Source organism: Humulus lupulus, chromosome 7, assembly GCF_963169125.1.
Source record: "Humulus lupulus chromosome 7, drHumLupu1.1, whole genome shotgun sequence".
NCBI lineage: Eukaryota > Viridiplantae > Streptophyta > Magnoliopsida > Rosales > Cannabaceae > Humulus > Humulus lupulus.
In genome coordinates this window covers 4,065,355-4,137,443 of record NC_084799.1, presented here as the reverse complement: position 1 = coordinate 4,137,443, position 72,089 = coordinate 4,065,355, and the positions used below count along the sequence as shown (strand labels likewise).

The following is a 72,089-nucleotide window of genomic DNA, read 5'->3' as shown; positions in this document are numbered from 1 at the left end:
AGGTAACTTTTCAAGTACTTTAGCTTCTGATTATTCTTTATTTCTTAATTATAAGTTAAATGTTTTGTTACTCCATGGTTTTAGGATACACATTCCAATGCGCAGACAAACTTTGTAGATGGATTCACCCCACCTCAAGGAGAGCATAATATAGATAGTGATCCTAAGGTAACTAATATGGCTGCACAACCTTCCAGAGACGCAATCACCACACCATCTCATTCACCTGCACGTGCCTATGAGACACCACCATCAATTATTTATGAAGGGGATGGTAACGAAGAACCTGGCGATGAGGTAGAACAGGTAGTTCGAGATGGCCGACCATTGAGATTAAGAAAACGTGCTCGAAACTTGTTATCACCTTTCATATCATGGCCAAAGAAACGTCGATACTCAAAGTTAGAACCTCCTACTTTCGACCCTTTTAGGCTACCTATTGAAGATGATGTGCAAGCTTTTTATAGATGGTACGATGGGGATACATGTGGTAGACCCGTCATTCGTTGTGGCCTATTATTTCGAGAAAGAAGTTTTTTTAGACATTGTTGGCAAAACAACAAAATATTGATAGTGAGGTAAGCTTTATCATTCAATTATTTCATAATAATAAGTTAATACTAGTTTTATTTTTCAGCTTAACTAATATTGAACAGTTGATACTTTTGGACAGCAAGTGGATGAAATAACCTATATATTTAGGAAACGAATTGACAAATTTCAAGACATCTTTCCACAAGATAGATGCATTTTGACTGATGAGTTTGGGGAATATGTTCGTGAGTTATATTGGAAGTCTCAAGAGACTAGCACCACAATATACAAAAAGTCTCCACAGCTAATGTCTTTTGTTGATGCAATCAGACCCATTAGAGGGAAAGTTTGGTCCAAAGTGAAATTACTTCTATGTGCCATGTAACAATAATAACAAACATTGGATGACATTGGTAGTAGACATTAGAATGTGGACAATATGGATTTATAACTTCAATCCAGACTATTGGATCTCCATAGAAGCAATGGAAAGATCAGTGCAACCACTTGCACAATATTTTCCGCTATTACTTCGTGATAGTGGTCATTTTAATGAATTTCATGCTCAGTGTATGTACTTCATGAAGATAGAAGTTGCTCCCACAGATACTGTTCCTCAAAGCAATAGAATGTAAGTTTCATTTAAATATACATGTATGAGTCAACTTTTAAAGATAATACTAATATAGTTAACCTTGTCTTTAATAGGGTAGATTGTGGTATATTCATGCTGAAGACAATAGAAATGCGCATTGCTGGTAAGTGCAACGAGACAGCTAGAACGTTGCTAAACAACGACAACATAGATACTTTTAGACATGCATATGCAGTTCAATTGTATGTAGGTAGTGCAGATCGCTAGTTAGATATGTTGTTTTTTTTGTAATGAACATCCGCTTTTGGTGTTATCTATTTCTTACTATATTGAAGGACTTATGCATTTACACTTACTTTACAAGAGACCTCCAAATTGCACTAAGAGACCCTAAAATTGCACTAAGAGACCCTAAGGGTCGCATTGAAGAATTTACACATAATTTATAAGAGATCCTAAAATTGCACTAAGAGACCCTAAGGGTCGCATTAAAGAATTTACACCTAATTTAGAAGAGACCCTAAAATTGCCCTAAGAGACCCTAAGGGTCGCATTGAAGAATTTACACATAATTTATAAGAGACCTTAAAATTGCACTAAGAGACCCTAAGGGTCGCATTGAAGAATTTACACATAATTTGTAAGAGACCCTAAAATTGCACTAAGAGACCCTAAGGGTCGCATTGAAGCATTTACACCTAATTTATAAGAGACCCTAAAATTGCACTAAGAGACTCTAAGGGTCGCATTGAAGAATTTACACATAATTTATAAGAGACCTTAAAATTGCACTAAGAGACCATATAGGTCGCATAGGGTCGCTTAGTACAATTTTCAGCAGTGACCAAATTGCACTAAGCGACCCTGTGCGACCCATATCAGTCTCATAGGGTCGCTTAGTGCAATTTGGTCACTGCTGAAAATTGCACTAAGAGACTGTCATGTAGGGTCGCATATTGCCAGGTTGTCTTCAACCTCGAGTTGGACCTATTTTTACACTAGAATTTCATTTTTCTCAGCAGAAAAATGTATATTTATGCTAAATATAGTTATATAACTTGAAATAATGAACACCCAATTATAAAAACTGAAAACTGAGACCCAAATAAAGTACTAACCTTTACAATAAATGAGGAAAGAGAATTAGACATTAATTCAATTCAAGCAAAGTACTAACTTTTTTTATTTTCAATCTAGTTCAAGAGGATTCAGCAAAAAAAATATACATTAATGTTAATTAAATGAGTTTTAATTAAGATTTTTTTGTTAATTAAAAAAAAAAGCCATTTTGCTAATAAAATTTTTTGAAAAGCTATTTGCCTAATAAAAGTTTCATTTAGGTCAATTTTACAAACACTCGAAATGGTGTTAAGAGAATCCCTAATAAAATGTGGGCTTCTGGTTAGCATTGTTTTGGTACTCCACTAATTTTTTATTTTTTTTGCTGAAGTGAACCAGTACAAGTCAGGGACACACTGAGTATATTGAAACCAATTAAAAGTCACAAGAAGACCATGGACCATTACAGCAACAACATACAGAAAAACACTAAACAACTGAAACATAACAACAAAGCTGAGAAGTCCTAAGCAGCAACTCAAAACGGTGGTGCATCGCACCACCAACACCACTTCAGAAAGGAAAAAAAAAACTACGAAAATAGACCCAAATTAGTGAAATCTCTTTAAGAGACAATTTATCAAACACTTTGCAAACAAATTTATTTGAGACTTTTAACAACAAGCTATACATTCTGAAAAGAAAATCAGAGGTAAAAAAAATTGTTCTTAACTGAAAGTGCAATAATAATTGTGAAATCAAAGAACAAAATCATAAAACATGAGTGTAATAAATCTACACAAACCCAGAAATCACACACCAGAAAAGAAATAAAGAATGGGCGAATGAATGAATGTTTAGAAGAAAAAAACATACAGAAAGAGAACTCATACCTTTGAGCGATAATGAATCAAGCCATAAACCTTGCAGGAGAATAATTGATAGAAAAAAGAGAGAGAAACTTACATCGTTCAATTGAAAGAGAGAACAAACAACAGTGAAGAGAGAGAAGGGAAACGAGAGCTTTAGGTTCAGTGATAATATTAATATATATATATATATTTATTTATTTATTTTCCTTTTTAAAAAATAAAGAATATTTATTTAAAAAGTTAATAGAGTATTAAGTTATTCAGATATAGGTATAGTTTTTATCTTAGTACATTAAATATAGTTTTGTATAATATTAATTTTAAAAATGATTTATATGTATTTTTTTAGTTTTAAAGTTTTAAATTAATTAAGGTATGATTGGTTCGCGATTAGAAAATTATATTTTTGAAAAGTAAAATTCTGAAATGAAAATCTGAATTTAGTGACTAAAAATATGTTTCTAAAAATGTGATTGATTCAATGTAGTAAACTGTTTTTTAGTTTTAAAAAACTGAATCTGTGATTGGTATTAAATTTAAAAATATAACAGAAACTGAATATGTGGGATTTTGGAAAATAATTTCACAAAACTGAGAAAACAAGCTTTTCTCGTTTTCAATTTTCCTTAACAAATTTTGGATACAGATTTGAATTTGATTTTCAAAAACAAACTACCAATCACTAATTATAATGGGTCCCACTAATTTTAAGTATTTGAAAACATAAAATTGGATCCTAATAGGATACCAATCAGACCCTTAATGTAGCACCCACATTATTTTGATATAATATAGCCAATAATCACATGGTTGCATTGCATTACATATCATACAATATGTATAATTTGTGCATATGCATATTCTTATAAGTGTTTTCATGTATAAGTATAAAAGTTATGTATGTGATGTCTATATGTATGCTCAATATTATTAACCTTGTGGCATTTGAGTTGTCTTTTATGGGTGTTTGATGTGCTCAAGATATAAGAAAGTATGAAAAATATGGACAAGGCATGGAATTAAGTGATGAAAGTGAGATATAGAAGGCAAAATAGGTTAAGTAGTGAAAAATAGTGCAATGTCGATTACTGGTATTTCGGTGTAAAATTGAGTATTTATGGATTTACCAAATGTAATCGAGGTATGATTAAGGTCTCATTGATGATGTAAAAATGGTTTTAGAACCATTAGATCAATTCTTGATGGGAGGTATACATAATCAGTGGTATTGATGCAAAGTCAAAACGAGCTTAGCATAAGTGCGCTACGCTCGATCGGGTAAGCATAACTATTGGGTATGAAGTCATATGGACCTAAGGTTTGGTGTGAGTGTTTTACACATAAGGATAATAGGGCTAGCAGATGATTAAGTCGAAATTATTGAAGTGATAAGGTTTTCATAAGTCAAAAGGTGAAATGATGAGATGAAATGTGTCAAATTTTGATACAATAAGGCTAAATCATTGAAAATAAGGAATTTTCATCAACCTTATCACTTTGCACGACAATTATTCTGAAAAACTGAGAGAAAAGAAAACCAAAAACCATTTCTTTGCTGGTTTGAAGAAATTCTAAGGAGATCCAAGTGAAAGCAAAGCCAAAGAAGTAGATTAAGCTTAGTTCTAGCCTTTTTATGGTAAGTTCTTGTACTTGGAAGTTAAACTAGGTTTTTGAATTTTTCTGAGAGCTTATATATGATGTTTTATCCTTTTTAAGATATTTCTTGGGGTTTCCAAGTGGTTTGAGGTTTAGAAAAGCTTGAAGAGATTGTTTTCGCCGAAAAGTTGCTCGGTAAGTGAAATTTTGTGTTTTATGAGGTTTTTGGGGTTCTTGGAGTACAAAATGATTTTTGGTTATTTGATTGAGTTTATAAGAGAGTATATATGTTTATAAATGTTTGAATATATGTGGAGACTCATTTAATTTGGGTGATGATCTAGGAGATAAGAATTTTATCAAAATCGGTATATGATAACTTTATGATGAATCATGTTGGTATTTGGGATATATGGTTATGACAGGTTATTTGATGTTGATTATTGGTTGATTTTGATATTTGAGGATAGCTAAAATTAAGGGGAAACTCTGTCAAAATTTCTCCAAATGTCTAAGATAAATCCAATGCTCGGTCTAGGTGGTTTAAGGCATTTTAGGCATGTTTTGGATATGAAATTTGATATGATGTTTTATGGGTATTTTTAAATGAGAGTTCAATGTATTACTGCCATCATTATGATGAGAAATCCATGCCATTGTCAGGATAAGCACATCAATACCTAAGACACCATTTGTTACACGGTGAATTATATTTTGGACAGAAGGTAAGTAAAGTACTCAACTGCAACACAAGAATTATGTGTTATGTGAAAGTATGCATTATATGAATATTTTGTGAGTAAGTGGTATTAACATACAGTGACACTTCATCATAAATTTGTATGCATGACATAATAGTGATATGGTAAATTATTATATGATATAGGACCATGCATGATATTATGATGATTAATTATATGATGCATTTGCAAGTTTTGTGCAACATAAAAGAAAGTTGTTATAAGAAGTTTAAGTTCAGTGACACTGTTTTGAAAAGGCAAATGAAAGTGTTAATAAGTGTAAACGGAGGCCTATAGTAGGCTTATAGTGGCTGCCCAATAATTTGGGCTAGGTTTTAGTGAACCAATTATATTGTTTGCCATGTTTTCGTTTTTATTTCTCCTCCATATGAGTTATTGTTATATGTATTGACACCACAGTGTGTGGCCGCCTTAACTCTTGAGCCCGACGGGGCAACGATGGAATAAGGTTTTTAATGTGCCCTACTGTGGTGATGGCTAGCCGGAGGAGAACCCATGGGATTTTATATTGTATGTGTAACAAGCCCTGCAGGCATTGACCAATTCAAACAGTGTGCACAATATTAAGGGGCCCAAAATTTAAAAAGAAGTTGTGTATGTCCATTGATATTGGGTAATCATTAGCATTGCATGCATTACTTTGCTTACTGAGCTTTAGGCTTACAGTTGTCTTGTGTTGCAGGTAGAGAAAGAAATGTGTGAATGACATGAGGAGAACTGAAGCATGGTCCTGACCCTGATTTGTACATATGAACATATCGACCTTTTGTGGGTTATTTCAGTTATCAGTGAGATGTTTGTAATAAAGTGTGAAGTTATGTTTTGAAAATAAATTGGGTTATTTAATACTTATGTATAATATGTTTGAGACACACTTTATGTTTAATGTAAATAATGTGAAATAAGTTTTATAAAAAAAATGTCCAGACTTCTACAACAATAAATTATGATATAGTTTTAAAACGTAACACCTCAAATATGGTTTTAACTAAAATAAGTGAGGGTGTTACACTTAAGTTTTAGTTAATATTTCATGAATTTATTGTAATATATTTTATATTTGAAAATATTAATTTTGATTTAATATGTGTTCAATTTTCAGGAAATAAAATGTATTTTCACAACCAAAAAGAAAGAAATAAATAAAGAATTATAAATTGAAGAAATTATGAAAAAGCGATATTTTTGAAGGTGAACTAGGCCCAAACCGAGCCCAAATAGCCCAAGCCCAGGTTGTCCCACCAGCAGCTGCCACGCGAGCCAAGCCAAGCCCGCGCCTGATGCAAACCTGTTGCCTGCCATACAGGGCCCACGATCCCTGCAGCTCCTGCCACGCGTCCCATGTTGTCTCCTCCAGCACCTGACGCCGCCCGCCGAGCCAACCAAGGCGCACCACGTCGCCCAGCTGCTCCCCACGCGCCTAACGCACGCCCCACTCCGCCTCACACATTGCTTCTTTGTCCCACACTCCACCAGCAACGATTTTTCCAGAGCCAATTAACCCACGCCGCTTGTCCTAGTTTGCATCAAATTTTGAACCCATTTTCTCCACTTCCTAATGCACAAAAATACCAACTTTGGAGCAAAAGTTTCTCCATAAATAGAGATCCAAAACCAGTGTAAATCATCAGATTTTAGAGTAGAAAAATACACTTTGTTATTTTGTTGTTTTTCTTATTTCTAGCTTAGTTTTTGTAACGCCTTAACTCCAGGGACCGTTACGGTGCGCATTATAAACAGTGCTAAACTCGCTAATCCAGTCATTTGTCCATAAACATGTAACTAAGTATGATTAGCGGTTTGAGGATTAAAATTTTTGGTTAAGATATAACGTTTCATTAGAACGTTTACTGTATACATTGGGATCCCAAAAATAAAATTTAAAGGTCTGTTACAAGAAAATATTTACAACCAGCCGTTCTAAGCGGCAAAACAGGGTTTATCCCTAGTTCCTCTTTCAACCCTCGGCCGTGGCGGTCGAGCAGCTGCATATATACACATCGTCACCTAAGCTCTCCAACTCAAGGATGGTCTAGCTTTCTTTTGCCTTTACCTACACCACATAGCACCCGTGAGCCGAAGCCCAGCAAGAAAACTCAATATGCTCATGAACAGTAATAACATGTCATCAAATCATAAGGCGCATGCCTAGCAAATATAGCCCTATTCAAACAGGCAAATAAGCTCACGTAATGATGGGTATCTAGGATAAAGAATCCTACCTTCCTGAGTGGATGACTATCAAGTCAATCCAAATCAGATAAGTGATTTAACACTGGTGGTTCCAATAACCATGCTAGGCTTATAGCCTTAAATAGAAGAGTGACAGTTGTAAAAGTCACTAAAGTGGGTTCCATTCCCATTACAAATAAGTGATCCTTTCACTAGCTTAAACAAGATAGGTATTAGATGAAATAGTCACCAACATAAACCTACCGAGTGAATAAGTGATCCTTTCACTAGCTTAAACAAGATAGGTATTTGATGAAATAGTCACCAACATAAACCTACCAAGTGAATAAGTCACAACCGTGGGTACCGCTCCCTTAGCCATGTGACAAAGCAGTCACCTAGGCCTTTGGCCCTAGCTTTGAGTAACTAGTCATAGACTAGTCAAGTGCTTATAATTTTCATCGAACTTAGGGTCGATCCGGCATTAATGCTCATTATGAGTCATTCAATGCAGATGTCGATTAGATCTAATCTTTTATCGGCTCTGCATTCATGACGCTTATGCCGTTTCTGACTCTTAGGTCAGTAACACATGACCAGTGTTCATACCGTTGTGAACTTGACTAGTAAGTCACAGCTTCACAGACGGATCTGACACTATTGTCGATTCTGACTAGTAAGTCAGTGCCACACATAAGTAAGCAATGCTACCAGGCATATACCATATGTCAAATATCTGAATACAGGGCATTCAGCATGCTTACTTAACAATTGCTAACATAATTTGGATCACGCACAAACACAGAGACTCAAGCTCTGATCAATCTCATATTCAATATTCATGGCATGCCCTAATCACATGTTTCTCGTGCATCACATGCATCGCATTTAAACATCCAACATGCATCAAGAATAACTAGGCATGTCACATACACAGTGTAATGCCCCGAATTCTCTGTTGTGTTTAACGGCGTGAATAGTAGGCCGGGAGGGCCATACTTGCTTAACTATGTTATTAAATGATAAAATGCATGTATATGTTGATTATATTATAATATGATGTGAAATGCATGCATGTGAGTCCATATTTCTAATTACAGGGGTGTGATGGTAATTTGGCTCGTTGAGGGTAAATTGTTTATTTGCACGCATGTTGGTGATATATTTTGAGACCACATTATGATGTGGGTTTATTCGAGCCATTCGGCATGAGACGATCATGGTATGTTAATTATCGGTTTGGTCATAACAGGCTTAAGCTCGAGGCTCGGGGTGAGTCTCGGGGTGTTTCAATGATTAGAGTGTTACCGGGCATTGAAGGGTAACGGGATGTGAATTATTGGTGTTTGAGAATAATGAGATTAGCGGGAATTGGGAGGCGTTAATTATGATTAACGGGATAAGTGGAAAGTACCAATTTTACCCTTAGAATGGTTTAAGAAGCTTTAGATGGTTTAAGGGTATTTTGGTCATTTGAGGTTTGGATATATATGACTTTGGAGGGCTGTAGAATAAACAGAGCAAAACAGAGTTGTCTTCTCCCTTCCTGTACACCAATCTTCTTCATTTTCTTCTTTGGAGTTTTGAGCTCAAGGTGGGGTTTCAAGCTAGGAAATTCAAGGGTTGAGTTTGTGGACTTAGTTCAGCCATTGAAGGAGGTTCAAACTTGGGTTTAAGGTGAGTTTTAGTCAGTAATTTCTGGTTATACCCTGTTTTAGTTTTGAGTTTTCAGCTTTTGATTTCTTGATGAAAGTGTGGATTTAAAGAGGTTTTGATTGAAGATAAGTTTGGGTTTTGACGAGGGTGAGTTATGGGTGGTGTTTAGAGGTTAAAATGAGTGTTTGGAGGAGGTTTTGGGTTGGTTTGAGAGGAAAAACGCAGGGGAGGATTTCTGGTGCGTGCAGCCTTTTTGGCTGGTCTAGGCTGGGCGCCGCGGCGAGGCTGTGGTGCGTCGCGGCCCTTGGCGCTGACAGAGAAAGCCACCTCTGTTTGAGGAGCGCGCCACAGCGCAGCTGGGGAGGGTCGCGACCCTTAGTGTCATTTTGGCCAAAATGGAGTTTCTAGCATGGAGATTCAAGCCTAAGGCCTCGAGGTTGAACCTACTACCTGGTTGAGTAGTGTTTGATGTCTCGGAGGTTAGGTTTTGGTTTGTGAATCTTTTATTATTCATTTTATTGATGGAATCCCATATTTGGTTATGACCAGGTAACCGCTAAGCGACCAAAAGGTTAATCGTTCTCAGGGGTCGTTCTTATATTATTTCTAGCTCAAACCAGAGGTAAGAAAACTGCACCCCAAGTGTGACATGCATGGATGTTCATGAGGATGTTGGTTGTATAAATATGGGCATGGATTGAATATAGAATGCTTAGCATATGTTGCTCACTTGTGCATGGTACTGACTCATTAGTTAGATTTGGCAAAGGTGCTAGTATCAACTGTGAAGCTGTGACTTATTAGTCAGGTTCGGCAGTGGTACTGGGCACTGGTCACATTGAGTTGACTCATTAGTCAGGACGGCCTTAGCGTGTATCACGCAAGCCAACAAAGATTAAATCTAATCAACTATCAGCATTGAATGACTCAAAGAGCATTAATGTCAGACCGACCCCGAGGGTCGATGAATGAAATAAGCGCTTGGAGGCTAGTGGCTTACCTAGCAGCCACTCTCCCACTTGAAACAGTGACATGCTTGTCAGTCACTCAGTATGGTTTACCAAAACCTGTTGAAGGCTAATGGCTTACCTAGCAGTCACTCTTCCATTTGAATTAGTGACTTGCTTGTCAGTCACTCAGTATGGTTTATCAGGACCTCATGTGATGTTCACACAATTGTTTGAAAGCTTTATGCTCAGTGTGATTATAATGATAATCATTTGATAATGTTTATGAATAGTGTTATGTTTTCTTGCTGGGCTTTGGCTCATGGGTGCTATGTGGTGCAGGTAAAGGGAAAGAAAAGCTCACCTAGCCTTGAGTGGAGAGCTTAGGTGGTGATGTGTACATATGCGGCCGCTTGACCACCACGGCCAAGGAGTTCTCAGAGGAACTACGGGGTTTACCCTATTTTTGCCGCTTAGGTCGGCGGAATTATAAATTTAAAATAGTAATAACCATTTTGTACTGAGAACCACTTGTAAATGTTTTGATTAACTCTGCAGAGCAGTTTGTAATGAAAATATCAATTTCCTTTTTATTAGTTTTATACCTTAGCCTGTTAATTACACTTAGAGCACGTTTTTGACCAAAGGACTTGGGTAGCTAGTCAAATTTCCTGTCCACCGTTCACCGTAACTGTTCTGGGGTAACCAGGGTGTTACACACAGGGTGCAGTTTTCTTACCTTTGGTCCAAGCACAGGTTACCAATAAACGAGCCACAAGCACGATCATGATTCCAAGCCTCTAGTGATAACCTAGTCACAACCATAAACGGTGATCCAATAAGTTCAAGTTCTAAAACTCAATCCCGGAACCAAGACCTAGCCTTCGGAACATCGATTCCCACTAAACCGGGTAGTAGGAATGATCCCGAGGCCTAAGGTTTGAGTTCCCATGCTCAAAACATCATTTTGGTCACAAAAACCCTCAAGCGCCACAACCCCAAAACCCTGAGCCGCGACCCCCAGCCAAAACAGAAGCACCAGGGGCAAGCGTCGCAGCGCACCTTACCAGTGCTGCGGCCCGTAGAACTCACAAGGCCACCGCCCTCAGCACCATGCTCGGGCCGCAGCGCCCAAGAACAGGGCCGCGGCCCCCACCTAGGAACCAGCCATAACCCTGATTTCAACCTTTTAAAACCTTCCAAAAACCTATCCAAACATCTCCAAACTCAAAAATCAAAGTTCTCAAACATCCCCATGATCCAAAACCAACAAAACCCAAGTCCCAAATCAATCAAAAACTCATCAAAACACAAAGTCCAATTCAAGCTTAAAAACTTTAAACACTTAGAACTTAAAACTTGAATTACCTCCGATTGAGTTGTTCCCAACTAAATCCTCTGACTAATAAGCTTCTAATCTTCCCTAGGATCGCTATGCCTCGATCCTCTCCTGAATCCGAGTCCTAGAACTCAAGTTGCCTTCGAAAACGCGATCGGGAGACGAAAATGGACCTTAGAGGGAAATAGAACTTCCTAAACGTTCTTTTTATTTCTTTAAAAGGTTACTTCAAGCTTAAGTCTCCTCAAACAAATCCTAACGCTTGGGGTCCCGAAAACATCCCCGGGGGCAAAATAGTCAAAACCTCCAAAATTTCTCCCTAATCTTACTAACTCCCAATTTATCACTAAATATTTATTCTCATTACCCAATAACCCGACAATGCTAAATACTCCTTGACTCACTCCGAGTCAAGAATAAATCCCGTTGTGACTTTCCCACTGGCTTACCTCCTAGGATCGTCTCATGCTGAATAACCCTAGCATAACCAAATAATAATAAAGCACCACACACATATCACATATATGCCAAATATGTCCGAAATGGCCAAAATATGAAAATCACCCAATTAATCAGAAATGGGTTCACATGCATATTTAATACACCTAAACATGAATATTATCATTAAATAACATAATAAATCAATTATGGTCATTCCGGCCTCCTAATCAAGGTCCTAGACCTTATTAGGAAATTTGGGGCATTACAGTTTTACTTGTTTTAGGTGACAAAAATAAATGAACTATTTTAGAAATATTGGTGAGGTTAGAGTGTGGTTTTTGTACTTCTCATTTCTAATATTGATATTGATTCTTCTTATGCTTCATTTCCATATCCCATTAATTATTTTGTTTCTCATTTTCTAGTTTCTTTTCTAAAATGATTTAGCATGTTTTACATAAGTTCGGTCATGTTTTTCTTATGTAACTTAGATTGTTAATTTATTTTAATATATTTGTTATATTATATGTCTTTTAGTGCATTCTGCTAGTGGTATTTTGTCTCTCTTGGATATATAATATGATATGCTATGAATTAGGAATTACATTCAATTTAATCTAAATTAATGAATGCATACTTTTAACATATACATCTTCCAGTTGCAATTAATATTGTAGTGATTAGTGCTAAAAAATGCAAATTCATTAGTTTCAAAGTGTAAAATAAATAAAGTTTTAATAAATATTTTCATGAATTTATTGTAATGTATTTTATAATTGAAAATATTAATTTTAATTTAATTTATGTTTAATTTTCAGGAAATAAATTGCATTTGGACACTAGTAAAAAGGGAGAATAGAGAAATAGTTAAAACTGAAAAAGAAAATGAAGAAAGTGGCATTTTTGAATAAATAAAGCTCACCTCATTTGGCTCAAGCCCAAATATGGTCACTGCCACCAGCTTTCTCCCAGCACCAGGTGTCCGTGCCCCAGCGTGCCACTCGTCCCAGCCAAGCTCCCTTCAGCCAATCGCCTCGCGCCAACTGTCCGCACCTTTCAGAAGCTTTTTTCCTTCAACGTGACCAGCTGCTTTTTCCTCTCTTCCCTTCAGCCTCACGCCCAAGCAAATTTCAGAGCATTCCCATCAGCTCCCAACCCAGCGGCCCAAACGCATGCCAGGCCCAGTTCGGCCCAAAGAGCCCAGCCTCACTCCAACGTCCTTCAGCAGCAAGCCCAATCTGAAGCCTTCCCAGTAGCCTGCCTATGTGTCACGTTTTCATTGGCTGGGAATGGTTCAAAACCCACTGATATCACCCAATAAACTCCTAAGTGGTCGCAGTAGTAATCGGGCTATGTCGTATCCATAGAGAGGTAAACACAACTAAATATTTGATTAGTAAATAAAAGATGAAAATAAAGTAGAATTGAAGAAATGGATTTTGTGAAAGTAAAATAATAGAATAGGAAAAATGATCAGATAAAATGCATGGCAAGGTAGAAATGTAGTGCAGTAAAACTTATTCTAATATTGATATTAATTCAAAACACAGTTGCAATTCTACACCATTAATTGCAACTGGAAGATGTATATGTTAAAAGCACAAATTAAATAATCTAGATTAAATTGAATCTAACTCCTAATTTCATAGCATATCATAATATATATCAAAGAGCGACAAAATACCACTGGCAGAATGCAGTAAAAGACATACAATATAACAAATATATTCAAATAAATTAACAATTTAAGTTATATAAGAAAATCATGACTGAACTTATGTAAAAGATGCTAAATAATTTTAGAACAGAAATTAGAAGATGAGAAACAAAATAATTAATAAGATATGGAAATGAAGCATAAGAAGAATCAATATGAATATTGAGAATGAAAATTACAACAACTACACTCTAACCTCACCAATATTTCTAAAATAATCCACTCATTTTTGTCACATAAAACAAGCAAAATTAAACTAGAAATAAGAAAAGAAACAAACAATAAAGTGTCTTTTTCCACTCTCTAATATAATGATTTACACTGGTTTTGGTTCTCTATTTATAGAGAAAATTTGCTCCAAAGTTGGTATTTTCGTGCATTATAAAGTGGAGAAAGTGGCTTCAAAATCTGATGCAAAATGGGACAAGTGGGACATGTGTCGACCTCGAATTGGCTTTGGAAATTGCTGCAGGTGGAGTGGGGGACACGGTCAGAATGTGGCAGCTGGTGGGACCCGCGAGTCAGGTGGCTCGTCAGATGGCTTCAGGCGGCGTGGGGACAGCTGGCTGGCGACTGTGGGACAAAAGGCCACATGGCGCTTTTTGACTGGCTAGGCAGGAGGCGTGGCAGGCGCGCGTCAGGTGGCATGGTAGGTGTAGTCGGGCGCGTGGGGAGCATCTGTTGGCGGCGTGGGACCCGCAGGGCAGACGCGTCAGGTGGCTTGGCAGCGGTTCGGCTTCGTGGCTCGACTTGGCTGTGTCAGGCTGAATGGTTTTGGGCTTGATTTGCACTTGGGCTTTCTTACAATTTTGTCAAAAATGTCATTTTGTTTCAATCTTTCTTCAATTATACATTCTTTTGTTATTCTTTCTTTTTCTTTGTGTCAAAATACATTTTATTTCATGAGAATTAAACACAAATTAAATTAAAATTAATATTTTCAAATATAAAATATATAACAATAAATCCATGAAAATATTAATTAATTTTAAACTTTAAAACTAATAAAATGATATTTTTGAGCACTAATCACCCACATCTGCCACCAGCCACTTTCAACCCATATTTTGTGGGTATTGGGCTTTGCAAAAATTGTCATTTTGAGCTTTAAAGCTCGTCTTTTTTTGTGCTTTTTAAAAAAAGGAAAAATGACCATACACCAAAATCGCTAGGTTAATATTAATAATAATGTTATACCCAAAAATTGGAGAATGCATCCTAGGAGGCTAAGGAGAATGCATCTAGGAGAGTGCCTCCTAGGAGAGCTAAGGGGAGTGGTCCTAGGAGACTCCAAGGAGGATGTGGTCCTAGGAGACCCCAAGGAGGGTGTGGTCCTAGGAGACCCCAAGGGTGTGTAGGAGGCAAGCCTCCCAAGGTTTTCTAAGTGTTGGCTCCAACGTGTCCAAGGTAAATAGCTAAGGAGGAGGAGTCTCATGCAAGAGAATGGAGACTTAGACTTTCATAAGGAAAGTCTATACAATGTTCGATCGGACATGTTTGGGAGATGCTAAAGAAGGTTGCCTCAATGTTGTCCAAGGTGAGGTTGCCTCAATATTGTCCAAGGTGAGGTTCCCTCAATGTTGTCCAAGGTGAGGTTCCCTCAATGTTGTCCAAGGTGAGGTGCCAAGGAGGTTGCCTCGGACCAAGCCAAGGAGATTGGTTCAAGGAGGAACATGGCATGCTAGAGGAGAGTGCATGTTAGAGGAGAGAAGTGCATCTCCTACCACCATGCACGTTCAACCTACCACCATGCATATCCTACCACCATGCATGTTCAACCAGCACTTGCATGGGTAGTGAGTAGGAGGTGGACCAACTAGCTAGAGGAGACTAAGTCAGACACAACTTCAACAACATGCGCGGGAATCTCTCATTCTTCCCACAAATGGGGAATTTGTTACATTTTGAATTTTGAATGTTTATTTGTAATATAAATGTAATAAATATAATAAAATATTCCTATTATAAGGGGATATCAGTTGAGGATCCCATCTCTATAAATAGAGAGCTTAGGGGATGAGAGAAGGGTCCCTTCTGCTTCTTCTTTCTAGAGAGATAAAAATTGGGTCTGTCTATTCTAGAGAGAGAAAGTGCTGAAATTAGAGAGAATTCTTGTATTTTCACAATCTGTACTGAAGAAACTCAGTTGGCACAATCCATCTGATCTTGAGTATAGATTTATAAATCACAACTCTAAGTGGATTAGGCTATTACCGACAATCGGGGCTGAACCACTATAAAAATCTCCTGCGTTCTTTACTTTTCTTGTTTATACCGTTTGTTGTCGTTTTGATTTCTCTTGAAGGCTTGTCGTTATTGGCGTTCTCACGTCGTTGGCTAAAAACGCAGTCAACAAATAAGATTTAATTTTTTAAAATCATATTTTATTATTAATATTTCAGATTTATTTTGTAAACCCCATTTTGTTGTTTAATTTCTTTTTAGTCATTTTCTCCATCTATAAATAGAGACTCTTTCTTCATAATATATATGTAATTTTTAGAGTAAATAAACTATAGCAAAATTTCTACTAACTTTCTTCTTAAAATTTTGTCAATTTTTAATTTTATTTAAGAATTATAAGTTGTCAATTTTATTTGGTTGTTTACAGCGTAATCTTAATTGTGTTGACAACGTATTTTTTCTAGCTGTGTTTTTTTTTTAATTAAGATTTTATAGCATCTCAATCTAATTTATTGGATGGCATTGTGCCAGAATTTGTTTAGCTTGTTATTTTATTGTATTGTGCCAAATATTGGGTTCAGATGTTATACTTTTTAAATCTTAATAAATTTTGGCTCAAATTTGAAGCTTTGATAGCCTGAACTGATGTTGTACCCACAATGCCTCTGGCTGCACCTGTGGCTATACATTAGGCTATTAAATAGTCGCCTAAGCAGACGATGGACGAGACTCTGGAAGAGTGGCTTCCTGCTGAGGTTGCTTCTGACGGGCTTGTGACCAACTCGGTAAAAAACCCTAGTGATTTCTTCACCACTGAAATCGATGACACCCCTTAAGAATTCAAAAGCAATCCGTTGAACATGCTCACCAACTGCCTTTGAAGTTCTCTAAGATCTCCACACTACCTGATCTTGATACATCCAAACATAAATAACAGAAGCAAAATCTGATTCCAATCCTTCGTTACTTGATCTTCAAAAAGGGCTCGATGTAACGCCCCAACTCCAGGGACCGTTACGGTGTGCCTTGTAAACAGTGCTAAACTCGCTAATCGAGTCATTTGGCCAAAATCGTGAACTAAGTTTGATTAGCGGTTTAGGGATTAAACATTTTGGTTAAGATGTAACGTTTCGCTAAAACGTTTAACATATATATTGGGATCCCGAAAATATAATTTCAGAGTCTATTACAGAAAATATTTACAACAGGTCGTTCTAAGCAGCAAAACAGGGTTCAACCCTAGTTCCACTTTAAACCTCGCCCGTGGTGGACGATCAGCTGCATATGTACACGTCATCACCTAAGCTCTCCAACTCAAGAATGGTCCAGCTTCCTCTTGCCTTTACCTGCACCACGTAGCACCCGTAAGCCGAAGCCCAGCAAGAAAACACCATAAAGCATGATATAATATCAACAACGATCATAATAACCATTCAGGACTATCAGTCCAAGCAAATAGGTGATAATAGCCAAAAGTCACAATAATGAGCATCGCTCCTTCTAGCCATGTGACGATAGGGTCACCAGGGCTCAACTGATAAGTGATCCTTTCATAAGTTTGATTAGGACAGGTGCATGGTGGATGGTCACCAACATAACCTACCTCCCGACTCTAGAGTCGTGCAATGGACAGCGTCCCTTGGCCATGTGACAACAGTCACCGGGGTCATATACCTTGGCCATAAACATATGGTCGTAGACCAGGCCAGCGCTTATAAGTTCTTCGACCTTAGGGTCGGTCTAGCATTTATGCCATAGAGCCATTCAATGCGTGATTCTCGACTTAAGCTTGTTTATGACAGGTGCAAGGTGATTAGTCACCAACATAACCTTCCTCACGACTCTAGAGTCGAAACTATGGACAACGTCCCTTAGCCATGTGACAAACGGTCACCGGGGTCATATACCTTGGCTATAGTCATCTGGTCGTAGACCAGGCAAGCGCTTATAAGTTCTTCGACCTTAGGGTCGGTCTGGCATTAATGCCATAGAGCCATTCAATGCATAATTCTCGACTCTAGAGTCGGTCCCTGACTAGTCAGTGTCTTTCACTAGTAAGACATGCCACCAATCACATATCACATGTTCCACATCCATAAACGAGGCATTTAGCATGCTTACCAAACAGGTAGTAGTGCTATTAGGGCCATGCATAAACACAGAGGCTCAAGCTCTGAACAGTATCATACTTAGTATATAAAGCATGTCCCAAACACATGTTTCACATGCATCATCTGCAATATCCAGCAATCTAACATGCATCAATAACAGCCATGCATGTCACGTTTAATAGTCAACCAACATGCATCAAGAATAGCCATGCATGTCATACATAATAATCAACCGACATGCATCATATAATAACCACGCATGTCATACTCATTAATCAACCAACATGCATCATAATAGCCATGCATGTCACATATACACAGGGTGCAGTTTTCTTACCTCAAAGCCGAGCTAGAACGATTAGAAGAATGACCCTTGAGAACGATCAACTTTTAGTCCTTTAGCGGTCAACTAGTCATAACCAAATATAAGGTATCATTAATAAAAATGATAACTGAGGGTTCCCAAACCAAATCCCAGCCCCCGAGACCTCAAACACTACCCAACCAGGTACTAGGTTCAACCCCGAGGCCTATGGTTTGAATCCCCGAGCTAAAAACCACACTTTAACAAAATTAGCCTTAAGGGCCGCGGCCCTCCCCTGCTGCGCCGCGGCGCGCCCTTCAGACAGAAGGGCTCCCTCCTGACAGACACTGATGGACCCTAAACGGGTATGTTTAAAAATTTATATATCGCAAGCGCACGAATCGTCCATATAGAATAGTGATCGTAAGCAAGGATGTCGAACCCAAAGGAGTTGTCTAAAATCGAAAATGAAACTATTTTAAATCAAAAGTAATAAATTCTAACCTAGTTCCAAAGATTGATAAGTTTTAATAGTATGAACATAAAATGAAATATTGAAAAATAAAGCTTTTTAAGATAATGAAAATATACCAATAATGAGTTGAAAATAAGTATTAAAAGAAAAGATTATTAAGATACTAGAATCCACAAAATGTAAGTTTAATAATATTTATTAGTATATTGATTCCCAAGTTTTAGTGATAGTTAAAATAATTTAAACTATCATTTTCCAAAAATATTTATAATTTTAAGCACAATTTTCTTATAAAAAGATAGGATTTTTCTTCACTTTTCAAAATTATAATTTCAAAGCATTTAGTGTAAATCAATCTAATGAAATAACAAATAAATCAATGAACATTATTTATAAGGCAAAACATAATATTTTTGTTCTAAGCATGGATGTGTACAATTTAATGACACATCTTACACAAAGAATATTATGTTTATGCACTAATGAAGAACAAAGTGTAAAAATGTTCTAACAATCTAAAATACAAGATATTTAAGATGAAAGAAATATATGAAGAAGAAAAATCCATAGACTTTGTTGCATTACAAGGGAAATCAACATACAACATAAATATTACCTAGTTACAAGTTGCTTCATCATGATCTTAATAATCTTATGAAAAAGATTAGAAGCACATAACTAGAATAGAAATTACAAAATAAATGACATACATACTTGCAAAATGCTCTTGAAAAACCCAAATGGAAGAGAGAATGGTAGAGAGAAAATGAGAGAAAAAGATGGTAACCAAAAAATTAAGCACCCCAAAAATGGTCTTGAAAGTCCATATTTATAGCCAAAGTGAGTTTATTAAAATAATCAATTTAAATTAATTAAATTGATTAGATTAATTAAATAAAATAAATATGGTATGTAGAGGTAAATTATAGGGTGTAATGATGATGTTGTGGTGAAAATGTGTAGGAAAAAGGGTAAAAAGTTGGCATTTTTGTCATAGGGGACAAAGGGACAAAATGTATTTTTGTTGGGCTCAATAAGGGAAATGGCAGCAATGTGGTGGTTGGGTGTTGGAGGGGGGGGCCACGGGTTGGGCCTAGAGTGGGCCTCACGTGGTTGGGCTTTTGGAGAAACACCATTTTTCTTGTTACTTTCTTTCAAAATTACCATCTTTCCTTTGATTTTCTTGCTTTTCAAGGGCAATAATTTTCCTACACAATAAATTATAAACTAAATTAAAATTAAATATTTTCATTAATAAAATATATCATATAACTCCCATGAAAACATTAATTAAAATTTAATTTACATAACATTTAATTTCAATAAAATCATATTTTTAGCATTCAAACTAACAATACTAATTTTAAATAATTAAACTACAACATATTATAATAACATATCTATAAAAACATATAAAAATCTAGAAAACTACAATAAGACTAATAAATTAAAAATTACATAAAAACTTAATAAGTTAATTAAAAACTCATGAACTAAGCAACAATTAGCATGTAAAACATGGTAAAATAACTCTATTTTGTAGAGTTATCACACCCCCAAACTTAAAGTTTTGCTAGTCCTCAAGCAAAAGAAAAATTAAAATACACATATATATATTTTTTTTTATTGGTGATATAAAAATGATTTTCTCAAAAATTGCACAATGAAAATAACTCTCAGAAATTATTATGAATAAAAGTTAAGCTTATATAATTAATTAAATTGTCAATTTTGCTTTTAGAAAATATGTTTTTATTAAAATTATTTTTCACTTAAACTTATAGGAAATAAGAGTTTTTATGAAAAATGTAATTTTTGTTACAAGCAAAATTGACCCTATAATTAAAAACAAAGCTTAAAAATTATTCATATTTTTAAGAGAATTAATTTCAAACTCAATCAGAATTTTTATCATTGAAAATGAAAAATATCACCAAATATTTTTTTTTTTTTTTTTGTAAATAATTTTTTTAATTTTTTTTTTTTGAATTTTTATGAAAATAAACAAATAAAAAAAAAAATTAACAAAACCACAACATATAAATAAATAAAAAAAATTCAAACAAACATTTTTTTTCTTTTCAAACAAGCATACATAAAATAAAACACAAAACATTAAAAACAATGCAAAGCAAACATAAATAAAACACAAAACAAACACAATAAAACTCGATACCCCCAAACTTAATTTAAGCATTGTCCTCAATGTGTCAAAATATAAATATAAATTAAAATTGACAAGAGTGTAAAGTTTAGAATGGTCGTACCTCGATATTGTGCATTGCGAAGATAGAACAAGATAGAACAGGATACAACTAACAAAAATTAAATCGCACATAAAACAACAATACAAATAAAACACAAGTTATCAAGATCACACAGGAATCAAAGAGCATGGTAAACAGGGTCCTCAAGGAGTATCTCATCCACTTCATCAGTTTTTAATTCCAAAAATGGTTTTAATTTTTGTCCATTAACTTTAAATATATCACCATTTTTAGGATTTTCAATTTCAATAGCTCCATGTGAAAAAACAATACGAACAATGTAAGGACCAGACCACCTAGAGCGTAACTTTCCCGGGAATAAATGCAAACGAGAGTTGTATAAAAGGACTTTCTGACCTGGATAAAAATCTTTTCTCAAAATATTTTTATCATGGTAAAATTTCATGCGATCCTTATACTTTTTTGAATAGTCATATGCATCATTCCTAATTTCGTCTAGTTCATTGAGTTGAAGCTTTCGTTTCTCACCTGCTTTGTCTAAAGAAAAATTTAACTGCTTAATTGCCCAGAAGGCTCTATGTTCTAACTCAACAGGTAAATGGCACGCCTTCCCATACACAAGTCTGTAGGGTGACATGCCAATGGGCGTTTTGTACGCGGTACGATACGCCCATAATGCATCAATGAGTCTTAAGGACCAATCTTTCCTAGTTGGATTCACAGTTTTTTCTAAAATGTGCTTAACTTCCCTATTAGACACTTCAACTTGACCACTAGTTTGTGGGTGATATGGTGTTGAGACTTTATGTGTAATGCCATATTGTTTCATCAAATGTTCAAATGGCTTATTACAAAAGTGAGTACCGTTATCACTAATTATAGCACGTGGTGAACCAAAACGGGAAAATATATTTTCTTTCAAAAAACGAAGCACAACTTTGTGGTCATTAGTGTGGCATGCAATAGCTTCAACCCATTTAGATACATAATCGACTCCAACAAGAATATAAAGATTACCAAAAGAGTTAGGAAATGGTCCCATAAAATCAATGCCCCAAACATCAAATATGTCAATAATAAGAATAGGATTTAAAGGCATCATGTTTCTTTTAGTTAAACTTCCTAACTTTTGGCAACGTTCACAAGCTTTACAATAAACATATGTATCATGAAAGATAGTAGGCCAATAAAAAACACATTGTAAAACTTTAGCAGCTGTTTTCTTACCACTAAAATGTCCTCCACATGCATGATCATGACAAAAAGATATGATTTTAGACTGATCACAGTTTGGAATGCATCTTCTAATTATTTGATCAGGGCAGTATTTAAACAAGTAAGGATCATCCCAAATAAAGTTTTTCACCTCAGAATAAAATTTAGATTTATCATGCTTAGACCAATGAGATGGTATTTCTTTAGTGACCAAATAATTAACAATATCAGCATACCAAGGTAATGAAGAAATATGCATTAATTGTTCATCAGGAAAAGTTTCAGTGATAGGAGTGGAATCATGTATAGTTTCAACAACTAGTCTAGATAAATGATCAGCAACAACATTTTCAGATCCTTTTTTATCACGTATTTCTAAGTCGAATTCTTGTAAAAGCAGGATCCAACGGATCAAACGAGACTTAGCATCTTTTTTCGATAAGAGATATTTTAATGCAGCATGATCAGAATAGACAATAATTTTAGATCCTAACAAATAAGATCTAAATTTCTCCAATGCAAAAACAACAGCAAGCAATTCTTTTTCGGTTGTGGAGTAATTTAATTGAGCATCATTTAAAGTTTTGCTAGCATAGTAAATTACATGAGGTATTTTTTCAAGTCTTTGTCCTAAGACAGCACCTATAGCATAATCAGAAGCATCACACATTATTTCAAAAGGTATTTTCCAATCAGGAGGTCGAATAATGGGTGCAGTAGTCAACAAATTTTTTAATTTTTCAAAGGCAACATGGCAATTACTATCAAAGACAAAAGCATTTTCTTTTCCAAGTAAATGGCATAAAGGCCGAGAAATTTTGCTAAAGTCTTTTATAAATCTTCTATAAAAACCGGCATGGCCTAAGAATGATCTAATTTCTTTCACAGTTTTAGGTGGGGGAAGTTTTGAAATAAGGTCAACTTTAGCTTTATCAACTTCTATTCCATCAGATGAGATTACATGACCTAAAACAATTCCTTTTTTAACCATAAAATGACATTTTTCCCAGTTAAGCACAAGGTTTTTCTCTTTGCAACGAATTAAAACAAGTGAAAGATGGTGCAAACATTCATCAAAAGAGGAACCAAACATAGAAAAATCATCCATAAATACTTCAAGAAATCTTTCAACCATGTCAGAAAAAATCGAAATCATACATCTTTGAAAAGTCGCAGGTGCATTACATAATCCAAAGGGCATGCGACGATATGCAAAAGTTCCAAAAGGGCATGTAAAAGTAGTCTTTTCTTGATCTTCTGGGGCGATGGGGATTTGGTTATACCCCGAATACCCATCAAGAAAACAATAATATGCATGGCCAGCTAATCGTTCAAGCATTTGATCAATAAAAGGCAATGGAAAATGGTCTTTTCTAGTAACATTATTCAACTTTCTATAATCTATGCACACTCTCCACCCTGTTTGTACTCTAGTAGGGATTAATTCATTTTTCTCATTTTCAACAACTGTGATCCCAGACTTCTTAGGCACAACTTGAACTGGACTAACCCATTGACTATCAGAAATAGGGTAAATGATACCTACGTCTAACAATTTTATGACCTCTTCTCTAACTACTTCTTTCATATTTGGATTTAATCTTCTTTGACATTCCCGAGAGGTTTTAGCATTCTCTTCTAGATGGATTCTATGCATACATATGGATGGGCTAATTCCTTTAATGTCTCCAATGGTCCAACCTATGGCTTCTTTATGTTTTCTAAGGACATCTAACAATTTACCTTCTTGTTCTTTATCTAAAGCGGATGCTATGATAACAGGTAAGGTTTCAGACTCTCCTAGAAAAGCATATTTTAAATTTTCTGGCAAAGGTTTAAGGTCTAACTTTGGAGACTCAGAAATTGATTGAACATGACCTAAGGGTGAAAAAGGTTCAACTTTGGTTTCATTTAAGGGTATAGGCTCTACCAAAGAATTCACATCATCATTAGAGTCATCAACATGCAAGTTCATACCAAAGTATTTTTCACAAAAATCAAATAAGTCATTTCCATCATTTTCACAAATACTATCTATCATGTTAACTTCATGCACTTCTTCACACTCAACAGATTTAACCACATTAAAAACATTCAATTCAACAGTCATATTTCCAAAAGATAATTTCAAAACACCATTACGACAATTTATGATTGCATTAGATGTAGCTAAGAATGGTCTACCTAAAATGATAGGAATTTGAGCATGCATATTTTCCACAGGTTGAGTATCAAGAACAATGAAGTCAACAGGAAAATAAAATTTATCAACTTTTATCAAAACATCCTCTATAATGCCTCTAGGAATTTTTACAGAACGATCGGCTAATTGAAGAGTTATAGAGGTAGGTTTTAGCTCACCAAGACCAAGTTGCTTATAAACAGAATAAGGCAATAAATTTACACTAGCACCCAAATCAAGTAAAGCTTTGTTAATAAAATGATCACCAATAATGCATGAAATTGTGGGACACCCAGGATCTTTATATTTAACAAGACTCTTATATTGAATAATGGAACTAGCTTGTTCAGTTAAAAACGCCTTTTTAGGAACATTAGTGTTTCTTTTAACAGTACAGAGATCCTTTAAAAATTTAGAGTAGGCAGGAATTTGTTTAATGGCATCTAAGAAAGGGATATTGATACTAACTTGTTTAAAAACTTCTAAGATGTCATTATATTGGCTGCCTTTTTTAATTGGAAGTAATCTTTGTGGGAATGGGGCTTTTGGAATGAAAGGATGGATTGGAGTTTCTTTGTTTGATGAGTCATTGAGATTAGAACTAGGAGGCTGACTCTTTTCTTTTTCTTTTTCATTTTCAACCTCGGGTATGTAATCGGGTTTGACAATTTTCTTTCCAGACCTAAGAGTTGAAATTGATTTGACTTCTCCATTATGACTAGACTTTCCTATCTCATATTGACCTTTTGGATTAGGGATAGGTTGACTAGGGAATGTTCCTTTTTCTCTATCAGCTAAAGCAGTGGCGAGTTGTCCTACTTGTGTCTCGAGTTTGGTAATAGATTGAGATTGATTTTGTAGGATTTGTTGGGTGGATTGCATAAATTGTTGTAAAGTATCTTCTAAGGAAGGTTTTCTTTGTTGCGAATATGGTTGATTTTGTGGGGCATGAGCTTGGTTTTGTGTGTTGTATTGGTGCCCTTGATTCATTTGGGGTTGGTTTTGTCTCCATGAAAAGTTCGGATGGTTTCTCCAATTTGGATTGTAGGTGGACGAAAATGGGCTATCATTTGGTTTCCCATAAGTATGAAGTGCATTGGCCTCCTCAGAAAAGGCTTCTTGGTAGGAAGGGCATGATTGGGTATTATGGCAAGGACTAGAACATATAGAACAAACATCTTTTCTAGGTTGAATTGGAGAGTTTATAGTTTGGCTTATGGCTAAAGCTTCTACTTTTCTCGCTAATTTATCTAAGGATGTTCTTAAGTCTAATTCTTCTTTTACTTCATACCTTCCTCCTCTTTTTGGTGAATTAGTTGACCTAGACCTAGGATCAAAATAATTCCATTGTTGTGAATTGACAGATAAATCTTCAAGGGCGTCCCACGCCTCTTGTCCTTGAAATTTTAAAAATTTTCCAGTATGCATAGATTGAATCATTTGACGATTAGAGGGAGTCAAACCATCATAAAAATATTTTACAAGTCTCCATTTTTCAAAACCATGATGAGGACATTTTAATAATAAATCTTTAAATCTTTCCCAACATTCATAAAACTCTTCATTATCTTTTTGAAAAAACTCGGAGATTTCTCTCCTTAGACTATCAGTTTTAGACATAGGAAAAAATTTCAGTAAGAATTTATTATAAAGTTGATCCCATGTAGTTATAGACCCCGTGGGAAGGGAATTTAACCAGGCTTTTGATTTGTCTTTTAATGAAAAAGGGAACAATCTTAGTTTGACCGACTCATCAGAAAAATTTTGAAATTTAAATGTTGAGCAAATTTCTAAGAAATCTTTGACATGCATGTAAGGATCCTCTCTATCTAACCCATAAAAAGATGGCAATAATTGAATGATTGCGGGTTTAAGCTCAAAATGAGTAGCAGAAGTAGTAGGTAAAACAATGCATGAAGGAGCATTAGATGAAATAGGTGCAAAATATTCAAGCAAAGTTTTTTCAGGCACAACATTTTCATCAACAATATTAGCAATAGGTTCCATGATGCTCAAATTTTTACTAACACTTTCAATTTCAAACAAAGATAAACGTCTTTTTACTAATCATTTTTTAGAGTTACGTTCCCAATGATGCATACAATTTTTCACAAACAAGGCAACAAGGATAATCTCAAACAAACAATTTTCTGATGTGGAAGATCAGTTAAAACCGCAACCACAGAGCATACTTAGAATTTTTAGAGATTTCACAACAATATAATTCTTATGGTTTACTTGTCCCCAGGCCTATTTGATTCCACTTACTCGCGCACTACTAACAACTCCCCGAGGTTAATTAGTAGAGGCGGATGGGAATTTTGGTCAAATTTCCTTTAAGCAAGAATTGCTTATGGTGAAAGGACAAGATTTAGGTTTTTTTTTTTTTTTTTTTTCAAGTATTTTTCACAATATTACGCTAAAATATTAAAGAAGACAAAGAAAAATAAGGCAAAAATTAAATAAGACTAAAATTTAAGCAAGAGTAGGGAGGCATAGCATGCCATCAACCATAACAAAATTAAGGTAAAAACTAGGAGGCACAAGTGCCATCAACTTAAACATAAGATAGAGGACTAGGAGGCAAAAATTGCCATCAACTAGCTAGGAGGCAAAATTGCCATCAACTAGTAATTTGCGGAAATTAAATAAAATAAAAATTACAACAATATAAATAAAGAAAATTACAACAAATGTCAAGAGGCACAAGTGCCATCAATTAACAAAGATATAAAAGAAATAAAATTACAACAAAATTATAACAAAATTAGGAGGCACAAGTGCCATCGACTATAAAAATTAAAAGGATAGATAGGAGGCACAAGTGCCGTCAACTAAAAAAAAAAACAATAAATATAAATATAAGTATATATTTTTTTTTATGGGTGGTTGAACCGTCCCAAATTTCTTTTTATCTTTTTTTTTTTTTTAGATTTTATAGATATATATTTTTTTGTTTTTTTTTTTAAGTGTAAAAAAAATTAAAATAACTAGTAGAAGAATTCACTAACCTTGAGATAAATTCGTTTCTTTTCTCTTGCAACTCCCCGGCAACGGCGCCAAAAACTTGATGGACCCTAAACGGGTATGTTTAAAAATTTATATATCGCAAGCGCACGAATCGTCCATATAGAATAGTGATCGTAAGCAAGGATGTCGAACCCAAAGGAGTTGTCTAAAATCGAAAATGAAACTATTTTAAATCAAAAGTAATAAATTCTAACCTAGTTCCAAAGATTGATAAGTTTTAATAGTATGAACATAAAATGAAATATTGAAAAATAAAGCTTTTTAAGATAATGAAAATATACCAATAATGAGTTGAAAATAAGTATTAAAAGAAAAGATTATTAAGATACTAGAATCCACAAAATGTAAGTTTAATAATATTTATTAGTATATTGATTCCCAAGTTTTAGTGATAGTTAAAATAATTTAAACTATCATTTTCCAAAAATATTTATAATTTTAAGCACAATTTTCTTATAAAAAGATAGGATTTTTCTTCACTTTTCAAAATTATAATTTCAAAGCATTTAGTGTAAATCAATCTAATGAAATAACAAATAAATCAATGAACATTATTTATAAGGCAAAACATAATATTTTTGTTCTAAGCATGGATGTGTACAATTTAATGACACATCTTACACAAAGAATATTATGTTTATGCACTAATGAAGAACAAAGTGTAAAAATGTTCTAACAATCTAAAATACAAGATATTTAAGATGAAAGAAATATATGAAGAAGAAAAATCCATAGACTTTGTTGCATTACAAGGGAAATCAACATACAACATAAATATTACCTAGTTACAAGTTGCTTCATCATGATCTTAATAATCTTATGAAAAAGATTAGAAGCACATAACTAGAATAGAAATTACAAAATAAATGACATACATACTTGCAAAATGCTCTTGAAAAACCCAAATGGAAGAGAGAATGGTAGAGAGAAAATGAGAGAAAAAGATGGTAACCAAAAAATTAAGCACCCCAAAAATGGTCTTGAAAGTCCATATTTATAGCCAAAGTGAGTTTATTAAAATAATCAATTTAAATTAATTAAATTGATTAGATTAATTAAATAAAATAAATATGGTATGTAGAGGTAAATTATAGGGTGTAATGATGATGTTGTGGTGAAAATGTGTAGGAAAAAGGGTAAAAAGTTGGCATTTTTGTCATAGGGGACAAAGGGACAAAATGTATTTTTGTTGGGCTCAATAAGGGAAATGGCAGCAATGTGGTGGTTGGGTGTTGGAGGGGGGGCCACGGGTTGGGCCTAGAGTGGGCCTCACGTGGTTGGGCTTTTGGAGAAACACCATTTTTCTTGTTACTTTCTTTCAAAATTACCATCTTTCCTTTGATTTTCTTGCTTTTCAAGGGCAATAATTTTCCTACACAATAAATTATAAACTAAATTAAAATTAAATATTTTCATTAATAAAATATATCATATAACTCCCATGAAAACATTAATTAAAATTTAATTTACATAACATTTAATTTCAATAAAATCATATTTTTAGCATTCAAACTAACAATACTAATTTTAAATAATTAAACTACAACATATTATAATAACATATCTATAAAAACATATAAAAATCTAGAAAACTACAATAAGACTAATAAATTAAAAATTACATAAAAACTTAATAAGTTAATTAAAAACTCATGAACTAAGCAACAATTAGCATGTAAAACATGGTAAAATAACTCTATTTTGTAGAGTTATCAGACACCAAGGGCCGCGGCGCACCCCTGCTGCGCCGCGGCGCCCAGCCCAGACCAGCTAAGTCAGCCACACGCACCAGAATTTTAACCCTGTGTTTTCCCTCTCAAACCAGTCCCTCAAACCATCTCCAAACCTCCTCCAAACCTATAATTAAACCCCTAGACAACACTCATAACCTCCCCTCATCAAAACCCAATCCTATACTCCATCAAAACCCCTTTGAATCCAAGCTTCTAACAAAGATCAAAAGCTGAAAACCAAAGCTTGAAAACAGAGCACCACCTGAAGTAAGTGACTATAACTCACCTTGAATCCTGTTTTAAGTCCCCTTTGATGGTTGTTACAGGTTCCCTAGCTGCCACCTTTAATCCCCTAGCTCAACACCTCCATTTGAGCTCTCAAAATTTCAAAGAAAGGTGAGGGAAGAAGCTTGTACGGGATGGAAGGGAGAATGAAAATATAGGCTCTGTTTTTAATATCAATCTACAGCCTTCATATCATATATATCCTTAGGGTTAAAAGACCAAAATGCCCTTATGTCATCTAAAGCCTTTCAAGCCACTCTAGGGGTATAATTGGTACTTTTAGCTTAACCCGTTAATCATAATTAACGCTTCCCAATTCCCGCTAATCTCAGTATCCTCAAACACCAATAACTCACATCTCATTACCCTTTAATCCCCGGTAACGCTATAATCATTAATTTCACCCCGAGACTCACCTCGAGCCCTGAGCTTAAACCCGTTATGACTAGACCGAACACTTACATCTCATGTCGATAGCTCGAGCCAATCCACCTTATAATGTGGCTATATTAATTAATCACACTCACGCACCCAAATTATACAAGTACGCCCACAGTGGCCAAATTACCAAAATGCCCTTACACTATAAATATGAGCCCATATGCATGCATTCACCATCATATAATAATATAATTCACGTAAACATGCATATAATCATTAAATATCATAATAAATCATTTATGGCCCTCCTGGCCTCCTAATCAAGGTCTTAAACCTTATTAGGAAATTTGGGACATTACACGCGACATGACCATGGAACTATTGGGTGCTTGCACATGGATGGCATCTCTTACTAGAGTTTATGAGGATTTGTAGAACAATTAATTTATTCAATCTGGGACCATAACTTAGGACAATTCTTCTATAGGGGCTTCACTTTAAGCCCTACCGGTGGGGCTCTAAGTGTTCTCGACTTGTGAATAGTTTCCAGCGCGGTTTTTTTTATGACCGTGTATATTGTAGCTAGCTATTTAGAGCATCTTGCAAATTTTCAGAAAATTTTGAATAGTTTACAGTACCGAAATCTAGGTTCAAATATGTTGATTTCCACGCGCATAAAAAAAATTAGTCACGCGTGCAACAACATGTTTGAACTTAGTTTTCGATACTGTAAATTATTTGGAATTTTCTGAAAATTTGCAGATGCTCTAAATAGCTACAATATACACGGTCATAAAAAAAAATTGCGCCAAAAACTGCTCACGGGTTGAAAATATTGAGAGTCCCACCAGTAGGACTTAAAGTGAAGCACCTACAGGAGAATTCCCCCCATAACTTATATCTCTAACTAGAGTTTATGAGGAGTTGTAGAACAATTAGTCATTTTGCCCCTCTACTTTTGTTAGTAGTATGCATTTGTTCCCATTTTGACATTGACAAAATTAGTCTTCATTTACTATCTTAAATCATACAAATGGTGTTTAACGCCCAAAATGTGACTACACTAAGCGGTAGTTGTAGTAAGATCGGGCGGTCGATCCACAAGGAGGTAACCTAAAATCAAAAGGTTAGTAGAAAATAACACAAAAAGTTAGTAACAAGAAGTAAATAAAATTGTAAATGGAAAGATGGTTGAGATTTTGGTATTGTATTTTGATAAAGTGATGAAATGAAATAAGTGAAATAAAGGTAAGATGTAATTAAGAGTTTGAGAAATGGAAAGGTTTCAAGAATCATCCATATGCTTGCTTAGTTACTTAGTTACTTGATTTACAAAAATACACAAGTAAATAGTTCACATCCCAACATTTACTTGGAAAATCTAACATTAAAATCCATATTCTTTTCTAACAAAAGTCCATTTGAGTTATAAAGTTCTTTACTTTGAAAGCACAAAGTTAATCTTATGAAAAATCTAAAAATGACAAAATACCCAAGGGCAATAATGCAATAGAAGATTAGACATAAAATTATGTATCAATATTACTTTTACTAATTAGAAGCACATAGAAAGAGCATGACTAATCCTATATACTATTAGCATAAGTAAATAAAGATAACAAAATAAAGATAGAGATGAAAGAACATAAATAACCCAAATATATTACATTAAGAACATAGTAAATCAAAGTAGCAAAATAACATCACTTGCATATGGAATCATCCCTAACCTTCCTAGGAAGATTAGGCCATTATGCTCATGATTCTCACAAAATTCTAAGAAGAAAATATGAGAAGAAAGTGAGTGGAAATTTTGCTATAGTTTCACTACTCTAAAAATTACATACATAATGTGAAGAGAGTGTCCCTATTTATAGATGGAGAAAATGACTAAAAAGAAATTAAACAACAAAATGGGGTTTACAAAATAAATTTGAAATATTAATAATAAGATATGATTTTAAAAAATCAAATCTTATTATTAATATTACCCTAGCTATTTTTGTGTATAGTCAAAATGCTCCTTTTCTAAAATACCACAAAAACATGAGCTTTAAAGCTCAAAATGGCAATTTTACAAACCCAATACCCACAAAATATGGCTGGTGACACAAGAGGGCTTTGACCCACTTTCAGCCAATGAGGAGGTGCCACGTAGGCACTAGCTAGGAGAGGAGAAAAATGGACTTGGGCTGCTGGAAGTTGGGTCACGTTGGGAGCTTGCTATCTTGCTGAAGGAATGCATTTGGGCATTTGGGCTTTTGGACCTTTGGGCCTGGCAATCCGTTGGAGGGACTAACATGAGGGAACAAATGAGGGAAATAATGCTTGCTGATACTTGCTAATTGATGGAGCTGAAGGAGGCGACGTGGCAGGGCGTGATTGGCTGGCAGGGAGGCTGGCAGGAAGGCTGATAGGCGGTGGCTCGGCAGGGAGGCTCGGCTCGCGCTCGGCTAGGTGGCTCGGCTGGCTGTGGCTTGGAACCGTGGGCCTCCTTTGGGCTTCAAATGAAACAACAAAAAAAAGAAGTTAACTACAATAATGTCATTTTTCAAGTTTAATTATTTTCTTTTCTTTTTTTTATATTTTTTTCTTTTAATTAGGCTCAAATGCATTATAATTCATGTAAATTAAATTAAAACTAATATTTTCCATTTAAAGAATATATCATAATAAATTCAAGAAAATATTATTCAAAACTTAATTTAATTTGAACTTAAACTTGATAAAATGACATCTTTTGAGCACTAATCACAACCCCCAACCAGCTTATTGCTAGTCCCTAGCAGTTCAAGCGAAAAAGAAAATTGTCAAGTTGAATAATCAAGTAAAATCAAGCAAAATCATCTAAACCTTTTCAAATTATCAGCAAGAAGTCAGAAATTACTATCTAAGCTACTATAGTTGCGATTTCAGAGTTGTGTGTGTGTGCACCAAACCATATTCTTTTTTTCTCACAAGTCATAACACAAATAGTATCGAAAAATCTCAAAAGTATAAAGATCTCAACTCCAAATTCCTCACGGGCATTGAAAGTGTTGTATGGGAAGGATTACACTCTTGGAGTTGGAAATGTAACAGTTTACGCTCAAATGAGAAAAGATAAACTTTTTAGGACAAGCAATTTGAACAAATATTGATCACAAGATAGGCAAATCAACTTATTGGAATTCAAATGACAAACAACCTTTGGGATTTACATGAGAAGGCTCTAAGAGCAAAATGACAACTAACTAACAATGATAAATAAGAAAGTGAACTATAATGATAATAGTTTTTTTTTTTTTTTAATACAATTACACAAAATAATAGTAATAAAATATATATATGTATTTTTTTTTCAACAACTACAAAGTAATAGAAAGAAGTGTTGCTCTTGTTCTCTTTTTTTTTTTCATTTTTTTTTTCTTTTGTTTTCTTCTTTCTTTTTTTTTATTATTATTATTTTTTCATTATTATTATTTTTTTTTTTTGACAAGAGACAACACAAAAATAAAAAGGAAATTACAAATACAACACAATAAATAGAACACAAATTTATTACAAAGACTTTTCTTAAATGAAAGATATCCCTCTAGTAAATGTCATGTCTTAAATTCCAAATATGTGACTTTACCAACTCAAATGATCAATAAAAGTTCAAAAAGTTGTTTTCTCAACTCTCACAACTCACCAAGAAATGAAAAACTTTAAACTTGAAATTTCTCTCAACTATTTGTGTTAACAACCAATTTATTTATCATATGTTTGGAAAGTGCACAAAATAACTCTGAAAATCACTTCTTAATAGCTAAACATAGTAAAAACTGACTCAAACCAACAAATTATACTCATGCTTAGATAATTTTGAGAAAATTTGACTTAAAAAATCAACAAGACAATAATGTTTTCCAAATGAATGCTAATGACATAACAATAAGATTTTCCAAATGAAAGCCAATGCATGCTCACCACCCCCAACCAAAAATCAGACAATGTCCTCAATGTCAAAATGAATAAGCAATGAAACAGATAAGGAAAGAGAACACCTGGATGATGACCATGTCCATGAGGTGAGAGCGAAAATAGCCTGGTAACAAAACCCCAAAACAAAATACAAAAACGAAAAGCATACAAAAATAAAAGAAAGACAGAAAAATAAAGCTAATGAAAAAGAAAAATAAAAAGAACAACAACAAACCATTCAGAACGTCAGAGTGTATAGATTGGGTCCTTAAGAAGGACCTCTTCAACATGACTCACACTCTCAATGTAATGCTTCAGCCGTTGGCCATTGACGCGAAAAATTCTCCCATCAGTTGGATCCTCGACCTCCACCGAACCGTTGGAGAATACTTGCTTTACTACAAATGGACCAGTCCATCGCGATCGCAGTTTACCGGGATGCAAGTGCAAGCGAGAGTCGTACAGATGCACTTTTTGATTTGGCTCAAAGTGTTTTCGCAGGATTTGTTTGTCGTGAGCGATTTTCAATTTTTCCTTATAAATCCGGGAATTGTCATATGCATCGTTTCTCAATTCCTCAATTTCGGACAACTGGAGTTTGCGATTGATACCTGCGGCATTCAGATCAAATTTTAGGGCTTTGATAGCCCAATATGCTTTATGCTCGAGCTCGACAGGTAAATGGCAGGCTTTTCCAAAGACGAGCCGATAGGGAGACATCCCAAGAGGGGACTTGAAAGCAGTGCGGTATGCCCAAAGAGCGTCTAGAAGTCGTGTAGACCAATCTTTGCGGTCGGGATTTACCGTCTTTTCCAGAATGTGTTTTATCTCCCTATTGGCTAACTCGGTCTGACCATTGGTCTGTGGATGATAGGCATTTGCAACTTTATGAAGTACACCGTACTTGCGCATAAGAGCCTCAAAGGATCGGTTGCAAAAATGAGTGCCTTGATCACTGATGATAGCGCGAGGGGTACCGAACCTTGATAACACATTTTCTTTCAAGAATTTGACAACTGTAGCGTTATCATTGGTTCGACATGGTACAGCCTCGACCCATTTGGAAACATAATCCACAGCGAGAAGAATGTAAAGGTAGCCAAAAGAAGGTGGAAACGGTCCCATAAAGTCTATCCCCCAACAATCAAATATTTCAATAACAAGAATTGGGTTCAAGGGCATCATGTGCCAACGGGATAAGGATCCTAACTTTTGGCACCTTACACAAGAACGACAGAAATCATTGGTGTCTTTGAACAAGGTGGGCCAGTAAAGGCCGCATTGCAAGATTTTTGCAGCGGTTTTCTTCACAGAGAAGTGACCACCACAAGCATCATTGTGGCAAAAATTCAGCACACTAGACACCTCATCGTCGTGAATGCATCTTCGCATGATTTGGTCGGGGCAATACTTGAATAAGTATGGGTCATCCCAAAAGAAATTGCGCACCTCGACCAGAAATTTGCGTTTGTCTTGTGAACTCCATTCAGATGGGAGGTCACCTGTTACTAAGTAGTTTACAATGTGAGCGTACCACGGCAACTTAGCAATAGAAAGCAATTGTTCATCGGGGAAATCATCATGAATAGGTGGACCGTCAGCGGGATCGTTGAATTCAAGTCGGGACAAATGGTCTGCGACGACATTTTCAACACCTTTCTTATCTTTGATCGTTATGTCAAATTCTTGCAGGAGAAGGATCCACCGTATTAATCGCGCCTTAGCATCCTTTTTGGAAAGGAGATACTTAAGGGCGGAGTGATCGGTGAAGATCGTAATAGGCGATCCAATCAAATAAGATCGGAATTTGTCAAGGGCAAAGACAACGGCAAGCAACTCTTTTTCAGTAGTGGAATAGTTCATTTGAGCACTATTGAGAGTTCGACTTGCATAATAGACAACAAAGGGTTTCCCCTCCCTTCGTTGCCCTAGCACAGCTCCCACAGCAAAGTTGCTGGCGTCACACATGATCTCGAAAGGAAGACTCCAATCGGGTGACTGAATGATGGGAGCGGAAGTGAGCGAATTGACAAGCGCTCGAAAGGATTCCTCACACTTAGGTGTCCACTCAAAGGTAACATCTTTGGCTAGGAGGTTGCTCAGCGGACGAGCAATCATTGAAAAATTTTGTATGAACCTCCTATAGAATCCAGCATGACCAAGAAATGACCTAACGTCTTTGACAGTCTTAGGAGTCGGCAGGTTGGAGATAAGGTCGACTTTGGATTGATCAACCTCAATTCCTTTTTCAGAAACAATGTGACCTAAGACTATGCCGGAAGATACCATGAAGTGGCATTTCTCCCAATTGAGGACAAGTCCCTTCTCGATGCATCGTTTTAAAACAGCTTCAAGATGAAGAAGACATGTCTCGAAGGAGTTGCCAAAAACGGTTAGGTCATCCATGAATACTTCCATTGATTTTTCAATCATGTCACTAAAGATGCTCATCATGCATCTTTGGAAAGTAGCTGGTGCATTACACAAGCCAAATGGCATACGCCGAAAGGCAAACATGCCAAAGGGACAAGTGAAAGTGGTCTTATCTTGATCCTCCAATGCAATCTCAATTTGATAATAGCCAGAATAACCATCAAGAAAGCAATAGAAAGGATGACCAGCTACGCGTTCAAGGATTTGATCAATGAATGGGAGTGGAAAATGATCTTTGCGGGAGGCGGCATTCAATTTTCTATAATCAATGCACATTCGCCACCCCGTCACCGTTCTTGTGGGGACAAGGACCCCTTTTTCATTTTGGATAACGGTGACACCAGATTTCTTTGGCACAACTTGAGTTGGACTTACCCATTTGCTATCTGCCACCGGGTAAATAATACCAGCATCTAGCAATTTCAAAACTTCATTTTTTACAACCTCTTTCATCGTGGGGTTCAGTCGCCTTTGAGGGTCTCTTCGAGGGAGAGCCTCGTCCTCCAGATTGATCCGATGGGAGCAAATTAACGGGCTAATACCTTTGATATCAGCAAGCGTCCAACCTATCGCAGATTTATGTGCTCGCAATAGCTCGAGTAACTGCAATTCTTGAGAATTTTGAAGGTTGGATGAGATGATAACGGGAAAGGTTTCACCGTCTCCCAAGAAGGCATGTTTCAAACCCTCAGGAAGTTGGGTCAATTGAACAGTTGGAACCTCTTCGGCTGAAGTTTTCGGCTGTGCCCTCTCGCAAGGTAGCTCTTCAAAGCGAGGTTGCCAAAACTGAGTCCTTCTATTGCGTGAGTCTATGCGATCTGATATTGCAAGAGTAGACTCAATAGAACTGGGACTTTCATTGTCTGACAGAAGGAGGAGTTCATCAAGATTATCAAAGTTGTTTCGCAATTGAACCTCCTCGGGAATTAAAGAGTCAATCATGAATGTTTGGTAACATTCATCATCTTCTCGGGGTTGTTTCCCAATGTGGAAGATATTGACTTCAAGAGTCATGTTTCCAAACGATATCTTCATTAGACCATTCCGACAATTGATCAAAGCATTTGCAGTAGCAAGGAATGGTCTTCCGAGGATAATAGGAATTTTAGACTCCATGTTCACCACAGATTGGGTATCAAGAATAAGAAAATCCACGGGGTAATAGAATTTTTCAATTTGAACCAATACATCCTCAACGATACCCCTAGGCTTTTTGGTGGAACGATCAGCAAGCTGTAGTACAACAGATGTTGGCTTCATTTCTCCAAGACCGAGTTGCGAGTATACAGAATAAGGCATGAGATTGACACTCGCGCCAAGATCAAGTAAGGCTTGGCTGACTTCATGGGTCCCAATTTGGCAAGAAATGGTGGGACAACCGGGATCTTTGTATTTTGGCGGTGTCTTTTGTTCAATCACCGCACTCACTTGCTCGGTCAAGAAGGCGGTCTTCTTGACATGGTGCTTCCTTTTTGCAGTCCAAAGATCCTTGATGATTTTGGCATAAGCAGGCACTTGTTCAATGATGTGAAGCAAAGGAAGATTAATCTTCACTTGTGTCAAGTGCTCAAGGAGTTCAGCTCGGTTATCGGGAAGTTTCCCAACAGGTTTCAAAGCTTGGGGAAATGGTACCTTTGGAGTGGCATTGAGTGGTGGATTTTCAGGAATGGCTTTTGGAATACTGGGAGAGTTGGATTTTATGGGTGGGTCTGGCAAAGTTTTACCGCTTCTCGTCGTGATGGCATTCACTTCCTTGACATTTTGATCATTTGAATTTGAAGATTGGGCCATGTGTTGACCTTGAACATTGAGTTTTGGTTGGGAAGGAAGTTTACCTTTTTCCGGAATAGCCAAGGATTCAGTCAATTTTGAGAATTGACATTTCATGTCCTTGATTTCTTCCATCATTTGGCGATTCAGTTTGGATTGTTCCTCCATGAATGCATGAAGAGTATTCTCGAGAGAATTTCGTTGTGGATGAGCATTGTAATGAGGTGTAGAATACGCCTTTGATGGTTGAACTTATTGCTCATTTCTCCATTGGCCTCCAGACGATTGAGCTTGGTTGGAATCTCTCCAACTGAAATTTGGGTGGTTTCTCCAACCAGGGTTGTACGTATGGGAGAATGGCTTGTTGTATGCCCCTAAGGCATTGCATTGCTCCTCATAAACCCCCCTCATTTCATTCAAAGCTAAGCAGTCCTTAGCTAAGTGCTCCGTCCCTCCACAAACAAAGCAAGGTTCTTGCGGTTCCGCCTGAGCGACCATGTGTGACTTTTGCCCATTTTTCGTCATTAAGACCTCAAACTGCTTTTTCAAAGCTTCGAGTTGGGCCTTAATACTATCCTCTTCTCGAAGTTGATAGATCCCTGATGGTTTGTGTCGGTTGGTGCTGTCAGTAGCACTTGGACCAGTCCAGGTGTGAGATTTTTGCGCAGTTTCTTCGAGATATTCAAGAGCATCGTCTGGCTCTTTTTCGAGGAATTCACCATTGCATAGCATCTCTACAAACTGGCGCTCACGACTCGTGAGGCCTTCATAGAAGTAACTGACCAAGCGCCAGTTCTCATAGCCATGGTGCGGGCACTGATTTAACAGATCTTTGAATCTTTCCCAGACTTGATAGAACGTTTCATTGTCTTTTTGGGAGAATGTGGAAATCTGTCGTTTTAGACTGTTGGTCTTATGGCTGGGGAAGTGTTTCAGAAAGAAAGATTTGGTCATCTCCTCCCATGTTCCAATCGACCTAGGTCTCAAAGAGTACAACCAGCTTTTGGCTTTGTCCTTCAAGGACAAAGGGAAGAACTTCAGTCGCACAGCATCGGCATTGTCGGCTCGGTTATAGAACGTGGCTACCACCTCCTCGAATTCCCTGATATGCACGTATGGGCTTTCGTTTTCCATTCCATGAAATGTAGGCAGGAGTTGAATCATGCCAGGTTTAAAGTCTAATGCGGGCATATTAGGAGGGAAGATAATGCATGAAGGCGTGGAAGTGCGAGTAGAATGGAGGTAGTCATTGAGAGTTCTGGGTTGGATTTCATCATTGCGAGCCATTGCGAATGGGTTATTATCAGCGAAAGTTTGTGGAGAAGCAGGAATGGTGGAAGGAGTTCCGGTAGGAGTGGCAGATGAATTGGAAGAAGTGTCACTGGAAGTTTCGTGATGATTCATCCACTCTCGGAAATCAGAATTAGATTTATTTTATGTCTTTTTTTTTTTAATTTATTTTTCTTTTTTTAATTTTTAATTTTTTTGATTGATTTTTTTTTTGTTAAACTTGTTCCCAGGTAGAATTGGAGGTTTTCAGGTGATCTCCAACGCCTTACTAGAACTCCCCGAGGTTACTGAGTAAGTATGGTGGATCACAAGTCAACATTTTCGACCAAACAACCTTTAAGCAACGTGAAATTGCTTATTTTGACAAAACAAGCTTGGTTTTCTTATAGTAATAAGTTCAACAATGTAATAGTGCAAAGGTAGATGCCGAAATGTTCCCAGGCCGATTGGGAAGGTTGCCAAGGTACCGCTTTAGGCCCACACTTGCCTAGACAGAACTCCCCGAGGTTCCCAGGTAAGTGTGGAGGGTAACGCTATCACAAACCTTATTTAACAACCAATCTTTCTAGACAGAACAATATCGGTTTCTACCATTTGTAATATTACACAATTGTTCCCAATACTAAGTGTTTTATGATTGAAATTTTATGAACAATTTTATGCAATTTTATGTTGTTTTGTTTTTTTTTTTAAAACCTAAATTCTAAGGCAAACTAAGGCAAAGGAAAAGAAAAACCTAAACTAAGTAACAAAATAATAAGAAAAACACAAGACAAAATAAAAAAAAATAGAAGAGAAATTAAGAAAGAAAAATTGTGTAAGAATAAAAAAAAATTATATAAATATATATGGTTTTTTTTTTTTTTAACAAAAAAAAAAGAGGGAAATGGAAAAGGAAAAAAAAAAAGAAATAGAAATAAGAATAACTATATATATATATTTTTTTTTTAGTTTTTTTTTTTTTTTTTTTTTAAGATATGTATATATATATTTATGAATATAAATATAAATATATATATATTTTGGTTACCGAAAAAAAAAGAAAGTGTAAAAGAGAGAAGAAAAAGAAAAGAAGAAAAAAAATAATATATATAAGTAAAGAAATATATATATATTTTTTTAGTTTTTTTTTCTTTTTATTTTTGTTATAATAATAATCTAATTAATTAAAAAAAAATAGTAAATAAAAAAAATACTAACACAATATTTAGTCCAACAAAAATACAAATAAAGTTACTAATATTTTTGTAAAAATTTCACTAAACCTTTGAAAATTTACCTCCCCGGCAACGGCGCCAAAATTTGTTTAACGCCCAAAATGTGACTACACTAAGCAGTAGTTGTAGAAAGATCGGGCGGTCGATCCACAAGAAGGTAACCTAAAATCAAAAGGTTAGTAGAAAATAACACAAAAAGTTAGTAACAAGAAGTAAATAAAATTGTAAATGGAAAGATGGTTGAGATTTTGGTATTGTATTTTGATAAAGTGATGAAATGAAATAAGTGAAATAAAGGTAAGATGTAATTAAGAGTTTGAGAAATGGAAATGTTTCAAGAATCATCCATATGCTTGCTTAGTTACTTAGTTACTTGATTTACAAAAATACACAAGTAAATAGTTCACATCCCAACATTTACTTGGAAAATCTAACATTAAAATCCATATTCTTTTCTAACAAAAGTCCATTTGAGTTATAAAGTTCTTTACTTTGAAAGCACAAAGTTAATCTTATGAAAGATCTAAAAATGACAAAATACCCAAGGGCAATAATGCAATAGAAGATTAGACATAAAATTATGTATCAATATTACTTTTACTAATTAGAAGCACATAGAAAGAGCATGACTAATCCTATATACTATTAGCATAAGTAAATAAAGATAACAAAATAAAGATAGAGATGAAAGAACATAAATAACCCAAATATATTACATTAAGAACATAGTAAATCAAAGTAGCAAAATAACATCACTTGCATATGGAATCATCCCTAATCTTCCTAGGAAGATTAGGCCATTATGCTCATGATTCTCACAAAATTCTAAGAAGAAAATATGAGAAGAAAGTGAGTGGAAATTTTGCTATAGTTTCACTACTCTAAAAATTACATACATAATGTGAAGAGAGTGTCCCTATTTATAGATGGAGAAAAGGACTAAAAAGAAATTAAACAACAAAATGGAGTTTACAAAATAAATCTGAAATATTAATAATAAGATATGATTTTGAAAAATCAAATCTTATTATTAATATTACCCTAGCTATTTTTGTGTATAGTCAAAATGCTCCTTTTCTAAAATACCACAAAAACATGAGCTTTAAAGCTCAAAATAGCAATTTTACAAACCCAATACCCACAAAATATGGCTGGTGACACAAGAGGGTTTTGACCCACTTTCAGCCAATGAGGAGGTGCCACGTAGGCACTAGCTAGGAGAGGAGAAAAATGGATTTGGGCTGCTGGAAGTTGGGTCATGTTGGGAGCTTGCTATCTTGCTGAAGGAATGCATTTGGGCATTTGGGCTTTTGGACCTTTGGGCCTGGCAATCCGTTGGAGGGACTAACATGAGGGAACAAATGAGGGAAATAATGCTTGCTGAGACTTGCTAATTGATGGAGCTGAAGGAGGCGACGTGGCAGGGCGTGATTGGCTGGCAGGGAGGCTGGCAGGAAGGCTGACAGGCGGTGGCTCGGCAGGGAGGCTCGGCTCGCGCTCGGCTGGCTGTGGCTTGGAACCGTGGGCCTCCTTTGGGCTTCAAATGAAACAACAAAAAAAAGAAGTTAACTACAATAATGTCATTTTTCAAGTTTAATTATTTTCTTTTCTTTTTTTTATATTTTTTTCTTTTAATTAGGCTCAAATGCATTATAATTCATGTAAATTAAATTAAAACTAATATTTTCCATTTAAAGAATATATCATAATAAATTCAAGAAAATATTATTCAAAACTTAATTTAATTTGAACTTAAACTTGATAAAATGACATCTTTTGAGCACTAATCAAATGGCATACATAAATTTTGAAACTCACTTTTCAAAATAATTAATTAATCTTATTAAAGCTATCTTTTAAATTTGGCAAAATTAAAAGAATAACATTTTTCTTTAACCAACCATAAAAAAAACATGACATAATTATTTTATTTTCTAGAAATTATATCTTCGGGCTTTAACCAACCATAAAAAAAATATATCTTCGAGCTTAGGTTGATGAAGTTGCTAATCTACCTGAAAAAGAAAAAAAAAAAATTAGTAACGAATGATCATCATTAATATTATCATTATTATATATGAGCATTAATTTCTTTTATTTTTTTTATATATTTGATTTTATATATAAAAATAATAATAATTACGTACCATGTTGTAATTAAAAGCACCTTCCCAATAAACTTTTGCCTCAAAAAATCTTCCCTCTTTGTCTTCCAGAGTTAGAAAATATACTGGATAGAATTGAAACTGGATATTGGCTTTAATTACCCAACCTAATTCTACTTTATAATCCTAGAATATATCACAAAATGTTAATTATTATTATTATATTTTAGCTTAAAAAGAAAATACATTATAAATATATATGTACCGTAATTTTATTAAATAGTGGATTTTTTTTTTCTAGATCAACCTCCTTTCTTTTCTTTCCCATGTTCTTCGTATAATTTTTTTTTCTAAATTTGAATATTCCCATTAGGGTAGCTGGTTATCCATTTACTTTTGCACATTTTTATTAGTTTTCTTTCCAAATTTTAGTGTTCTTAATAAGGGTTATAGTAAAAAGAAAATGCTCAAAAATTTATTTGAATTTTTTTATATATAATGGAAAAAAACTATAAAATAATTACAATAATAAAAGATAATATATAAAAAAATAGTAAAATATTTATGTAATGTTAAAATATGTGTGAAAATAGGCGATAAAAAGAAAATGGAATAAGAAAAGAATAAGCAAAAAAAAAAAAAAGGAAAAAAAAAACTTAGGAAATAAAACTAAAAAAATATGAAAAAACAAAACAAAAGAAACGATGAATGAAAAAAAATAGACGAATGAATAAAAATGAAAAGAAGAAGAAGAAAACTAATGGGAAAATTGAAAGAAAAAATTGAAAAAAAATGGCAGAAGAAAAAAGAAAAAGCTAATATATGTGAAAAATGAAAAAAAAAAAAAACTCATGAAAAAAGAAAAAAAATGGGAGGAGAAAATAACAAATACAAAAGTGAGGAAAAAATTAAAAAAAAAAAGAGAAAAAAGGAGAAAAAAAACTAAAAAAATATGAAAAAAAAATTACAAATGAAATAAAAAATTTGATAAATCAATAAAGAAGAAGAAGTGGAAGAATGGAAAAACAAAAAGAAAAAAAGTAGTAGAAAAAAAAAAACTAAGTAAGGAAAAAAAATGAAAAAATAATAAAAATATCTTCAAAATTAAAAAAAAAACTATATATAAAAAAAAAGAAGATATTTTCATATTTCAGTTAATTACTCACATATTTTAAATTTACCTTTAACAAATTTTTCCGTTTAAATTTAAAAAATATATAATTTACATATTTTTACCCCTATAAAAGCCACATTTTTTAAAAATCCACATAAATTTATTTTCGAAACTCAAATGTGGATTTTGGGTCTTTCTATCAAATCAAGTCACCATCGCTCTCCCGCTCGATTCGAGATTTTAGGGTTTTTCATTGCTCTGATCTGAACTGTCTACCGGCAAAGGTGAATTCTTGCTTTCTGGTTATCTTCATTTACTTAACAAGTTTTTTGTTACTGGAAATCCCTAAAACTATGTGTTCTTTGCCTTTATTCATTCTATTATTAATTGAGGATTTGCTTATGTTGAAGGGATTCGAATTCGGAAAGTGAAAAGCCAAAACCTCAGGATCGTTCAACTACAGAAAGCAATCTGACAATGGATACATCAAATTTTGGTAAGAGTGGAGGAGTTTACATTCCCCCATTTAAGTTGGCTAGGATGCTGAAAGAAGTCGATGATAAATGTAGTGTTGAATACCAGCGATTAACCTGGGATGCCCTCCGGAAGAGCATAAATGGGCTTGTGAACAAGGTCAATTCTACAAACATAAAAAACATTATTCCGGAACTTTTCTCAGAGAATCTGATCAGGGGCAGGGGTTTGTTCTGCCGTTCTTGTATGAAGTCACAAATGGCGTCTCCAGGATTTACAGATGTCTTTGCTGCTTTGGTTGCTGTTGTCAACACCAAGTTCCGTGTGGTTGGTGATCTATTATTGAGAAGGATAGTATTGCAGCTTAAACGAGCATATAAGCGGAATGACAAGGTACATTTTGTTTCCCTTTCTGTAGTTTGATTTTAATCAACTTTATTACTATATAAACACATAAATTTATATTGTGTTCTCATCTTCTATTGGCTGTATTTCGTTTTCAGCCACAATTACTGGCTGCTGTTAAGTTTATAGCACATCTGGTAAACCAACAAGTGGCACACGAGATTATCGCTTTGGAATTGCTCACTGTGCTTCTAGAAAACCCAACTGATGACAGCGTTGAAGGTGCTGTTGGGTTTGTGACAGAATGTGGTTCTATTCTCCAGGATCTCTCACCCAAAGGATTGCACGGTATGGTCACTTTGGAATCTTTTGTACTTTGTGCTTTTATTTGTTTACTGATATGTGTGTTTATCATTCCTCATGTGATGGAGTCTTATCTTTTTCTCTAACCTTCCGTGGAGATTAGATTGCTTTTGGTAGTGGTCATACGGTTTATTTGTTCTTTTTTACTTATTTATTTTGTTCTTTACAGGTATTTTTGAACGATTCCGTGGAATTCTCCACGAAGGAGAAATAGACAAAAGGGTTCAGTTCTTAATTGAAGGCTTATTTGCAGTTCGGAAAGCAAAGTTTCAGGTAGAGTCTGGTGTTCCCATCAAGTCTAGTGTGTGCAGCTAAAATACTTTATAGGACAGGACTCATTTTTATCTGATATGTGAATTTACAGGGTTACCCGGCTGTGCGCCCAGAACTGGACCTTGTGGAGCAAGAAGATCAGTGGACACATGAGATTTCTCTTGAAGAGGAGATAGATCCAGAAATTACCCTTGGTATGTCTTGAAATCCAAAATCATTAACAGCTTCTTGATTTACATACCTACGTGTGTTATATGTGTGGTTGTCGATTTTAACAATTTCACTGTCATTTCAGATATTTTCAAACCGGACCCTAATTTCCTTGAGAGTGAGAAGCTTTATGAAGAGTTGAAGAAAAACATACTTGGAGAGGAGTCTGAGGATGAAGAAGGTTCAGATGCAGCTTCAGATGGCGAGGATGATGAAGATGATGATGAATCTGACGAAGATGAAGAGGAGCGGATGGAAATAAAGGATGAGACAGAGACGAATCTTGTAAATCTTCGTAGGACAATATACTTGACAATTATGTCCAGCGTGGACTTTGAGGAGGCTGGTCACAAGCTCCTCCAGATTAAACTTGAGCCTGGTCAAGAGGTAAGTTATAGAAGTTATCTCCTAACTGCTTCAACATTTACTTTTAAAAAGTATGATTGTGGTTTTCTTTCAGTGTAGGTGATAAAAGTTGTCTCTTGTTACTTCATTTTTACTTTTGATCATCAATACCTTCAGTGAATAATATTTTCTGTAGGCAGGAATGTGATTGTAGTACCTTCTTTAATTAAAGGGCTGCTTAACAACCCTCGTTCGAGTTTTAATTCTTCTGATTCGTTGCAGATGGAGCTTTGCATCATGCTTTTGGAATGTTGCAGTCAAGAGAGAACCTACTTAAGATATTATGGTCTTCTGGGGCAGAGGTTCTGCATGATTAACAAAGTGCACCAGGAAAATTTTGAGAAATGCTTTGTCCAGCAATACTCTATGATTCATCGGCTCGAAACAAATAAGCTGCGTAATGTGGCTAAGTTTTTTGCCCATTTAATCGGTACAGATGCTTTGCCGTGGCATATATGGGCCTACATCCGTTTAACCGAAGAGGATACCACTTCTTCATCTCGTATCTTTATCAAGATTCTTTTCCAGGTACCAATTCATTGTCCATCAGGCTCTTTGTTCAGGTAGTTTTTATGGTGACTTATTTTTGACAATGGGCCAATAACGTTGGTATTTTGTTGTTTGCAGGAGTTATCTGAGCATCTTGGTATCCGGTTGCTAAATGAACGGCTCTCAGACCCCTCAATGCTTGATTCATACGAGTCTATATTTCCAAGGGATAATCCGAAGAACACCCGATTTGCCATCAACTTCTTCACATCCATTGGTCTTGGAGGTATCACTGAGAATTTGAGAAATTTTTTGAGGAACATGCCCAGCCTTATTATTCAACAGAAGAATGCGGCGGATTCCAACGATGAATCATCCGGTAGCTCTGAGTCCGACTCATCAAGTTCGGAGTCAGAATCTTCAGAGGAAAGTGATTCTGGTAAGGATGAAAAGAAGCGTAGGAAGCGCCGCAGGCGATAGAGAAATTACTGAGCGATTTTGTAAAATTAAGATTTGTTTTGGTTGTTTAAATTCTAAAATTTGGAAATATGTCTGACAAATTTTGTTTCACTAATTTTTTAAAGTAAAAAAATATTAAATATCCTTAGTGATAATAGAGCAAGAATTTGACTGGATTATTTGAATTAGTAATTAATACAGTCAGTTTAATAATAATGAAAAAAAAAACAAAGTTTATACCAGTTCACCATAAAGTTTAGAAGTAACTTTGCATTTGTTATGTATCAAAATGTGTGTTTTGGTTTGGAATTATGGCTTCTAGGCAGTAAAAATTCATCTTTATCTGTTTATGAAAGTAGGGATGATCACTAACAAGAGAATCATCAGTGGCATGTTTTTTTCTTCCTTTTTAGTAAGTTTGTTTATTTTGCATAAATAGTTTTAGTGTAAAACAGATTTCTAATTTATGGGTGATTTATTAAATATAGTCAAGGTTCTGTTTTAACAGGGTTATTTGTTAGCACTGAGAACTGATTGTTGTCAATTATAGAAATGTTTTCTGTATCCAAAAAAGCCTTCTGATTATTACTACAAGAGAAAAGTAGTGAGTTTTTCATGTTTTATTTTTATTTTTGCAGTAATGAATAGTGGCTCCAAGATTCACCTGCAAAACAAAACACCAATAAATACACACAGAAAAGTGTACTAAAACACTACACAAACACTTGGAGAACAAAAATAGAAAAGAGAAGAAAAAGAATCACATAGTGATATGCTTAAAATAAGGCTTATATTCAGTCCAAGCATTTCTCCACTGTATATTCTGTACAACTCAAATTATGAGCACTTAGTTTACACCCCAGCAAACTCTCACACACTCAACAATGTACAAAGAAAATTAACTCTTGTTCTCTTAATCTCTATTTTCAAAGCCTCTTATTTTTTCTGTACCCAACTAATGAAACCCCTAGATATATATAGTTGCAGCTCCAGACGCTTCACGCACTGAATGTAAAATCATTTATGTTTTAACTAACTAGGCTTAAAAAAGTAACAAAATAGATAAATTATTTAATGACCTCTTAATAATAACATGTCATATGCCAGTCATATTAGGGTTACCCCAACATACACCTATCTAACACTAGATAGGAGTCCTCAACAAAGCAATGAAGTTTTCAACACCAACGCCACTCGAGTTCTTTTTTTTTTTTGCTATTTGGCAATTCAATTTCTGTTAAATAGTAGCAATTAGTTTTCTTTTTTGTTACTTTTTAATAATTTTTTTTTATGGATAATTTTGATATTCTTCTAAATATTATACATTTTAAAAATAATTTTTACACATTATATTATAGAAAAAAATTCATTCAAAAACTAATAATTTTGTGAAAAATAAATAATCATGAATTAATTGTAACTCCTTATAAAACTTAAAGAACTTAATTGCCAAAAAAGATAAAACTCACACCAACAAAATTTTGAGAATTGCTTTCAACACCAATACTCCATCATTCACAAGTTTGAAACAAACAAGATTCGTAATGTGGGTAAGTTTTTTTTGCCCATTTACTAAGCACAGATACTTTGCCTTGGCATATATTGGCCTACATTCATCTAACAGAAGAGGATACTATTCCGTCATCTTGAATCTTTATCAAAATTCTCTTTCAGGCATTATTAATTCATCGTTCTTCTTGTTCTTTGTTTACGAAATTTTTAGAGTAATCGGTGAAAATAAACATTTTTGTTTGATAACTATTTACAAAATAGTCTACCAGATTAGGTGTCAAGATTAAGCGTCGAGTATTTCTAGGAGACTCTTTTACAAAAAGAACTATTTTAGGTGTAAAGTGACTTAGAAGACAAACTTAATACTTTATTTACGGATAATTTGCTAAACTACGAACATGAAAAGTTAGAAATTAGTAAATCAACATCATTGAATTTACACCGAACGACCATCATGGTGGTTTTAGCGTCGCTTAGTGCAATTTTAGAGTCGCTTTAGAGATCTTGAAGATTATTTGTTCGAAAAAGTTAGTTTGCTGATAAATATTTCTTTGCAGATTTGAAGAACAATGAAACTGACTGTGGAAGACAAGAAAAGAGCAAAAGGAGTTTAGTAGTACATATTGATAGTGTAAGAATCAAAATGGACTTGACTTTACCTCAAAATCAGTAGCTTTTTGGTAAAAAAAAAAGTCACTTGTTTGTTTTCATCTATTATTAAATTGAAACACACTGTGTGTGAAAATTAACTTTGTTTAAATTCAAATGAAAATCACAAAGGTTGCTATTTCACAAAGGAATAGTACTCTAATGCTTGCACTCTTCCTATACTTGCCTTTCTTCCATGGTTTCATCATTCTATTGATTCTATCCAAATATAATGACACAAAGTTTGAGTGACTGCTATGCTATTTATTTTCAATGGATATTATAGTTTTTTATGGTAATTTCTTTGCTTCTTTAATAATATCTCAGCCAACTATATAGAATGATCTTCCTTTGAAAATACCAGAAAGTGACACCCCCCAACCCCCCTTCCTTTTTTTTTTTAATTTCCCCATTTTTAGAGAAAATAATAAGAAGAGCATAGATAATCAATGACAGCAACTGTTTTTAGGTGAATTTTTACTGAGTTATTGCTTGCCAGCCTTGTAATGTAAAACTAGTTTAATTGAACTTATCCTAAGATAAATGTGGTACCATTGTATGACTCTTTAAAGTCTTTGAATCAAACCAACTATGACAACTTGTAACAACTTCAATTTGACAATAATATTAGAGTTGGATTGAATAATTTCTTATAACAAATTATAAGAAAAGATGAGGATATAAAGAGATACTCATTTATAATTCTTTGTCTCACCAGATGGTAGAGATATACAAAGATAAGAGTTTTTAGCACATTTAAAATTATACAATTATATTAGAATGGATTAGTCTTATATCTAATATAACTTTCTAATGGTAAGATAATTATTCTAATTTCCAGACATGCACTAAAAATAATTGACCTACCACACCCACTTGTCAAGTACTCAAGCCCATATTGTTTGTGAGTGACTGCCATACCTTTCTTAATTTCATTTCATTAGTAGAATATGGTTTAGAGTACATGAAGTTATGGGGTTGGTTGAATAACAATAAATATGTTTATATTATTTATATTCATTTCACTCCTGGCAAAAGGAGGACAAAAACAAGATAAGTTTTTGAAATTTTAGAATTTAATAAGGGGCGTTTGGTACGAGAGTTTGGTTTGGTGGGTATGAGAATGTCAAATCTAATCTATGTTTGGTAAATTGATTTTTAATGAATAAGGGGTGTTTGGTACGAGAGTTTGGTTTGGTGGGTATGAGAATGTCAAATCTAACCTATGTTTAGTAAATTTATTTTTAATGACTTGGGGGTTTATGTTTCCAAGTGAGTCTTATTTTTTTAACTTAATTTGTGGGTAATCTTAACCCTTTTAAATACTTGAGTTCCACATTCCATTAATCTAAATCACCTCTAACTATACTCCCACAAATCCAAACCTCGTACCAAACACGCCTAACAGATTAAAAAATAAGGCATTCTATTTTGACATTTTCCAATCATTTTTCCATCAATCCAAACACAAGCTAAAGTTGCCATCAACTAAAGTTGTCATCAAATGGATGAGGAAGACCACTTTGTCTGGTTACACCAAATGCCAACATATGCAGTGTCACTCTGACAATTTTGGGATTGTGATGCCAAATTGCCAATTGGCATGGCATAGGCCAAAAGTATTTTTGACACTAACCTATTAAGACATACCTCATTTGTCTCTATTAAGTAACCAAGTAAAGTGTTATAGATTTACAAGTATGACCATGTTTTGTTTCTTCAAGGAATGGTCAAGTTACTCTTTTTTACAGCTTTGCTCACAAGTATGTAATCTCATCTGTGATAAAGTTTGATTAATACATAGCCAAGAAAATGGGTTTCATGTGAAATTACCATTCTATCCATCCAACTCAACAATCAAATCATATCAAGTTGATTGTGTGTGTGTGGTTGGTAGTTTTCTCCAAATAATGATTATACATTTTAGTAGCTTTCCATGTACAATACAAAACAAAACAAAGGAAGAAACTTTGGATACAATGTTAAGTTACCCAAGTTTGTCTCATAATAATAATACTAATAGGAAGCAAAAGAGTGTTGAAATGACAATGAATTTTATGGTTAAGATATTTTTTTTTGGGTACATTTATGGTTAAGATATTTGCTTGTAATTTTTTATTTAATGATGAAAAATGTCCAAAAAAATTATTCATTCCTAGCTCCTTCTCATATATTGGATAGGTGGTTGCTTACAGGAAACAAAACTTCATTTTCCAAAAATAATAATAAACAAATAAATGCAAACAAAAATCTGAGTTGCTTTTCCAAATAAATAAATATGAACAGATTCCCATAAACTGAGAACACAAGTTTACCTTCTCTAACTTTTCAGTTTTTAAAATATATAGGATAATATTTTTTATTGGAGCTTCCCTTGAAATCTTACTGGTGGTGCTCTCAGTGCTCTCGATATTTGAACAGTTTTCGGCGTGATTTTCTTATGACCATATATATTGTAGTTATTTAGAGCATTAGCGTGATTTTCAGAAAATTCTGAATAGTTTACAGTACCGAAAACTATATTCAACCATATTATTGCACTGTAAACTATTCAGAATTTTCTAAAAATTTAAAAGATGCTTTAAACAACTACAATATACATGGTTATAAAAAAAAATTATGCCGAAAACTGTTCACGGATCGAGAACACTGAAGAGCCCTACCAGTAGAACTTAAAGTAAAACTCCTATATGAGAATTGTCTTATATCTTTATTTATAAAAGAATTCATTTTTTTTTTGGGTAGAACACTATAAATATCTTAATTATCAGTTTAAATCCAAAAATAAACAAATTTCAATACCAGAATTACTTCACAACACCAAATATATATATATATATTATTTTGCTATTTGAAAATGATGATATGAAATGATTTTTTTTAATTGAGGGTGCATAAACTAAACCTTTAAATAGTATATGAAGTGATAAAATGTTTATAGAATAAACATGTGAAATAAAGACATTCATACAGAACAAAGACAGGAACTGTATTCTCATAGAATTATTGTTTCACAACTTGCAATGCAAACTTGTTAGGTCAATAGTCAATTCAATCAAACAGTTCTTTAATTGCACTAGACTAACTATTTTGGACAACACTAACTGTTATTTATTGCATAATCATTTTCCATTTCAGTTTATGGTACCTTTTTCCATCTAATTATTTATTTTTTTTATATTTTTTCTATGAAACATTGTTATATTTAGGAGGACCTTTCTATTAATTGATCATCACCCACATTTCTATATAAACCTACCAAATTGAAATGGTCAAGTTTATTTAATATATAAAGCTGTAATCACCAACAGTAAGAAGGAAAAAAATACCAATTTAGGGACCAAAAGTCAAAACCATTGAGTTTTTTTTTATGACAAATAGTATTTATGTTATTTGATAAGTAACATTTGTGAACCTATTCTTGTGTCATTTAATCAAGGCAAAATGCTTTGCATCCCGATCGAATTTTCACCCGATCGAATTTTCACCCGATCAATTCGGCAATTTTTTATTGGTATAATTGATTAAAAAATTATAACTTTTTAGAAAAAATTTCAAAATATCCAATTATAACATAATAATTGGCCTTTTGATTGTGCTCGTCGTCAGCATGTATAGCACCACTCTTAATAAAGAGATTGTAAATTTGGGACCTGATTTTGTTATGAAAATGACAAAGTTAGATCAATAGCACGATTATTAATTATTTAAAAAGTATATAATAAAATAAAAAGTACAAATGAAAATGAAATACTTAAATATGAAACACAGAACAAAATTTATCCCGGCAGAAAAAGCCTTATTATTTAAAAGAAAAAAAAATAACTGCAAGTTCAAAGATTACAGTTTTCTTTCTCAATTAAAACAAAAGATTACATTTTTCTTCCTTATTAGAGCAAAAGATTACATTTTTCTTCCTTGATTAAAACAAAAGATTACATTTTTCACTCAATTTAGGAGAACTCGTGAATATAATTATTGACGTGACCAAAAAAGCCCGCCAACCTTTCATGGTAAAATAAGATAAAAGGGCAGAAAAGGAAAATGAGAGAGAATATTCAAATAAAAAACAGAGCTTTTTTTTCTTTACATAGCTATAGCGGATGTAGTTTAGTTTGTACGGACTATCATCAAATTTTGTTGATTCTTTCTGAGATGAGAGTGGCAAAAAAATGTCGTCTTGGGTTAGCCTTGTTTTGTTTGGTTACAGCTTTATTTTTGCATACATTATACAAATAGTTTCTTCCATATTCTGTGGTATCAAAACAATCAGTATCTCATAATGTCAAATTCAATAGATAAAGACATCGTATCCGTGATTTTCACCTGTCTGTCTCTCTCTAATTCCTTCTAGCTGTGGCCCTGGAATGTTGAGTAGTTGCAAAGGAAAATATCTTAAGTAGAAGTTAATTATGGGTGAATTCGATGTTTGTGGATAATTTACTTTACTCAAAGTCTATTCTTAGCTCTCACGAGATGGTCTTGGACAGAGCTATATACACAACACAACCATTCACATGTTGTGTTTACTTTTAATGCTGTTCTTGGCTTTTTCCTCTGCTCCTTTTTACGCACAAATCAGTTTCTTTTTCTCTTCTTCCTCTTATTCAGAGCTCCAGTCATATTTATTGGACTTGGAGTTTCTGTTTTCTTTGTATTTGATATCTGCTCCCATTGAGTTTTTCTGTCAGTACTGGGAATTTGGCTTTCTGGGCATTTGCTAAATCAGATGTATTGATTCATAGACCTCAGTCTATTTGATTTTTGGTTAAGTTAAGGTAGTGTCCAATCTGGGTTTTTGTTGAAAATGAAATTTTTTGCAGCTTTTGAGCTTTTTGTTGTGTTTATAGTCTTTGTGCTATCTGGGTTCGGTTCTTGTAAAGAGTGTACAAACATTCCTACTCAGCTTTCATCGCATAGTTTTCGATACGAGCTTTTATCATCCAAGAATGAAAGTTGGAGGGAAGAGATGTTCTCACACTATCATTTGACACCAACAGATGATTCAGCCTGGTCAAACTTGCTTCCAAGAAAGATTTTGAAGGAAGAAGATGAACTTGAATGGACAATGATGTACAGGAAAATGAAAAACTCAGGTGTTAATGATGGTTCAGGGAATTTTCTCAAGGAAATATCTTTGCATGATGTGAGATTGAATCCTGTTTCGACACATGGGCTGGCACAGCAAACGAATTTGGAGTATCTGTTGATATTAGATGTGGATAGCTTAGTTTGGAGCTTTAGAAAGACAGCAGGTTTGGCAACTCCTGGAAATCCATACGATGGTTGGGAGGCCCCAGATAAAGAGCTCCGGGGTCATTTTGTAGGTTGGTTTTTTTTCTTTTTCCTTTCTAATTCGATATGTTTCTGATATATGTCTTATGACACATTTGGTACATTTTATAATAGAAAGCTTGCTTTTGTGATCTTGAAGGGCATTACTTGAGTGCAACAGCACAAATGTGGGCTAGTACTCACAATGATACTCTCAAAGAAAAAATGTCTGCTGTAGTGTCCTACCTATCTGAATGTCAGGAGAAATTGGGGACTGGATATCTTTCTGCTTTTCCATCTGAGCTATTTGATCGTTTTGAGGCCATCAAACCTGTCTGGGCTCCATATTACACCATTCACAAGGTTGAGTTTACTTGATTTGTTTCACTAGATGTAAAAGAGGGTTAAAACAATGTTATACAATATAACTTATTGACTTGTCTACTTTGACAGATTCTAGCAGGTCTACTGGATCAATATACATTAGCTGGTAATGATCAAGCTTTCAAAATGATGACATGGATGGTTGATTACTTTTACCAGCGTGTTCAGAACGTGGTCTCCCAGCACACAGTAGAAAGACACTACCGGTCACTCAATGAAGAAACTGGTGGAATGAACGATGTTCTATATAGGCTGTACAGAATCACGGTTGGTAATTCCCCCGATGGCATTGTAGCTGTTCAAATCTAATATGTGGTTGGAATTTACTTGTATTATTGTGATGGCAACGTGACAAGCATCTTTCATGTTGATGTGATCAGGCAAATCCAAAGCATTTATTGTTGGCTCACCTGTTTGACAAACCGTGCTTTTTAGGCTTGCTTGCAGTTCAGGTAAGCAGTATTTCTTTTGGTTGGCTCTTCCAGTACAATCATCTATTACTAAAGGACAAATAATTTCAGACTTTTAACCAATTCAATCCTATTCCACATCACCAAATTTTTGTCTTTTGCTTGTAGGCGGAAGACATATCTGGTTTTCATGCTAATACACATATCCCAATTGTCATTGGTTCTCAAATGCGTTATGAAATCACTGGTGATCCAATTTATAAGGTAATTCATTTTTCTTCATTTTGCAGCATCTGTCTGCAGTTTTCAATGAAGCTTGCAACATTTTTATTGCTCAGTTTTGTACTTAAAAAATGGTATTGAATTTCTGTTAATAAATATCTGTGGTGGACTTAAACCAGTTACTAAAAAAAGTCTATAGTGATCTTTTAATGAATTACATTCATTCATTGATTCAAACTATTGATTCCCAGGACATAGGGACCTTCTTCATGGAGGTCGTGAACTCGTCTCACAGCTATGCAACTGGAGGAACATCAGTCAGTGAGTTCTGGTATTATTATTAAGCTCATTGAGTTTTAAATTATATTCATTCATAGTAACTCTTCCTTTGCCCGAATCTTTCAATTCTAGCTAAGAAGTTTCTATAACTTATTTCATTTCACATTGCTGGTTCTTCCAGACTAGTTTTGATCCATCTTTAATTTTTCTTTCTTTGTTGGCTGTACTTCAATCTGCTGTGAGCAGGTCTGATCCCAAAAGATTGGCAAACACTCTGCAAACTGAGAATGAAGAATCATGTACTACTTACAACATGCTAAAGGTATCTTTTTTTTTTCTTTTGATTTTATAAATTGCCATAGTACTTATATTTCACAGTAAAATTATGGTAAAAATATGCTTTGCTAATTCAAGTATGTGTTTACAATGTTTCAGGTCTCTCGCCATCTGTTTAGGTGGACAAAAGAAATGGCATATGCAGACTATTATGAGCGGGCTCTTACAAATGGCGTGCTGAGCATTCAAAGAGGAGCAGAACCAGGAGTTATGATTTACATGCTACCACAAGGTCGTGGAGTTTCCAAGAGCTCGAGCTACCACGGATGGGGAAAGCCATTTGAGTCTTTCTGGTGCTGCTATGGAACAGGTAAGGCCTTGTGCTTAGTTCTTACTTGTTGAACATATATATATCATATGGAATACTTTTTTAGTTTGTGGTTCCTTATGATTTCTGCTCTAGTAAAGTCTTCATCTTGATCATTTTTCAGGAATTGAATCATTTTCAAAGCTAGGAGATTCTATATATTTTGAAGAGAATGGAGGAGTTCCTGGTCTTTATGTCATCCAATACATACCAAGTTCCATTAACTGGAAACTAGGACAAGTTGTACTTGATCAGAAAGTTGATCATGTTAACTCATGGGATCCTTACCTTCGAGTGACTTTCACAATTTCTTCAGGAGAGTCAGGAAAATCATCAACATTAAACTTGCGAGTGCCAAGTTGGACGAAATTGAGTGGCGCCAAGGCAACGTTAAATGCTAAAGAAATTTCTCTACCAGCTCCAGGTTGAGTGGATTACAATTCCATATGAATCTCAAGTATTGCATTGTTTGTGAAAAACTGACATTTTAACTTTTGTTATGTCTAATAATGCAGGTAATTTTCTGTCAATCACTAAGAATTGGAGCCCTGGTGACGTAGTAACACTTCAGCTACCAATTACAATAAGAACAGATCCCATTAAAGGTAGATTCATTGGGTCTCCACCTTTATAAACTCACATGTTTGCCAAGCTTTCCAGCATAACTTTATGGATATATGCTGACCAATTTTCTCTTCAAAATAATCCAGACGACCGGCCTGAGTACGCTTCAATACAGGCAATTCTTTATGGCCCTTATCTGCTTGTAGCTCATAGCAGTGGTGATTGGGACATAAAAACTGGATCAGCTTCAGCTAGCTCTTCTTCAGATTGGATAACTCCAATCCCTTCCTCTTACAATGATTATCTGGTCTGTTTCTCCCAAGACCATGAAGACTCAACACTCATCTTAACAAACTCAAACAATTCAATCACCATGGAAAAGCTTCCTGAATCTGGGACAGATTCTTCTCTTAAAGCCACTTTCAGACTCATCTTAACTGACTCACCTTCTTCAGACATATCCACAACCAAGGACATGTTTGGAAAATCAGTGATGCTGGAGCCATTTGATTTTCCCGGCATGGTTGTAGTGCAGCAAGGAGAAGAGAACGACCTTACAGTGACAGATTCCTCCAATGGCAAAGATTCTTCATCACTTTTCCGCATTGTTTCTGGATTGGAAGGAAACAGTGAGATGGTATCCTTGGAGTCAGAAAGCAAGAAAGGTTGCTTTGTGTATAGTGTGAGCAATGAGGCAGGTGGGAGATTGAAGCTCGGCTGCAACTTGAAGTCATCATCAAGTGCTGCAGCCAGCTTTGCCATGAATAAAGGACTCACTGAGTATCATCCTATCAGCTTTGTGGCTAAAGGGGCATCAAGGAATTTCCTTTTATCTCCATTTTTTAGCTTTAGAGATGAATCTTACACTGTTTACTTCAACATTGCAACTTAAATTAGATCTTAACAATATGACACGAGCCACCTTCAAATGGAGTATAAATTTTCATTCATCAGGTAGTTGTTTATTGAAAGTCCTGAAATAACTTTGTTAAGAAGTACACATGAGAATCAATTTTAGATATTTGAAGCCTCATTTGTTTTAAGAGGGTTCTGTCCTCATTTGATAGTCGTAAATTTATATATATATATATAGAACAATTCTTCTATAGGGGCTTCACTTTAAGCCCTACTGGTAGGGCTCTCAGTGTTTCTCGACCCGTAAACAGTTATTGTAAACTATTCGGAATATTCTGAAAATTTGCAGGATGCTCTAAATAGCTACAATATACACGGTCATAAAAAAAATCGCGCCGAAAACTGTTCACAGGTTGTAAACACTGAGAGCCTACCAGTAGGGCTTAAAATGGAGCACTATAGAAGAATTCCCCTGTATATATATTTCTCTATTGGTTCAGGTTCTTATATTACTTCAAAATACCAGGTTCTTGGTGTTTGTATTGTAGAAGATGTAGTTAAGGCTTTGGTTTTTGGTGATGGTGAGCCATGGATATGCATACTGTAGTTTTCTTATCTTTCTATGAAAATGTCTACTCATAGTTTTCTATCTTCATATTGTGTATGCTAATTTTAATTTTCCATGAGGACTAATATCACTAATTGTTTGCTACCTCAAACTATAGTATTGTAAAATGTACTTGTAAGTTTAAGATATAATTTGAGACTTAAAATTGTCAAAGAACATAAATTCAGGACTACCAGTGAAAGTCATAGTTGAGTTAAGCAAGGAATCGAAAGAAGAAAAATGAGTAAAAACGACAATATTTGACAAAACGACAGTGTTTCAGAAAAACGACAAAATTCAAGAAATTTACGAAGGTGAATTATATTCCATCATTGATTCAAAGTATTGATTCCTGGGACATAGGGACATTCTTCATGAAGGTCTGGAACTTGTCTCATAGCTATGCAACTGGTACTATTACTAGAAATAAACTCATTGTGTTTTAATTATATTCATTCATAGAACTGATCTTCTTTAGCTTATTGATTTTTCTTTCTTTCTTTGTTTCTTTCTTTGTTGGCTTTACTCTAAATCTGTTTTGAGCAAGTCTAATCCCAAAAGATTGGCAAACAGTCTACAAACTGAGAATGAAGAATCATGTACAACTTACAAACATGCTAAAGATATCCTAACCTTTTCTTTCATTAGATTTTTATAACTTGCCATAGTACTTAAATTTCACAGTTGAATTAAGTGCGGAATTGAGAAAAATTGACTCTTGAAAAAAAAAAAAGCATTTAGAGACTTAAATGATACGATTTGAATAGGTTAGGAACCTAACTGATACAAAATTAATTTTTTAGACATTAGTGTTACAAAGTATAAAAAATAGGAACCGCAGCTGAAGAAAAAAAACTCATTATATTGATTTATGATCAACTTTTGATGTTGAGATAGCAAGTTTTTTCATTTTAATAGTTATCTTTAAATCTAATTTTAAATAAATGATATTTTTTAGCGTTATAATCTTAAAAATTGATAAAAAGAGAAAAGAAGAAGACACAAGAGTAGTTGTCATTGAATTCACTCCACTAGGGTTTCAAGTTAAGTGACTAATATGAAGCACTTTAAGTGAATTGTTGGATTTTCAATGAATTTTAACTATTTACTCTAAAAAGCTGTTTGAGGTGAAGCCACCATATGTAGCTTTTTGTGAAAGAGCTTTTGAAAAACTCAAAACCCACAAAGTTACGAGGTTGGCCAACCAAATCCGAAGATTGAGCTATATATGACTACTTCTTTTGACTCATCTGGATCAATTTGGGTCGAGATTTAAGCAGGGCTCGGCAAGCTAGGACAATTGTTTAAATTTTTTTAAAATATTATTATTTTTCAATACAAAAATGTCTTCAATTTAAAAAAAATATTAATTTGCATATAATTTTTTTTTATAAAAATATCATATTTTGTATGAGAAATTAGTAAGATTGACTTTTTTTCGAAGTGATTTTGCACTATAACCTAATTTTGATAATTTTTTGTAAAATAACATCTGTTTAAAAATTCGATTAGTAATCTAAATTTTTCGATTAAATATTTAAAATTTTCAATCAGTTATCTAAATTTTTTTACCAAATCTATTAGGTTACTAATTACCAAAAGCAAATTAGATTGCAAAATAGGTTGTAGGAGAAATTGGAGAGTTTATATGTTACATGTGTATGCAAGTTTAGAGAACCGTAAAACTTGAGCAAGCATATTGGGATTGCTTGGATTGGATTCACAAAAAGGTTGTGAATTAATATTTGGATTAAATTTATGAACATGTGTATGATGTCAGACATTTAAACCCACCAACACAAGAATATGAAGATGAAGATGAAGATGAAAAGGGATTTTGTACGACACAATACACAATAATTAAAGATAATTGGTAAAGGGGTATTATCGGTGTCAACAATAGAAGAGGTGACTTACTGCTATTAGTGCAATCAAATATCAGATCTTACTTATTTTAATTTAATAAGTATTATGAGAGTATCTCTAACTAATTAAGGGGTGTTTGGTATGAGGTAAAGTAAAAATGGGAATGTGAATCTAAAACTATTTCTATATTTGGTTCAAATTTTAAGAGAGTAAAGTGATTAATTTGTGTAGGTCTCATATCTATTTTAATTAAAAATAAAATGAAATATTTTATACACAAAAATTTAATATTACCTTCATCTTAAATCTTTCTACAATTTCTAAAACAACTCAAACTATTCAAAACAAACATATAAGTATTTCCTGACAGGATATTGTAAATATTAAATGTCAAATAATAATCGTCGTTATTAATATTAGGATAATGGGACCCACTTCTCTGCTCAAGTCATTGAATCTTCACAAACGCATCATGTGCGCTGTCTTTCTTTGGCCACCGCTTCTTTTCTTCTCTCTCTCTTCACAGCTGTTCTCTTCCTCAAATAACTCTCTTATTTCCACCATTAATATTCCTACCCTATTTGTCTCACACTCCAAAATAGTGATAGCTTTAGGTGAAAAAAAAACGATCACTTCAAAATGGATTGATTATGATTCTTAAGTTTCATTCTCCACAAAGTCAAATAAATACGCCGTTATTATTAAGTTGTGAACTATGATAACGACAACAGCGCCAAAAGAGGTGATTTTGTAGATTATTACACGACAAAATTAAGCATATCATCATCATCATCAATTTAAATATTTTGTTATTACATTAATGTCATCGTAAAATACATTGATTTCAGTTTTGATCTTCAGAGATTTCCAAGTACAAAAACTTTGTATTTTTCTCAATATTATCGTACGAATAGAAAGTTGACTACGGTCTTAGAATCCCACTCATCAATTTTTTACTAAGTAACTTCAAATATGACCACTCAACTAAACCAAGTCCCCCACCCCACCCAAAAAAAAAAATTACAATAATTAAAAATACCCATTACATTATATATTCACGACATGATTTTGTTAAAAAAAAAAAAACATATATTTTTTTTTATAATTATCTATTATATCTACTATTACCAAATTTAACATGCTTTTAGAGGCTTTCCACATAAACAAGCATTGTAAGTAAACGACGACGCTTCAAGGTGGTCAAACGGCGAGCCAGCTGGAATTGGGCCGCACAGTTGGTTATGGCTCAAATCCAAGTGTCCAATATACGATGCTGAGGATATCGTTTTGGGTATTGGGCCCGATAATTTGTTGTACGAAAGGTCCAGTACCGTAAAATAAGATCTCGGCCCAAAAACATTGGGGATACGTCCCTCCAATTTGTTTCGGCTCAAGTTTAAGTTTCCAATAGCTGAGTTCATCAAACTCGCCGGAATATTCCCCGACATCATATTCCCGTCGAGGTTCAAAGTCGCCAGAACCGCCATTTTCCCTAACGACTCCGGGATCGGTCCCTCGAGTCTGTTCAGAGAAAGATCCAGATCCGCCAGACGGTATATGGTCGAAACGGCTGGAGGAATCGTCCCGGTGATTTGGTTCCGACTCAGCAGAGCACGACTGAGCATTACCAGCCTGTGGAAATCACGAGGAAGACCTCCGGAGATTTGGTTGTTTCTGAGATCGAGGTGCATCAAGCTCGACAGGTTGGTTAAGGAGCGGGGGATCGGACCGGAGAGTTGATTATCGGCGAAGTTGAGAACGGTGAGGCGGAGGAGCCTGCCGATATCAACCGGAATCGGACCGCTGATCTTGTTACCGATGAGATCGAGGATTCGGAGGAACGGCAAGGTGGTGATGCACTGAGGAATGACTCCGGTGATTCCCTTCCAGTCGGCGATTGTGATGCTGGAGAGTCTAGGGAGCTTGCAAATGGCGGGAGAAATGTAACCGGTCATGTAGCCGGTTCGGTGAGCCCGCTCGAATATCGGATCTTCGGACTCTCCACGGAGGTTGATATCGGCGACTCGACGGGTTGTCTGGTCACAGCTGACGCCGTACCAGTTGTGGCAGCAGTCGGTTCCGGTCCAGGAGCTGAAGATTCCCAAGTAAGGCTCGTGGAGAGCCGCTTTGAAGGCCAGAAGCGCAGCTCGTTCCGACGGTGGACAGGCCTCGGTGGCGACGGCCCAAGTAACGGCCACCACAAGAATCATCATAGAGCCCAAACCCATATTAACGTTGATAATAATACTATTGAGTATCAATATTCTTTTCTTCTACTGCTACTACTTTTGAAGCTTAAATAGCATGATATGAAATGAATGACTTGAACGGTGGGATAAGGTCGTGTTATTTATACAGAGAAAGTTCTGACATGGTTTTATTGAGCGGAATGACGATTTTGCCCCTAACGTGGGATTGATTATAGAGTGACACTAGGCCAGGCCAGGCCAGTAGGGGGATGGAAAAGTTGTAGGTTCATTGCAACAGGAACAGGTCTCGTGTGCTGTGCCTTCCTTGCACCTTCTCTTGCTTCTTCTTGCCACGTCATTATTTTTTTTTAATATATATATATTGTTAATTAAGAAGAAGATAAGAGTGTTGTTGAAAAAAAAAAAAGATAAAAAGTGAGTGTAAGAGTACAACATTTAAAACTCGAAATCTAAAAGTCTTTTGTGCAGCAAAAATGAGAATATTGATGTATTTATAAGAATATAGTCCATAGGGGATATAAATATGATAGGAGATATAAATATTGTGTTATATTTTGTATAATTTTTAGTGTTGTACTATAATACATAATTATAAAAGTTGATGCAAGAATTAATATTTCATTCATCTTAATTTGATATTTCCACCAAAAGTTGATGTAAAAGTATAGTATTTATAGTGATATAAAATACGTATCATGTTATATTGTGATGTAAAATACGCATCATGTTATATTGTGTGCCAAATTTAGCAAAATTTTTAGCATGTGTTAAATTTAGTAAAACTTTAAGCATGTGACAAATTTAGCATAACTTTTAACACATTGTTAAACAAATATTTTCTAAAATGAGATATAATTCAGCAATGCATCACCAATATAGCACTGTTCTAAAATTACAAATTTTTTCACCTTATAATCTAAATAAAATTTTGTTACTAATGCAAATTTTATTATATTTTATTATTATTTTGTATATTTTTGGAGATAATTTCTTATTCATCTCGTAACTATTGTAAGGATATTAATAATGGACAAATTTTAGTAAGTTTGTTTGGTGGATTGAAATATTTGAAAAGATTGAATACCCACTAAAGTCTTGTACCATAATTAGTACGTGTGATTTTGAATCATAAGAATTATGAGTAGTTGAATACACCACATCGAAAGAAATTTAGAATAGATAGCTTTTTTATATATGTATACATATATAGCACAATTTTTTTTTTTTTTTTATAGGAGCTTCACTTTAAGTTCTATCGGTAGGGCTTTCAGTGTTTCTCGACCCGTGAACAGTTTTTGGCGCGACTTTTTTTTATGACCATGTATATTATAGCTATTTAGAGCATCCTGTAAATTTTCAGAAAATTCCGAATAGTTTACAGTATCGAAAACCAAGTTAAAACATGTTGTTTTCCACGCGCATAAAAAAAATTAGTCACACGTGCAACAACATGTTTGAACCTAGTTTTCGATACTATAAATTATTCAGAATTTTCTGAAAATTTGCAGGATGCTCTAAATAGCTACAATATACACGGTCATAAAAAAATCGCGCCGAAAACTATTCACGGATTGAGAACACTGAGAGCCCTACCAATAAAGCTTAAAATGAAGCCCCTATAAGAGAATTCACCTGTATGTATATATATATATATTTGCATATATTATGAGTCAAACAATTTGAATTTTTTTTTTTTTTTTTGAGTAATTTAGATTCAAGTCCTTATACTGATGTTGTAGGTCTATTCTTCTAAGTTTCTAAAATATATTCTTGCAACTCATGATATCCAATTGTTATTATTTAAACAAAACATTAAATTGAAATAAACAAAATTTGGTGTGTGGAAATAAATTTTTTTAATGAAAATGATTTGAGAGTAGTGATCTGAATGGAAAGTACTCTTTTTTTTATATATAGTTTAGTAGTGATAATAATTAATTGAATAGTGAAGAGAATATAAAATTAGGCAAAAAGTTAAGCTACTTCACTGTTATATATTATATGCAACATCACGTACAAGATGGGGACCCAGCTTTTTCAAACTTTTAAACTCTCTGTTTGTTCAGAAAGAAAGAAAAAAACGTCGGTTGGCTGGACTTGAAGTTTGTAGTCTATCTAAATATTGATCATTTCTCAATTATATATGGATTTAGATCTTTTGTGTGCATAATTTACTGTGTAACATAATGATTATTTATATGACTATAAAGATGAATCTACCTAGTAGTAATAGTAGTACTAGGAGTAACGGTAATAATATTGATGAGGTTGAGAAAGGATTATTTGGGTGATATTCGAGGTTAACAAAATGATTATTGGTAATATGGTTTATATTTTTTTTTATACTGTGTTTTGTCTCATTACTTGTTTAGACTCTATGTTTTGTAAAATGATTAAAAGAGAATCCTAAACTCAATTTTGATGAAGAAAAAATTAAATATAACAACAAAGTTTTTAAGCAGAATGATTTTATTTTTGTTCTGAATTTTTAGTTTGGTAAATTATTTATAATTTTAGTTGAGAAAACATTGACCAAAATCGAGTTTTTGGGTTCTATTTTAACCATTTTACAAAACATAGGGTCCAAAAATTAATTTGTCAAAACACAGAGTCTAAACAGGTAATGGAAAAAATATAGGGTCCAAACAGATATAAACCCTTGTTAATAAATTGTTGAGATATTGTACATTGAATTGCTAAGGAACACTATTGGGGTGTCCAACATTATAAGGATGTGACATATCGCTATCACTGTAATCGAAACATATTTGAATTTAATAAGTATTATAGAGTATCGATAATCTACCATGGGGTGTTACCTCTTGTGGTGTTAGGCACCTTAAGGTGCCTGTTGACGCCGTTTTTCGTCAACAGATAAAAGAATAGAGCACGTAAACAATTTAAGACAATGGCCAAAAATAAACAAACGAATCAAACACGGTTTTTTACGTGGTTCAGCAGTTAAATCTGCCTAGTCCACGAGTCTCTGTTATTAATCTCAAGATTATCTCTAAACAATTCTTTAGCAAGAATTCTCCAGAGTTTTCTCTCAAGGATTAGGATTTCGGTCATTTACAATGGTGCATGCCTTCTCTATTTATAGAGAAGGATGCAGAATACTATCCCACATATTTTGGGTAGTTACTCTTTTGTGAATACAAATAAATGGCTTTAAATGCCAATAATCAGATATTAAAGGAAACGTCCCCCAAAGATCAGGGGGCGTATAACTGTATTAAATAATATCCCACAATTCTTGGGGATTCACATCAACTAATGAGGACTACATCTCATAGTTATTACACTCGTAGATACTCAAGGTGGTTATGGCGTATCTTCAAGTCTCCAGCATCTCTGGTCTCATGTCATTGTGCGAGCCACTGACATCTCCCGAGCTAACGTTTCTTTCGAGATGGGATATCGAGATCAAGAACCATGCTCAGAAGTTCCTGAAGATGAAGGTGTTCTCGGAGCTACCTTTCGAGATCGAGGTCATTTCGAGATCACCGCACTCGAGATCATACATCATACTTTGCAGGCTCGACTTACAATCCTAGATTACTCTAATCTTCACGAGACCATTTGTTGCGAACTCAGCTTTCGAGGTCATATTTACTATGGCTCGAAATCTGGGTATAACATTTTGCCCCCTCAAAAGTATTTGTTCGAATCCTAAGAGAAGGAAACTTTTGAACTACTCTTTCTGGGAACCATACCGTCACACTCTTGAAAATGGACACGTGCCAGATGGGTATTGCTCACTTTAGGTACTTGAGTACCTTGGGAACACGCCCACGATCGTTCGTCTGACAACTTTTCGGCGCCATCTTGTCACCGGTTCCCATCCATTCGATCTGTTGAGGAATTTATTCAACACTCCTGATTAATTTAGTTTTCCCACCTATATATACAAGACTCCCTCTTCGTCTTCTTCACATTTGTTCATCACAAGCCAGAAAAAAGAAAAACACTCCCTAAACTTCTTTCCACAGTTTATTCTCATTGCATGTTTTCTAAGCCGAAGAAACAAAGGAATCCTGGTTTGTACGAGTCAGTGAGTTCTTTCTTGCAACCTCTTATCCACTCGACGATTTCGCTGCAATCACCACCACTGTGTAAGTACGCCATTTTTGTTGTTCTTTTTATACTGTGTTTGCTGTGTATGTTAGTTTACGTTCTTAGCATGATGCGATAGGAGGTTTTGAACCGATAGGTTTTTAGGCTTTCTGGATTTTCACTCTGGATATTCGTCTCTGGTTTATACCCAGTTTTGACGTTTGAATGTGGTTCCCATTTTCTGGGTTTTGAAATTCTTAGGCAGCGTTTCTTGTGCATTAAGCTTTCGGATAAAAACATGGGCTTTGACAAATACACGAAACCCAAAAACGCTTTTCCTGGCTAACCGCCACTCTCCTTTCCCTTGAATTTCGGGACTTTAAAAAAAAATCATCTACGCTTCTTTTCATTTCCTGTGGAACACGCGCTCTGACCCTTTAGTGAAGGTCTCAATACTTAAGTTTCTTGTCCTTAAATCTCCGAGCTCATCCTGTCGAGCTCATGATTTTTGCATGCATGGCCCTCACCATTTTTTCTTTCTCGTTAGATGTCACAGAATCCGGAAAGACGGTGGGGGTCATTACGAGCAATTCCTTACGAGCCCAAATCTCCGAGCCCGGAATCGATCTTTGCCCGGAACCAGCGTCGGATTAAAGAATACGAGATCGCACGCGAGCAAGAAGACATTCGAGCCCACTATCGTCGCCAGATAGACGAGGTCATTGAAAAGAAGAGAAGGGTTCTTCGGGAAGCCATCTATCCGGAGCCTAACCCAGGACCTAGGCCAGTTCCCCTCGACCCTGCGTTAAAAGTCACGGTAGCATACCACCCGGGGGAACTTCAGTTTTCCTTAATGGCGGAGCCTTCGTCTTCGCAGCCTAGGAGGGAGATGTTTGAAGCCGAATTCTACCCGAGCTCGGTTACCACCACCGACCAAATAACTGATATCCTGGCCATCCATGGCCTTAGCTCGTTGGACACACTGAAGTGTCGAGCTCCGACAAGGCATGAACGGAGCTGTTTCGCTCCTGGGGGCCGCGATTCCAGTGTGAAATACGCGGCCTGGAGCCAGGAACATATAAGGGCAGGAGCTTTGCTGCCCCTGAAGTCCTTTTTCAGAGACTTCATCGATTTCGTTGGGTTGGCTCCATTCCAACTCAACACCAACTCATACAGGGTGTTGTTTGCCCTGAGGTCCTTATTCCACGAGCTGGGGTGGATAGGACCTTCACCCCAAGAGATTTTATATCTCTTTTGTTTGAAGAGTAATCCCTCCCGAGCTCAGGGAGGAGATGGTTTCTACTATCTTTCGAGCTACCCCAAAGAGACGAAGATCTTTGAAGATCTTCCGAACCACCCCCCTGACTTCAAGAAGGCTTTTTTCTGGACAGACGGTCTGTTCCCGTCTCGACATCGTTCGTTTAGGCGGATTCGTAAGTATTCTCGTTACTTTCTATCTTTGAGCTCGAATTTTTAGCCCTTGAATCCATGTTTGGTTGAAGTGTATCTCACCTTTCAGCTAACTTTCAGCGTCCCACCCCTGACGAGACAATGAAGGAGCACAGAGAGAGCCTGCTCCGACTCCCTTACGGCAGGAGATCTCTCTCATTTCTGCTACATGAGGACAAGCTGCGAGCTTGTGGGTTGTTGGGACAGGGCCAGTCAACCTCTGACTGGTCCAGTAAAAAATATGAACGCTGGGAGGAAGTGCCACTGCCCACAGGCATCCTTCCTCCGAGGAGAGAAAGGAAAGCATCTCTCCCAACTCGCTCGAGAAGTCCGCGGTCGGGAAATGAGGCCAATAAAGAAGCTTCGAGTTCGGACTCCGGAGGAGGTAAAACCCTTCCTACTTCGCGAATGTGGTCCCCCACTCTGTTAAAACACAGGCCCAATAGACTAGTCTCGTGCCCACAGGATAGATACCACTTCTACATATGGAGTTGGGTAGATGACTGCGTCCATAGGTTTGATAGTGGGCTCGGGAAATATGATACCATGTACACCACAGACGAGGTGTGGAATGGGATAGCGGTGCAGTATGGGACCAATGACTATAGGGACCTCTCGAGGTTGTCACCAACTTATAGGGAAGGCACTCCCCCCGCCTCTTCTGAAGACGGGGGAATTTCATGGTCCCCAAGCTCGAGCTCGGGGAAGAGTCCCAGTTAGGTTTTTTCTTTGACTGGTTTACATCTTTTCGCAAAGTTATTATCATTGTTTAACTCATTGTCATTATGCAGGTGCCATGAATCCCGACCTCGACGCCGTGCTCTTTAGTGATGGGGGAGCTGGCGCCCAGAAGAGCAAACGCCCGAGGATACCAAAGAGGCCCGACCGACAGTCCAAGGTGTCTAAACGTCACGAGACAACTCCCACGGCCCAGATCACTGCGGACACCTCCAAGGAGCCGACTGTCCAGGTCGATGGGTCAGGCTCTACTGCATCCATCTCGCAGCTTCCCACCGAGACCCGGTTAATAGTTGCTCGGCCTCCGAAGAAACCTTCTACCTCAACGGTTCAGCTGCCAACGGCCCGAACTCATACTGAGGAATATGTACTTGATGGCGCCGCTGGGGCAGAAGGGGCGCTTCTCAGCTCGGACGTCCTTTCTCGGGTGGGTCAGAGCTTTTCTGGCTTTGGTGCCGACCACTGGGACCTCGTGCGCAAGGCCTCGGACTGCAACACTCTTTATGAGAAGAGTATCGAATTCTCCGCCGCGGTAGCCTTCTCAATTCTGTTTAGAGTATTTATGTCTTAGTATTTATGTCTCTGATTATAATTCTGATTCATTCTTTGTTTCAGGCCCTTGTTGTTTCAGCGCAACTCAACTACAAGCTGACCAACGAGGTGCAAACGAGCTTATCTCTGGCTCAAAAGTCGAAGGATCTCGAGCTGAAGATGGTTGACGAGCTCAAAGACTCGAAGTCTGAAATTGAAAGATTGAAGACCCGTCTCGAGGAGCTTGAAAAGTCAAACGCTGAGCTCGAGAAGGCCAAAGCCAAGCTCGAAGAGGAGAAGTCTGCCACCTTCGATTTCATGGAGAGCGAGAAGACCCGCCTCCTGAATGAGTCTAAGGAGCAGAGGGAGAAAGCGGTCGACCAGGCCATCTACAAACTTTGGGCCGACAATGACGATCTTGACACCAGCTTCCTAGGTCCTCTCGAAGCCACATATGTTGAGCGGTGGAATGCCCGTCTTTTGGCAAGTACAGCTGCTCGAGAGGTGGCCCAGCAGGATAGTCATGCTATTCGTCCTGGAGGGTCTGGTGATATTGATGCTGAGAAGGCCAAGGATACTCCTCTTCCTTAAATCCGATCTCGGAGAGATCAGTTATCGGGGCTGCGTCCCCTCATTCTTGTAACTATTTAAATTTGTGCCCACGGGGCTGACACAATTTCTTTAACTTTTTCTATTATATGCTTTACATTTCTTGGCTCGAAATATTTTGCATTTTTCTTGCATTGATGAGTTATGTTTATTTAATTCATACAAACATAGTTTAGATTTAGGCTCGAAATTCGATGCATTCATGCATAGTTTATTCGAATTATCCGCTTCCAACCTCGTTATTTATCAAGGTCGGACATTACTTTAACCATGAACTGAAAAGTACTTATATGGCATGTAATATGAATGATTTGGTTATCTCTTTGTCACTTTTCCTCATCCTAAGTATCTTGGCTCCGAGGTTATGAGTTCGAAACTATTTTTCTAAGATATTCCAGCCTCGGTTTCGACATATTTCGCAATAGGTTTAGGCTCCCATTTATCATTGATCGATAATTTGGCTGGTTTGTTCCAAATCTGTTGTTTGCACATCTGGTTAACTCCAAATATTTAGGTTTTTTGATGGTTCGGTTATGTCCGAACTATCTAAGCTCGCGTATTTGGTTATGTCCAAATACTTTATGTTTTTGATGGTTCGGTTATGTCCGAACTATCTAAGATCGCGTACTTGGTTATGTCCAAATACTTTATATTTTTGATAATTCGGTTATGTCCGAACTATCTAAGATCGCGTACTTGGTTATGTCCAAATACTTTATATTTTTGATAATTCGGTTACGTCCGAACTATCTAAGATCGCGTACTTGGTTATGTCCAAATACTTTATATTTTTGATAACTCGGTTATGTCCGAACTATCTAAGATCGCGTACTTGGTTATGTCCAAATACTGTATTTTTGATAACTCGGTTATGTCCGAACTATCTAAGATCGCGTACTTGGTTATATCCAAATACTTCATGTTTTATTTATTACTTTTTATTTTTTAAGCTGGTGGTATGTATGCCAATGATGCCCCCTTAATATCCTATGAGTGTGACCATAGGTTATTAACTTAAGAGAGATTGCAAAAATAAAACATAAATTACATGCGGAACAAAGTAGACATGTCATTCAAAAATGAAGAAACATAGATAGAAAATCATGGTTACAGGCAACACTTTTCCTATACTATTGATAATAAAGTCTAAGGTGTTCGCCATTCCATGCTCGTGGTATCAGGCTCCCATCTAATCTTGCCAGTTTGTATACGCCAGGTCGGATGACTGATTCTATCTGGTACGGTCCTTCCTAGTTCGGCCCGAGTACTCCAGCCGATTGATCTCGGGTTGCTAAGAATACGCGTCTCAATATCAGATCTCCCACTCCGAACTTTCGATCTCGAACCCTTTTATTGAAATATCTTGTGGTTCGTTGCTGGTAAGCAGCATTTCTTAGCTGAGCCTCTTCCCTTTTTTCTTTGATCAAGTCTAGGGTTTCTTCGAGCTGAGCGTGGTTTGAATCCTGATTGTAAATCTGAGTTCGAATCGTTGGAATTTCGACCTCAATGGGCAACATTGCCTCGCAGCCGTATGCTAGAGAAAATGGGGTATGTCCAGTTGATGTCCGAGCTGTAGTTCTATATCCCCAAAGGACTTGAGGCAACTCCTCAGGCCATCGTCCCTTTGCTTCTTCCAACTTTTTCTTCAAAGAACTTTTGAGAGTTTTATTAACGGCTTCGACCTGACCATTCGCCTGAGGGTGAGCCACTGACGAAAAGCTCTTTATTATACCGTTCTTGTTACAAAAGTTGGTAAATAAGTCGTAATCAAACTGGGTCCCGTTGTCAGACACAATCTTTCTTGGCACTCCATATCGGCACACGATGTTCTTTATCACGAAATCTAGGATCTTCTTCGAAGTTATGGTCGCCAATGGTTCAGCCTCCGTCCATTTTGTGAAGTAATCAACCGCGACCACAGCATACTTTACTCCTCCTTTGCCAGTTGGGAGCGAGCCTATGAGGTCGATCCCCCACACTGCAAAAGGCCATGGGGATGTCAACATGGTCAGTTCGGAAGGTGGAGCTCGGGGTATCGTGGCGAATCTCTGGCATTTGTCGCACTTTTTCACGTACTCGAAAGGGTCCGTTTTAATGGCTGGCCAGAAATATCCTTGGCGTATAATCTTCTTAGATAAGCTATGCCCCCCGGTATGATCTCCGCAGAACCCTTCATGAATTTCTTCAATAATCTTCTTTGCCTCGGGGGGAGTCACGCATCTGAGCAATGGCATGGAATACCCTCTTCTGTATAGCCTTCCGTCCAGGATGATGTAACGAGGAAGTTGATACATTAGTTTCCGAGCCTGATTTCGATCTTTTGGAAGAATTCCATTTTCAAGGTACTCAACGATCGGGCTCATCCAGGTCGGTTCTGTCTCAATCATACACACATCTTCCTTGTCTGGCCCAGTAATGCTGGGTGCTGACAGGTGTTCTACGGGTACAACATTCAGCTCCTCATTTTCGGCGGAAGTGGCGAGCCGAGCTAAGGCATCTGCATTTGAGTTTTGTTCTCGGGGA

General features: G+C 35.5%; 4 protein-coding genes, 1 long non-coding RNA gene and 2 other non-coding genes across 13 annotated transcripts in view; 5 read left to right on the top strand and 2 right to left on the bottom strand.

Annotated features, from left to right (window-relative positions):
* Positions 1–3,217, bottom strand: part of LOC133790389 (uncharacterized) — an 18,874-nt gene extending 15,657 nt beyond the window's left edge. For 2 of the 5 annotated variants that reach the window (XM_062228001.1, XM_062228003.1), the window contains exon 1: positions 3,082–3,204. The gene's annotated coding sequence lies outside the window, so the exon portion shown is untranslated. Of the gene's footprint in view, positions 1–3,081 lie in introns of all 5 variants that reach the window. The other 3 variants (XM_062228002.1, XM_062228004.1, XM_062228011.1) reach the window with 3 other exon arrangements.
* A 1,350-nt stretch (positions 3,218–4,567) lies between these two features.
* Positions 4,568–6,269, top strand: LOC133789367 (uncharacterized). Of its 3 annotated transcripts, XR_009873537.1 has the most exons (4): positions 4,568–4,696; positions 4,777–4,851; positions 5,320–5,381; positions 6,100–6,269. It is a non-coding gene; the product is annotated as an uncharacterized LOC133789367 (long non-coding RNA). The 3 variants fall into 3 exon arrangements; XR_009873535.1 differs by lacking the exon at positions 5,320–5,381; XR_009873536.1 differs by lacking the exon at positions 4,568–4,696 and having other exon boundaries at positions 4,766–4,851.
* Positions 6,270–25,886: 19,617 nt separating this feature from the next.
* Positions 25,887–25,993, top strand: LOC133792991 (small nucleolar RNA R71). The gene has a single exon (XR_009874457.1). It is a non-coding gene; the product is annotated as a small nucleolar RNA R71 (small nucleolar RNA).
* Positions 25,994–38,764: 12,771 nt separating this feature from the next.
* On the top strand, positions 38,765–38,871 carry LOC133793279 (small nucleolar RNA R71). The gene has a single exon (XR_009874731.1). It is a non-coding gene; the product is annotated as a small nucleolar RNA R71 (small nucleolar RNA).
* Positions 38,872–43,838: 4,967 nt separating this feature from the next.
* On the top strand, positions 43,839–46,951 carry LOC133790388 (uncharacterized). Its single transcript, XM_062228000.1, has 8 exons — positions 43,839–43,975; positions 44,102–44,558; positions 44,669–44,858; positions 45,043–45,146; positions 45,238–45,340; positions 45,442–45,743; positions 45,984–46,289; positions 46,389–46,951. The coding sequence occupies exons 2-8, from the start codon at positions 44,169–44,171 to the stop codon at positions 46,728–46,730; spliced, it is 1,737 nt and encodes a 578-aa protein (XP_062083984.1). The 5' UTR covers positions 43,839–43,975; positions 44,102–44,168; the 3' UTR covers positions 46,731–46,951.
* A 6,073-nt stretch (positions 46,952–53,024) lies between these two features.
* LOC133790387 (uncharacterized) lies at positions 53,025–57,688 on the top strand. Its single transcript, XM_062227999.1, has 11 exons — positions 53,025–54,196; positions 54,304–54,506; positions 54,597–54,794; positions 54,908–54,979; positions 55,106–55,201; positions 55,411–55,490; positions 55,685–55,760; positions 55,874–56,084; positions 56,206–56,505; positions 56,597–56,686; positions 56,792–57,688. Exons 1-11 carry the CDS (start codon positions 53,677–53,679, stop codon positions 57,535–57,537), a joined length of 2,592 nt encoding a protein of 863 aa, XP_062083983.1. The 5' UTR covers positions 53,025–53,676; the 3' UTR covers positions 57,538–57,688.
* A 3,071-nt stretch (positions 57,689–60,759) lies between these two features.
* On the bottom strand, positions 60,760–62,299 carry LOC133790386 (DNA damage-repair/toleration protein DRT100-like). The gene has a single exon (XM_062227998.1). The coding sequence runs from the start codon at positions 62,199–62,201 to the stop codon at positions 61,107–61,109; it is 1,095 nt and encodes a 364-aa protein (XP_062083982.1). The 5' UTR covers positions 62,202–62,299; the 3' UTR covers positions 60,760–61,106.
* Between the last annotated feature and the right edge of the window lie 9,790 nt (positions 62,300–72,089).

Bases quoted from the DNA above. Each gene is read 5' to 3' on its own strand.
- LOC133790388 (XM_062228000.1), top strand. From the start codon at position 44,169: ATGGATACATCAAATTTTGGTAAGAGTGGAGGAGTTTACATTCCCCCA. The intron at 45,341-45,441 runs GTATGTCTTGAA...CTGTCATTTCAG, and splicing joins AGATCCAGAAATTACCCTTG to ATATTTTCAAACCGGACCCT. The intron at 46,290-46,388 runs GTACCAATTCAT...TGTTGTTTGCAG, and splicing joins TTATCAAGATTCTTTTCCAG to GAGTTATCTGAGCATCTTGG.
- LOC133790387 (XM_062227999.1), top strand. From the start codon at position 53,677: ATGAAATTTTTTGCAGCTTTTGAGCTTTTTGTTGTGTTTATAGTCTTT. The intron at 55,761-55,873 runs GTATCTTTTTTT...ACAATGTTTCAG, and splicing joins CTACTTACAACATGCTAAAG to GTCTCTCGCCATCTGTTTAG. The intron at 56,506-56,596 runs GTTGAGTGGATT...CTAATAATGCAG, and splicing joins AATTTCTCTACCAGCTCCAG to GTAATTTTCTGTCAATCACT.
- LOC133790386 (XM_062227998.1), bottom strand. From the start codon at position 62,201: ATGGGTTTGGGCTCTATGATGATTCTTGTGGTGGCCGTTACTTGGGCC.